Here is a 72,089-nt window from a genome sequence, read left to right as displayed (position 1 = left end):
AAAACCCTCCAACCCTGCAACATCCCACATCGTCCATCTCCTGCTCTACAAACTACAGAAGCAACTCAACTCCAGAAGAATACTAGTCTGGACAAAGTACTATGCACTGTAAAGCATTTCTCACTTTATTTTTGGCTGGAGTAGCCTTTCTCAAACCAAATGGCAAGATTTCCCCAATGTCATTTCTAATAAAACAACTATCCCTCAAATCCTTCTAATAAAACAACTATCCTCAAATCCTGCTTTTAACAATCCATCAGAAAAAATCCTTCCAAGCTCTCTCCATGCTGTGGGAATAGTAATGTCTGATCCTCAGTAGCAACTGTTAGGGCCTGAAACTTCCAGCTAGAGTTGAACTGGGGTTGGTCTAATCGGTGGCATGGGGGGAGGCATCTCCAAAGCCAAGTGCAGATGGGGGATGAAGCATTGGTCCTCCATCTTGTTCCCTCTGGAGGATTTGCACCTCCAGGAACATTAGCACGGATGAGCCTTGTTGCTCGCCTGAGTGTGTCTTTCCACCAAACAGTCATTTTTCTGTAATCTTATTTGTCAGCACTGAAGAGGTTAATCGGGTCTGTTATTGTTACTTGAGACACCAGGAGATGGTGCTGAGTGATAGAATGATTTAGGTTCAAAGAAGCAGGCCTGGAATGCTGGGATCAGAAGGTTCCTGGGTGGTTGGAAATGGTAGGTTCCTCCTGGCTGCTGTGGTGTCAGGGAGTGGCAGAAAAACTGTTGCTGTTTGCTTATCAAGCAGTAAGAAATAGTGTGCTGACTCAGTGTCTCACAATCAGTGGTGGGAAGTTTAATTTATTTCTTGTCCTTTCTTTGGGATAGTTTTGGTAACAGTGAGGGAGACGGACTGGGGGGAGGCTAAGATTATTGCTAAACTGTTAATTATCTCCAAGGAGAGAAAATGTCTTTCATAGTTGCGAATGTGTGAATTAACTGCTGGTGACGGCAGACCTGAGGGAGAAGTTCCCAGAGCACATGTAGCCTCCAGATGTCCATCCCTACAGAAGTCCAGTCCCCAGCCTTCCTTTTGCTTGTCTCCTCGAAATGGATAATCCATTGAACTTCAGACCCACCCAGACTGAGCCTGATGTTCAAGGTCTGATGCATTAGTACCTTAGCCTTTGCTCACTGAGCTAGGAATTATTAGTCATTATCTAAGATCCTTATATAACCCACATCACCACAGTATCTCAGCACCTCACATTGATTAGTATATTTCTCTTCACAGTTCCTTTGGGATGAGGTATAAAGAGACTAAGTGACTTGCCCTAGGTAACACAGGATGTCTATGGCAAAGCAGAAATTGAACCCAAGTTGCCAGAGTCCCAGTCCACAACCTTAATCATAAGTCCATCTTTCCTCTCTCCAAGGTGAATGGCAAATTGACCATCAATGCTACCATGGTTGGGTCCTTACTTGATTTGTTTATAAAATATCCAGTGAAGTTATGTGAGATGCTGTACAATTAAGGCAGTAATTAAAATAAAACTGGACCTAATGGCCCAAGAACCAAACAAAAAGAAAATTCCATATAACCTACAAACAAAAACAGATTGTTGATATTTACTATAGATGGCGTTATTTTATTAGGAAGATATTAAGGTAAAAATAAGTGTGGGCAATATTTTTATAGTATTTATAGTCTGGTAAGCTGCAGGCTTGTTAAGCACCTTAACAAGCTTGTCTCATTTTCATGAGCTACTATTCTAACTTCTCTGCTTCCTAAATGTGGTATTTTCAGTGGTTTCTTAAAAATTTAATATTTGCCTAAACCTATCCCATGAGCGCTGATTCCTGACAGAGAATTATGTGGATGGGCCCCTGAACCCACATGGAGCTTTGTTGACTTTAGGGGTCCACCTGTGCAATTCCCATGGCAGGATTGGGGCCATGGTTACAACAAGTATTTCCTAATTTTAATTTGGCTGGCAGTGGAGGGAGCATTGTGTCTCAGTGTATGGTAAGTGTTGTCAAATGCTGACTTTTTACCAGTGACCAGAGTCTGGGAGGTTTGTTTACAACACCACCATTATCCCATCAGCAGAGGCAGCAGGTTTGTATAATTTTTGGTGGTGCCCAGAATGGGTCCAAGTCTTCCCCCACCAGCTGCCTAAGCTCTGGGAGGGAATTTGGGTGCGGGAGGGGGTTTGGGGTGCAGGCTCTGGGGGGAAGTTTGGGTGCTGGGTGTGGGCTCTGGGCTGGGACAGGGGGCTGGGGTGCAGGAGGGGATGCGGGCTCTGGGAGGGAGTTTGGGTGCAGGAGGGGGTTTGGGGTGCAGCCTCTCGGACAGAGTTTGGGTGCAGGAGGGGTGCAGGCTCTGGGAGGGAGTTTGGGTGCTGGGTGATAGCTCTGGGGTGGGACGGGGGTTGGGGTGCAGGAGGAGGTTTGGGGTGCTGGGTGTGGGCTCTGGGCTGGGACAGAGGGTTGGGGTGTGGGAGGGGGTGCAGGGTGTGGGGCTGGGCCAGGGATGAGGAATTTGGGTGCAGCAGGCAGGCTGCCCTGGAGCTGGGGCAGGGGGCCAGAGTGGAATCCCCCCATCTCCAGCCCTCCCCCTGCTGGCAGCAGCGAGCTCCAGGGGAGGGGAGAGGGGACCCCCCGGCATGACACTCACCCAAGCCCCCCCGGCTGCTGCTCAGGAAGTCCAGCCAGGATAAGCCCTCACCTTAGAGCCTTGGAGTTGCTTGCCGGGGAGGGGACTGCCATGCGCCTCCTCCCCTCCTCCCTCTGCAGGCACAGCAACTGCCTCAGCCTGCCCCAGCACCGCTTCCTTGTAGCTGGCAGCTGCCGGTGAGGGAGCGCAGTGCAAGCTGCAGGGGGCGGCCTTCCACTGTCCAGTGCAGGCAGGGATGCCTGGGGGTGGCAGGTGGGGCCAGAGACCTAGCCCCAAATATTGGTGGAACCAGGCCTCTGGGGCCTGGATTTTCTGGAGCCTGGGCACCACGGGCCCATACAACTTACCACCCCTGCCCATCAGACCTTTTGCCAACTAAGTTTTGGAATGGAAGAAAATAGGATAAAAGAAATGAGAAATGTACCTATTAATTTATCCTCTTGTAGCTGCAGGGTATATTGTCATCTGAAAGAGAAACCATGTGAGTTTTGGGTTTTATTTTTCTTAAACCTAAATTTAACAACAGCTGCAATCATGTAATATCAGCTAAAAACATGTAAAATTGGAGGTGGGGAGACTTCCAGGATTTATTTAAAAATTGGAAATTCTTTCGGAAAAGTTGGTTAAAAATACTCCAGTGAGCTAACCTAGACCATCTGATCTATTTCCTGTTAACATTACATCATGTAGTTTCATTGTGTTTACATACCTTTTAATGAAACAATATTTATGCATGTGGAGAAGGGGGGAAGTTGATAGTGGTAAGTGTACAAGAGGCTTTACTGTAATAGAAGTGAGCAGCAGTGAATGCTTATGAAGAACTTTATTTGAAACTAGGTAGTTTCAGATGGGAACCAGCATTGAAAAGGTGAGCCACTCCCCTGCCAAGTGGCTCATGGTGAACTGTCATCAAAAAACATTGTGGACAAAATGGCAGCAAAGTGCACAAGAACACTTTTTTAAAAAAATCTGGGGTGAAATCCAATTTTGCCATTGATTTCAGTGGAGCCAGAATTTCACCCTTGGGCTTTTCGACTTTGGCCCTAATTTTGAAATTTTAGATTTGTATGTGTACAGCTGTGTCTTTATGTGTGAGGTGGGAAAGGGGTAGAATTATCCCTAGAATTGGATCCTCTTCTGGTACAGGATCCTAAAGTGATTCTCTGTACTACCCACTGGATATGCAATGAACCCCACAAATCTTCAAATCTACCAATGTTAGATACAGGGGCAGAATACCATTTAATGATGCTTCCAGAGCATTTTATCAAACCAATAAAGTGTTTTTCTTGCATGTCTATCTTGAAAAAATACAAACTGTAGTAGAATAGAACAGGTGCAAATATATTATAAATAGAGTGCTCCAGTCCAGCTAATTATGACTAACCACCTTTATTAACAGATTTTAGGTATGCAATTAATTTCCCATTATTTATACATTCATTCTAGAGTAATACATGACCAGTTTACAGGATGTTGGAGGCGTTGTTAAGAAATGCTAAATAAAGCTGCATTGCTCATAACAGCTGGAAGGCAGAAATAATTTGTACCTCTAGCAGCCCCAGCTTTTTAAAGATTTACTAAGAAGAACACCACTGATGCAGCTCAGTGATTCTCACTGAATATTTATCAGGCAGACAAGAGTGCAAGTAACCTGACTGGTTGATCAGTATTCTGCCAATCAAATACACAAATGGAGAAAACTAAATAAGTTTAAAGAGAATAACCATATAAGTCTGAGCTACAAGAAAATCATCTGAAATTTGAGCATGTCAAGCAACTGTGTTGTTTTAAGTTTTCAAAGGTGGGTCTGAGACAGGGAAATAATACGGCTTTAGAAAACAACAGGAGATGAGAAAAATATGACCACCATTGCCCCCTGACTGAGAACCAGGATGTTGTTAGTCATAAAAACAATTACGTCACAAGTAGTGTCTGATAGTGAACTTTGAGAATTCATCCAACTGAGGAGGAGCTCTCTCTAGTATACATAGTAGGGTTGCCCAGCATCCAGGATTGTCCTGGAGTCTCCAGGAATTAAAGATTGATCTTTAATTAAAGATCACATCGTGTGATGAAACCTCCAGGAATACAGCCAACCAAAATTGATAACCCTAACCCCATAGGTTCTCTGCACACAAGGTTTGTGGAACTGCTGATGGGGGTCTCTGCAAAGCTGTGTGCTGTGAAGGAGGGCTCTGCATTGGATTTGAATAGGCCAGAATGGAAGGAGTTAATGGGGGTGAGCTAGGGAAGGAAATCCTGGATCTACGCTTACATGGATCCAGTGGTCCCAACATGGGGTATGTCTGGAGTAGGAAAAAGGTGTTAGCTAAAATGTTTGTTTTTAAAGAATACCTTTTATCTTAATTTAGACAAGCCCTTAGGGAGAATGAAGGGGCGGCGTTTGGTGTTCAGCTCCATATGCTGTGCCCTGCATTCTGCCTGTAAGCTACGACTGGCATTTCATTCCCTGTTCCCTGTGGATTTCTCACCTTCTTGTGGTTTTGCACTACTGCCAATCACACCGTATCGGAAATCTACACCATACTTGGTTCTGGCTATGTGCATGGAGGTTGAATTTCATCCAAACTACATAAAATATTATCTAAAATCCATTGGATCGTTTTGGATTTATTGCCTACCCAAATGGTTATAATGGAAGTGATGGAAAGCAAAGGAGATTATGGAATAAAGAAAACCAAGACAGTAAAGTTAACAGTTTAAACTAAGGAATTTTTGTCTTTCTGTTTCACAGACTGTAGTGATTGTACCTGTCATTATGGATACTGCAACTTCAAGCGCTAAAAGTGCTTTGGTATCTTCTATTACCCAGATGTGATCGGTTTATCTTAACACTTTGGTATGTCACACGCAGTCACTGCTGATTTTAATTTTTGACCTAAACCCTTGTATTTCACCCATGATTCTGAACAGGAAATGCTATTCAGTGTTTCTTAATATAGCCTGTAGTGTACAAGTATATTATTCCAGGAAGAAAGTATTACAAAAGCTGCATACCTTATGTCTTTCATCTAAACATTACCAAAAAGCGTAGGGGAATACGGTTCCCTCACTGAATGTATAGCTTCCATTGATGAGAATTCTGCCTCCCCCAAAGAAAGCCATTCGTACCCACAACCCCATTAAACTGATCTTAATCAGATTTTGTGCCCAACTTGGATTAAGTGTAAGTGGGTGAAACTCATGGAAGTCAGTTCCCCAAGGACAGGATTGCTGTAAACGGTGGTTTAAATTACACATCAGTGTAACTGTTAAAATAGAGTAACTTTGTTCTTCTGCCACACACACTGATGCAACTTCCCTGAGAGGCTAGAAGGGAGATGTAACATGAAAACCATCTAGCAGGATGATATGGGATGAAGCCTAGGACATCGGTCTCTCCCTCCAGCTTCCACACCACTCTCTCCCATATTCTTAATACCTTTTGTTACTATTCTACCTTCTATATCTCCCTTCCACCACCTCACGAAATTTCTCTTTTGACATACCCACTGAGTGCTTCGGGGCTACTTTCTAGCCCATTTACAATAGATGTTTAACTTACATCAATGCCAAACACTTCCTAATTTGGTGCTCTGAATATAAAATGCCATGTGTACCTCTGGTTCTAATATGGACCAAATTTCGTCCTGATTGACACTCTACATAACTCCATCCAAGTCAATGGGACTGCAAATGGCGCAAGCCAGGGCCCTGTATTTTGTCACTTCTTCATTAATAATGTTAATACATTTTGGTGTAAATTCTGCTCAGGATGACATGGTTGCAACCCCTATTGCCTTATACAGGATCTATGCTAGTGTAACCGAGTTCCATTGTTTTTCGCCTCCATGTGCTTTTTAAAGTATCAGTGACGATTCTTAAGATATCCCACTCATTAGCGTACAGGAATCAGCTGCAGAGCCTATAAAAGAACAAGGCATTTTCTGATGCACACAATATCAGAAATAGCTCTCATAGCTGAATATAAATGACTAGCTGAATATAACTAGCTGAATATAAATCACTAGCAGACTTGGTGTTGCCACTTCTTGATAGTGTCCTTCAATAACAGGCACTGAAGAAACTGGTTGCTTGGTTAGTGAATCTCTGTGCTGACGGCTGCTGTGAGGGCTTTGTCTCCTACATGCTCTGTCATGCCTGTCCTTCCAAGTGGTGCCATTGTTGGCACATCTTCTGGTAAAGCTGTTTGGCCGAAGGGTGCAGGATGGAGTGTCAAACAAAGGAAAAATAACTGCAGTGCAAGCCTCTCCACTTCTTCATCAAGCACTAAAGGAGTATGGAGTTTCTACACTGATGCTTCCCATGGGATCAAAATCGGTCCCTTTACAGTACTGATCATAAGTATTCTTTTTATTGCTTTTGTAATAATATTACACATCTGGGCCAAGTATACTCGTTCCTAGACTCAGTTGTATCCATGTAGTCTTTTCTACTTGCATTAATGGACAGTATGAGTTGGGATGGGCAGAGAAATGGGGAAGCACCTGTCCCAAAACTGTAGTGGATTTTAAATTGTTTGTGAAATGTTTGAAAGCTTTCTGTTTAGACTAAAAGGGGAATCAGATTTTTTTTAAAAATGGTGAGGATTCCCTTCTCTCTTTTATTTGACTCTTGTTGTTTTTGATCTTTAAAAATGTGTTTATACTTAATATCTCTGGTTCCTAAAGTTTGTCAGTCATGGGACTATCCACCTGTAAAAATGTGTGTTAGAACACATTTTAAATGCCTAAAACAAGGCACTAAGAATGACGTCTTATGCAAGTTTGAAACAACAGTCTTCTGGAATGAGTGATCTACTGGAAGTTTAATTCTGATATATGTTTAGAGGAGTTAGTGTTGCGGTTGCCTTATCTAATTATTTATATGTATGCATAAATAAACTTTGATTACATTTGATATGATTTTAGACAACATACCGTACAGATTAAAAAGTACATAAACTATGCTCTGATATAGGAAGATACAGATTGTAGCATCTATAGCAAAAAGGCATGGTGTGACATAGCTTGCCAGAGTGTTATGGTTATTTTGGATATGTTTTTATTTTGAAAGTTGGGGTTCTCCCAATCTCTTCACTTATTAAATATTTAAATAAATGTTTCATCCTCTGTGTGGGTGTTTTTCTTTGATTATTCAGCATAAGTAGTTGGGAATAATAGAAAAAACTCACCGGTAACTTGCCTATATATTTCAATATATCCCATCCATCTCTGGGGTTAGAGTGTGCCATTCAATTTCTGCTAACCAGTGGGTGCATGGTATGCAAAGGAGGAGCCCCAGTTCTCCTGAATCATTCTTTCCCTCGCCAAAGCCTGTAGAACCTTCTCTGGAGGACTGATACTCTGCTGGATTTTGTGGGTAAAGCCTGGGGCACAAAAGAGATGGGACAGAGGACCAGCCACTCTTCCTGTTGTTGTCTCAGGCTTACTCCATGGATAACCCCAGAAGAAGTCCAAGCTGTGAAGTGTTCCCATTATTGCTGTATTGAAATTGGCTAATGGCACAAGGATCCTTCAGAAGGTAAAGGGGCATTTGTCTGCATCCACATGTTGGGGGCTATCTATTGCCAAGGATCCTAGGATGTCCTTGTCTCCTCCATACACTTCACAACCCCTTCCCTTTTGAGAATGTGATTCCCTGGAAGTTTTGCAAGGTAAGTCTCTAGTTGAATTTCCAGCCCCCTCTGTTCCTCTTCTATGGGTTTTTCTAGAGCCGGACACAATGGAGCCCCAATCATTGATGAGGGACTTTAAGCATTACTACAATACAAATTAATAATAATGGTGGAGATCAGCTACAATGATGCCCTAACCAGGAACGCTTTCTAAATGATAGCTATGCATGGATTGTGAGGCCTTCCACCTTAGTCTCAGAAGATCTGCCCTTATTAAACACAGGGAGTTAACAGTAAACCTTTGTGTGCTAGATGGAAAAGTTATTAACAGACAAATGGGCTGCTAGGAACCAGAAAGAACTGGAGATTAACTGAATTATTAAAGTACATATTTACACTATTCTGGGAAAAAATAACTACAGTATTTAAGATACTGTGTTACGTTTGCTTGGTGTACTACTGGATAACAATCAGTCAAACCAGGTTAAACTGCTAGGGGGCAAATAACAAGTGTGCTCTATTAAACTGTTTTGTCCTTTCAGCTACCAGGGTAGATAATTTGATTTTTATATATCATCTTCACTGTTTGATCTGGCCTCTGATTAGACCAGGTTCTACAAACCCTCAAATCTTTTATAACATTATACTTAGGCAAGTTTATCAGTGAAGCAATGCTAGAATTAATGTAATTATTTCACCAATTGTTCTGATTTTTATGGCAAATTAAGCTTTATTTATTACTGAGTCTAGAGATGAAGATTGCCTAGTCTGCAATGTTTAGCAATGTAAAGTAGCTGTTTTGTATCAATGATATATTTATGTATGATAACACAACAGCATAGTCTTCTGTGGTCTATCATGCTTATGTTAATTGAGTGAAACTATAATTTGATACCAGAATTCATGTTGCTAGCAATTACTTCCCAGAATCTGTGATACTATAGCCTAATTTTAGGTAGAATAGCCCCCACTATAATATAGTCTGTGGAATGTTTGCTGGATTCAGGGTTTTGTGTTCTGGAATTGTGTTTTGTGTTTACATGATAGCATGGTATTTTGGGCCTCGATCCTGCAATAGGATCTGTGTGAGTGGACCCTGGTGCCTATGCATAGTCCCACTGAAGAAACTGGGTCTTCAAATAGGTTCAAAGGGTCCACCTGAGCAGATCAGATGAGAGGAGTGGGGTCTTACTTTGTATTGTGTCCATACAAATAAATCCCCAAACACTTTACAGACTTAAATATGCATTTAGAGTTCAGTGGCAGAGGGGAAGAGGAAAAGGGAGAAGAAATTGGCAAGCTCATCAGGAAGAGAGAGATGGGATGTTGTCATAAATATAAAGGGAAGGGTAAACCCCTTTGAAATCCCTCCTGGCCAGGGGAAAGCTCCTCTCACCTGTAAAGGGTTAAGAAGCTAAAGGTAACCTCGCTGGCACCTGACCAAAATGACCAATGAGGAGACAAGATACTTTCAAAAGCTGGGAGGAGGGAGAGAAACAAAGGGTCTGTGTCTGTCTGTAGTCGTCTTGGCAGGGGACAGAACAGGAATGGAGTCTTAGAACTTTTAGTAAGTAATCTAGCTAGGTATGTGTTAGATTATGATTTCTTTAAATGGCTGAGAAAAGAATTGTGCTGAATAGAATAACTATTTCTGTCTATCTTTTTTGTAACTTAAGGTTTTGCCTAGAGGGGTTCTCTATGTTTTTGAATCTAATTACCCTGTAAGATATCTACCATCCTGATTTTACAGGGGGGATTTCTTTATTTCTATTTACTTCTATTTTTTATTAAAAGTCTTCTTGTAAAACACTGAATGCTTTTTCATTGTTCTCAGATCCAAGGGTTTGGGTCTGTGGTCACCTATGCAAATTGGTGAGGCTTTTTATCCAACATTTCCCAGGAAAGGGGGGGTGCAAGTGTTGGGAGGATTGTTCATTGTTCTTAAGATCCAAGGGTCTGGGTCTGTAGTCACCTAGGCAAATTGGTGAGGCTTTTTACCAAACCTTGTCCAGGAAGTGGGGTGCAAGGTTTTGGGAAGTATTTTGGGGGGAAGGACGCGTCCAAACAGCTCTTCCCCAGTAACCAGTATTAGTTTGGTGGTGGTAGCGGCCAGTCCAAGGATAACGGATGTAATATTTTGTACCTTGGGGAAGTTTTGACCTAAGCTGGTAAAGATAAGCTTAGGAGGTTTTTCATGCAGGTCCCCACATCTGTACCCTAGAGTTCAGAGTGGGGGAGGAACCTTGACAGATGTGTTCTAGATATAGGAGCAGGATCATGCACTAACAAAATGGAGAGAAAGGCCAGTGCTAAATCAGAAAGAAAGAGGAAAAGGGGGCGGGGAAGCAGTGAAGAAAGCAAGTCAGGGAGAAAACTCGGAGCACGACAATGAACATTTGAAAAAGAAAGGTAGCTTTGAACATACTTGGGAAATAATGATCTTGTTTGATGAAGGGGCAGTATATTCTCCTTTGCTCATGTGAGATAGTGGGCCGAAACCTTCTTCGTGTGCTGGAATCTGAAGAACTAAGATTTGGGGACCTTTTAAAGAAGAGAGCTGCAATAACCAAGGGGAGAAGATCTTGTATGAGGATTTTAGCAAAAGGTAGAATTGAGGCTGTGTCTTGCACAGGAGTAATGTGAACAATAATTTATATGAAAATGTATTGGACACTGTGATGCAGATTCTACCCCCACACCAGGCCTGGAGGGGTTAAAGTGGCAAGCATGGCCAATTAACTCTCCTGGCTGCACCTGGAGGAGGAGCCAGGGAGCAGTATTGATTAGACGAGGCTCAGCTGGATGGGAACAGGAGGGGCCTGTATCTGGGAGCAGCTGGGGTCTACAGAGAAGTAGTCTAAAATTACTCCCTGGGAGGAGGGAGTTTGGGCTTGCAAATCCAGAGAGAGAGGGAGGGAGAGTGAGCCAGAAATGTAGGAAAGGCCCGGGGGAAAAACAGCAAGATATGCGCTAGGGCAGACTAAGGCTGCTGATGAGAGGGCCCTTGAGCTGGAATCCCAAATGGAGGCTGGGCTTCAGTTCACCTACCAGCCACTGGGGAAGTGGTACAGACCAGGCAGTGAAAAATGGACTGCCCAGGACAGTTTACCCCCAAAGGACTTTGATACCCTGGAAGGAGGAAACACACATAGTGACCTGGTTGGAGGGCCAAGTTGCAAAGAAGGAGCACCTGGAGTTGCAGAGAGACTCCCAGAGGTAGGCTCAGTACCTGGAAAGAGCTAATTCCCAGAGCTGCTAGGAGGAGGCACCCTAGCTGTGGCGAGTGGACTGATCACAAATTTCATGACTTAATTATTTGAAATTATTCACAAATTTCTTCAAGTATTTTCTGGTCCACTGGTGCAAAATAGTCATTTGCAAGTGTGATATTTTTCACTGTTGGAAGTTACATTTGCTAACATGGTATTGGATAAGTGGTCACTAACTAGCACAGCGCATCTTGTGAATGGCAAATCAGTCAGACAATTTGAAATGTGCTTTCAGTGAATGTTTGTCCTTAAAGTTCCTTCTTTGAGTATTGCTCTTAGTAAATCTGAAGTGCTGTAATACTTGCTGTAAGTGTGTGTCAGCGTCATGAATACAATACAACTGAAGTTGACTTATAAATCCAAATGAATTTTCAGAGGAAAACTTCCTATGCACTACTCATTTACCTCTAATTGCTGGGGGGTGATTCAGATCTCCATTTTCAGAGAAAGAACTGAGGGAGAGGATGAATCCAAACTTGTGGATGATGGTATAAGTTGTGACAGCAGAAGCAATGGTACTTCTTGATGAAACATAATGAGATGCTATGTAGATGAGCACACCAGAGGCGGACAAGACAGGAAGCAAAGCAGGAGTAACAAAAGCTAACAAAAGCCTTTATCTTCCATTGGTCTTATGGAGTTTTCCTTCAGCACCAGGCAAATATTCCTTCATGTTTCTGACTGAAACTTGTCAGCCCTGATTAGCTGGTACTTGTAATGTTTTTAAAATTCTTAGTTTTGGGCCTTGTGGTGTCATGTTGCACCTGAAGCCTGTTAGCTAGTACAGCAGAGCTTATGCCTTGAGTTACACAAAAGCAGCACAGATTTTATAAATGATGTATGTGTGTATTGCGCATGCAGACACACTTCTAAGTAAATATCTCTCTCCTATGTGTTGGCTTGTTTATTTCGGGTAGCCGCTTCAAGGACCAAATTGCTGCTCTCTATCCTTGTACAGGACTTAAATCCATCTTCAGATCATGATAATTACTGAATACCCCATGTCTGCCATGTTGCAACTCTTTATAGTAATATTTCCCTTTTCTGCATTACACCCCCACACCAGGAAAAACTCAGGAAAAAAAATTAAAAAAACCTGCTACCATCATTAATGCTAGGTTAGGACTGAGAAATCAAGCTCCCAAAAGGCAAGCTCTGCTTTACATTTGCCCCTGTACTGATGTATTCAACTATGGTTTCCTTTTATATCATGAATTATGTAATATCAATTGGATTTTTTAAATAAAATCTTTTGGAAGGTAGGTTACAGCTTATGCAGTCATGGAGTTTGGCTTGACTTTTAAGAATCCTGTATAGATTCTCTGTGGCTTGTCTTCACTGGGCAGTGAACCTTCATGCACCTGCCTTTTCAAGTCACATGTGCTCGAAGGCATGTCCCTGGAAGCCAGGATTAGCCCCCAACTATTTACAGTGCTGTCTAACTGTATGGTACAATTGTGCAGTGTCCCAAGTGCATTGGTGGAGAAGTGAGAAAGGAACTTTATAAATATCCTCTTCCTCCTCTTCAACAGGATGTTTGTTTGTGATATAAGAGGTTGGGGTGCCATGGCCTCGCACATGTTAGTTTTCCCCTCACTTAAAAAAAAATTAACAAATGTTGTCCATGGTTGACTTTTTTTTTTTTTTTTTTTAAGGTGGGGAAGGTCCTGGAGATGGTCAGGTGTCACTGTATTTATTGATGAACATTTATTTGAAAATCTCACTTTCTAGATCACTGCCCATCCATCAGCAAAGCCTTCCATTGGATCAAGCCCCTAACCAATCACCATCACACCCCCACTAAACATTCTTAAAAAAAGAGTAAAGGACAGAATACATAAGCCTAAAGGACAGAATACACAAGCCTATCTGTGATGGCTTAGCCCTTGTAGCTCATGGGGTGAGACCGGATAATTCACAAATTCTGTAACACTCATGATTTATCTGGGGCACCACTCTCTAGAAGATAAATGGCTGAAAAGAAATCAGCCACAAAATACTCAGCTGTACTATAATCTGTCCCAGTTTGTAACTTGCAATTTACAAAGGAAGGTATAAAACATCAAAATAGCAACCCATATGGGTTATACTTTGTGTAAAATTGTTTTCCTGTACGTTTGTTTTGTCTGTTCCTTGTTTATTACAGAGCTGTATTCCAGAATCAGTGGCAATTTGGAAGGAGTCACTTAAGGTTAAAGAGGCACAGTCTCGTTACTAACTTTCCTTTTTTGTTGGTGCTGATTAATCTGAGGTTAATATGAGTTTTGTATTCATAAAGATGTATTTATCTAAGCATTTCTAATGCATCCATCCCACATGTGATAACCAACATATTTATGTAAAGTAGACAGTCACTGGATGTAGTCTAATCTCCAGAAAACTAATTTACATGTGTTTTGTGGCTTGCATATGCCTTAGCATATCAGTACCAGATACACTCACTAAAATTCCATTTAGACCTGGTTCCACGATAGCCCACTCAGTCCTCTCCACATTCCTTTCTGTAGGGGGACCAGATGGGTGAGCCCCATTTCTATGAAGAGGAAGTCTTCTCAATATGAGGCTCTAGTGGTAATAATCCAACTATGTACAAGGATTACAGAGTTTGGCCTAATGAAAAGAGGCTTCCTTGTAGTAGGTTGTATATTCCTTTTTGGCCCTGACTAAAACCATGCATGGAGAACAAATTTTTCTTTCCTTAAAAAGTCAAGTAGCTTTTTAGTGGCAGGTGTACAGCAAGATTTCCAGTGGGAAGCCACTGGGTTATCATAACGGGGGTTAGCTGTCATGTGCCAGCTTAATCTGGGGCCACCAGAAGTAGCATGAGCAGATATTCTGATTTTATAGGGACAGTTCTGATATTTGGGCCTTTTTCTTATATAGGCACTATTACACCTCACCCCCTCCCAATTTTTCAGACTTGCTATTTGGGCACTCTAACCAGAAGGAACATTCTGACTGCACTTCCTGTCCTTATCTACATAGGCCTCATATTCCCCCCTCCTTGTTTTGCGTGTCTGTAAACTGGGTAGCAGCCAACCTTTGGCAGAAGGAGAACCACAAGGCAGTCCTGGTTCCAAAACAACCAGCAGCAATGCATGTGGGCACAAAAAGGAACCCTGAGCTTTTTCTTTCCCCATGATCTTCAGCTTTCAGAACAGAATTGCTGTGGAAGAAGGAATGATAAGAGGGCTGCAGAGCCATTCAGGTGCTGGTCTGAAGAATGCTGGGGGTGGGAAGGATGCCAAAAAGGGAAAGGAGAGGAGTTACAGCTGGCCCAGTAGAATGCCAGAGGAAGAGAGGCAGGGAGGAGATGAAAAATGGAGTCCCCGTTCAGGCAGCCAAAGGAAGGAGCCGTCTGCTGACCCCCATTTGTGCATGTTTTTTTTCCAGGTTAAATTTTCAGCTTGCAACATACTCCAACCCAAAATATGAGGAGAGTGTGGCTGTCAAGGCTAATTCCCCACACTGGCACTTCAAGTGCAGCAGGTGGGGGCTCTCAAGGATGCTAAAAATTAATACTTACCACTCCAGGCTTGTATTAAACTCCCAAGGTTACAACTTTTCTCGGACTTTGGATTGGTAGATGCTACCACCACACAAGTGCAAAACATCTTTGAGAACCCAGGAAGGCGCACTTGGGAATTTCTTCCTGTGGGGTACCCTCAAGCCCTTTCACTCTCCCCCCCCATCCAGGGAAGAGCTGAGAAAGAAGAAAAAAGGAGGGAAATCAGTTGTTGTCACCAGCTAATTAAACAACGTGCACAAAACTCTTAAGGCACACAAATCCAATTCTGTTCTTAAAGGTAAATGTTATTAATAAAAAAAGAAAATACATCTGGAGACTTAGACTTTTTTGCTAGATTTTAAAAAAAGGACAACTACAAGGATTAAGCATCAAGAATAGCTCTCTTGAGATCCAGTTTAAAGGTTACAAGCAAAACAAAAGCACCTGGGGTTAGCACAGAGGAATCTACAAGCCATAAAGAAATAAAAGGGATAAACCTAATTGCGTCTTCCTAGGCGTTTCCTGATCTACTTACATATCTGGGGTTTTAGATGAGTAGTTTCTAGGTATGATACTGATGATTTTTATACCTGGCCCAAGCTTCTCACAGCATAACTGCTCCCTGTCTGCCTCTCCCCGAGAACAACAACAGAAGGACAAAAGGGAAGTCATGTTTCAATTTTAAAAAGCTCTAGCCTTCCCATTGGCTCTTTTGGCCAGGTGCCCACTCACTGCCTTTTACCTATGCATAGCAGTGAGACTTTTTAACCCTTTGCAGGTAGAGCAATAAGTGAACAGCTACTAAGAGGGATTTTATAGTTACTGGCTGGCTGGGTGTCCATAAAAGAGAGCTACCAAGCCCCTTCATTTATCACAGTGGCTTTCCCCTTAAAGGAATAATCAGTAGGTAAAGAGAACCCCCCTAATCTATATGGTTTAATTTTTCCATGCACAACTTTATGGGTTTTGTTATGATTTGTTTTGACCTGTGTTATGATTTTTGCATGCTTGAGGCTGGCAATGCTGCTTTAATTTTTGAGTGTTCAAGTTTTCCTTCTGCTGGAGAGAGAGAAGAGATTTCTTTTGGATGGTAAAGATGGAAAATCAAACCAAGCAAAATAGGTAAAAGCACCACAGATAGGGGTAGCACAGTTGTGTAAAAAACCAAAATAATCCTAGGGTAGGGGGCATATCTGCACATCACTCTGGGCCTTGAAAATCCTGGCTGCACATGCACTTTCTATGGCTAAAATGGTAGCTTTGGCAGCCCTGCTTTATAATCTTACAACTTGATCTGAATTGTTCCATTTCTCCTCTGGGTCAGCTCATGAGTATTGGTACTGAATAGTCAACTACTATTTTAAAGTGCCTTTAACTAGTCAAGTTAATTATGCATGGATGTTTTGATAGTATCATTGGGGATGCATGAATGGATCAACTATTTTTAGCTATTTTACTAAATATTTCCCTTAAAATGGAGACACAGAAACCATTACTGTATACGCTACAAAATGTTCTAAGTGAAGTAGCCAAAAGTTATAAATGTCTTGTGTGTGTATATATAGCATTCTTGGCAATATGCCAGAAGTCGTCGTCCCCGCCCCCCCCGTCACAGGTTTAACAAAATGTCTGGTTTAACAAAGAAGCTATGAGAAAATAGTGCACTATCAGTTTTATGTTTCTGATTGTAAAGAATGCTGGGAGACCGTAGTTAATCATTGCTTATCATGGTGAGATATTAGGAGTTTCTGGAGTTTAGTTATGGCACTCGGGGGATTATTTTGCTTAGCTGAGTGAAATAGCCACATAGACTAATAATCAATATCTTACAGTAACATTTACATACTCCAAATATGGGTTGAAGTTATGTTTGGCAATCTGAACTTTTGTAGAATGAACTACATCACTTTCTTCTGCCCCCCCCCCCCCCCGATGACATGAGCTGTTTTCCCCCACAGCTTTGTGCCATGCATTCCTAGGAATTGTCGTTTTTAGATTTTTAATCTTGGGCATCTAGGCCATAAATTCTCTAGTGTTGTTAAAAAAAAATCTTTAAAAGCTTCCTATGAATTTTAAAGGGATCATCAGTTTTGGCTTTTTGTTGTTCTGACGTTTGAATGATGAATTTACTACTTTGGAGCTTGAAGCCCAAGACTTAAAATTCAGAAGCTCTGCTTTAAGAAGAAGAAAATACTGATTTATTGCAATGCCAGCTTTTCTGAATCAAGTGTTTTTTCTCCTTTCCCATCCTGATTTGTAGTAGTTTCAAACATCTACTAATAGAACCACCCTATTTGAGAAACATTTAATTTCATGGATTGCTTAGGCTCCTGCAAGGTTAAAGGTGTGTGTGTATGTTTCGGATTCTTGTCAGCAATGTTGATAGTACATAGGATAATTCTGATGACAATTGATCACCGGGCAGCTTCTGTTGTGCTTGGCTCAAATGTAGAGTCTCTGTAAACATACACAGTCAGCAAGAGTTCTGTTACTTTTTGCTCTGGTCCCCCAGTGCATTTCCCTTTACACTGGTGACATCCATCCCAGTCTTCTCTGATTGATGGATTTCTCATCCTCTCAGGGAAGCAGGGAGTTCATATCAGTCCCAAATGTGATCAAAACATATGCTTCTGGTTGGAGCTAAGGAATACACCAAGAACTGACAGTTTAATCAGTGGAATGTGGGAGGAATGTCCTGGAATTGAGAGCTTCAGTATTAAGTGGGTGGGCCATAATACCTTTCTTGCGCCATGTTGTTCAAGTGCTCATAGATAACAGAACAGCCGTGTATTACATTTTTTTTTTTTTAAAGTTGCTTGCTTCTAAAATCTCTGTGGGGATGCATGGTGAGACTGGTGAGACTGGTGCCTACCTCATAAAGTGCATTCCATTACTCTGTATCTGCCAGGTGAGTGGAGGACTTCAGTTGCAGTCTACAGGAAATCATGAGTGGTTCTTGAAATAGATCATAACTGATCTGCTGTTCAAATAGTGGGCCCATTCACAACCATTTTGAGAAACAGCAATGCAAACTGTCCCCAGTTCTGCTCCACAGCAAGTATGGATTGAGACTTGACCACAGATACTTTCAATTTGGATGGATGTAAGGGATTTTTTGTTTCTTCATTGAGTCTATGGATGTTTTTAGATATAGGTCTAGTGTGTGTGAGACACAACATGACAGAGCCTGGATCATATTGCTTGCTCCAACATGGATCAGGCAGTGCTGGTATACAAATCTCTTGGACCTATCTACTGCTGGCATCATTAGCTCTGCTAACTCAGGAAGACTGTTTGAGTCCACATCCCAAGCTGCATCACAGGGTAATGATATACTACTCTCTCCGCTTGGCCACTAGATCTGATATTCACTTTGGGAGGGTAGTTCTGAAATTCTAGTTTAATTAAACCGCCTTAGCTCCCCTTCTCTGGGGTTATACTGCTTGCTAGACTTATTTTTTTTTTTTTTTTTAAATTATGTAACCTTTCTGCTGGGAGATGTTGGAGTGAGAAGGGCCAGGTTCAATATCAAGGGGTTCCTCTTAACATCACAAAACAGAAATGGCTCAGACCCAACCTAGTAATCTGGGAAAACTGACCTCCACCCTGGGAGCCTCTAGGAAGCAATCCTTCCCCACGCCCAAGCACTGAGAAGAAAACAAGCATTAATTTGGGAAAACCCTGAAGCAATGATTTGAAAGTACACAACCAATAAGTAAAATACCCACCCCATCGTATTCTGGGCAGTGTCCTTTGCTTCTGTTTCCTACCTAGTGATGTGAAAGTTCAAGGGACAAATAGCTCTTTAACATGACACCCCTTCCCTTTCCCTCTGCTGCACCCCACTTTGTTGTCTGAGGAAGCAACATTCTAGAGAGCTGGGATGCCTTCAGGTGAGTTCTCCTTCTGCCCCTGAAAGGTGGTAATGGTTAAGTGAAGACTTTGCCTTTGCTCGTTGCTATCTCTTTGGTTTTTGCTGCATTCATTCCCATTGCTTGCTGCTGCTGCCTCTGCTTCCCACTGCCACCCTCACTGCTGTCTCTAGAAGTGATGCTGTGCTCTGTGGTTCTATCACTTAGTCCAGTTCTTAGTGACTTCAGCCTTTTAGTGATTTCACTGGCTAGTGGGGAACCTCTCTTTTGCTACCTCTTCTTCTGTGTTGTTCTTTCTTCACAGTACTGTCTCCATACCAGGCCTAAGATATATTGTCTCCATACCAGGCCTTAGATCAGCTTATCCAGGATTTCCACCTTTGTGATCACTGAGAGAGAACCAGGACTCTAAACTGGGTCTAGTGAGCTCTCTTGTTACACATGAGAAGAGGAGGATCAAATGGATTCTAGGATCCTTTAAACCAAGTCCCTGCTACCAGGAACACCTGTTTGGCATCACTACCATCTGGTTAGTGAGTGAGGCTCAAAGTAGGGAGACCTCCTCAATTAGGGCAGTAAGGATAAAATTTTTTGACCCCTGCATTCAACAGTAAAGTGAAGTTCTACCTAAAACAGCAAATTGATCCCTTTGGCAAAGCAGGTCTGTCTGCTGGTCACCTATGCAGAGTAGCTGTGTCTATGCAAATACGTTCTGCTCCTGAGATTGTTTCCCCAATTCATCACTAGATGTCGGGGAGAACTCCTTCACATCCTGCTTACACTTAACAATAGTGATGTGTGCTTTGAGAATGGTGTTCTCCTGTATATTTACACTGTCCACTAGCCTCCCTTCTTCCTCCGAGTTCTACTCTCATAGGCCACCTGAGTTTAGCAGAAAGAACTGAGGCATCTGGGACTACATGGCCCTTCTGTAATCCTGCAGAATTATAGACATTCAGTGCTTTGAGTGAACACTTGCAGTGCCCAGCGTGGATCACACTTTTCAGAACTATCCCAAAGTGCAGTAGAACAAGAGGGTTTATTCCACAAGGTGAATCTGCAGAGGCCACACTCAAAAATTCAAGTGACTATCATGAGTCAGGCCATCTTTAACTATTAATTATTATATATTAAGGGGATCCCGGATTGAGATTCCATTGTGCTTGGCTGTATACAAACACACAGGATGATGCAGTCTGTGCCTGGATGAGACCAAAATCCACAGCCTGTTGAAGATGTGGCTGAAGTAGGGCAACAAAATTTTCTCTTCTGGTTGTCAGAGACTTCACCCAGTTCCTTTTTTCCTGTGTCTGTTCAGCACTCAACCAAATATGATGCAGCTGTGACACTTCAAAGGACATCCACAATTGCTGTGTGACAGTACTATATCCCTAGCGCTACAGGGAATGATACAACGGTTTTCCTGCACTCCAAGGCTGTGGATTCCAAAATGTTCCTTTCTGTCTAGTTAATTACAGAACAGCTCTGTCCATAATATTTATTCAAATGTATAAAGCCTCTGTCTAGGGCATTAAGTGCAGCATAATCATTTCTTACTGACCCTAGTAATAAACTGATCACAGTGTCCTGGACTTCAAAAAGAAGAACTAAATATTCACAGTTAATATGAAAATATAAACCTATTTGGAAATACATGAGAGAAAAGGCTGTTTGTTCTGTGAAGGCTTTTGATGTTCCAGAAGCATATTAGAAAGAACTGCTAGTTTCTACTTTATCATCCGTTAGCACTGTTTTTTAAAATCTGTCTGTACTAGCCTTGCAAGTGTGTTCTTGCCAACTTCAGCTACTGCTCTAAGCAATTCTTTATTTGGCATCTCTTTGACCTGTGTTGCCATCTGTTTGCTACCCCCCATTTATCAGCACCTAGTCACCTACTGTGAATACAGAGCTGATGAAAACTGCATGCAATATTAAAGAGATAATCAGTATTTTATCTCTGCTTCTTTCTTTTCTTCCCAGTGTCTGTATTTTGCCAGTTGAAATTATTAATTTCATTTTGGGTTTGTTTGTTCTTTTCCAGTGATTGTTTCTCTGAAGAGGAGGAAAGAGGCCTAAACTAAAGACGTCACTTTAAAGAGGAGGAATAAGTGATAGAATTTTCATTTAGGCCTGAAAGTTAGGTTAATGATGAGATTTCCCCAAATGGAAATGTTCTCATTATTTTTAAAAAAGAAAATAGCTACGGTATATTTAACATTGCTCTGTGAGGGTGGCACTGCGTTAATGAACTGTACTGCTTAATGTATGGTAGGTCAGCGAGAAACAATCAACACCTAATTAGCTGCATGATCAGCTTGCTGCGTCTGTGCCTGCTAAGGCTTCATAGACTTGCTCAATAACATTCTACATTGGAGACGAGCACAAAATGGTGGCTATGTCACAGTTGCCCTTGCAACAGACAGGGAAACTGTTCTCTATTTAAGGGTGAACACTCAGAAAACAGGACGACAGCTCTTTTCAGCTGCCTGGCAAAAAGTGCCACCTAAATAAGGAGGATAAATGTCAACTTGATTGTTAATGCTTTTAGTTTAGCATTTACTAATTTTCTGTGTTAACTGGTATCAGAGAGAAGGATTTTTCAACTATTTAATCTTGACAGCATCCATTTAGCTGGTTGGGTGACCTGAATTTAACTTGACATACTTATTAATCTCTTACATTGTGTTTGAATATTTTCCATATTTATCACTTCAAATCTTTTACTTTTGTTCTTACCTGTTTACTTAACAGTTGAAGAATAAAGAGGGAGAATTGACTACTAAGGTTACAGGTTTTTAGATTTCATTTTCTTTCTTAACAGTAGTCCTTAAACTGATAATGACTAATGTGGACATACACTTCTGAATGCTGTACGCAAACGGAAAGTACATCTAAACTAGCTATTCAAGTGCTATTACTGACAATGATAAATGCATGAGGTCAGTGGTTTGTTCTTGCTACCATTAGTTACTGTTGTTATGAACCATATGACCTGATGAAAAGCATTGTGATTATTCATCCACTAATGAGGAAAGGGAATCCAGAGAGAAATCAATTGCCATGTTTCCAGTTAATAGGACTAAGCTGTTTAATAGAGAAAAGAAACAAACTCTGAAACCTTTAGTCGTTTCTCGACAGACAGAAGAGTCTCTGCACTCGAATATTAAATAGACAAACCCTAAAGTTTCATTCTAGAAAGAGGAATTTTAAATGTATCTTGAGTAAAATAACCATAAGATGAACATGTTTTAGGCCAAAAAATAATGCTGATTATTAACTGAAATTTGTCATAGTCCTCCCTATGGACCATTTTCTTTCCTAAGTGTGAGGAATGTTGCATTGTGAATGGCCCCAGCCTCACTGCACTACTGTAAGCAACCCCACTATGGGTATCAGTTATGGTACATTAAGCCCTTTCAGAAACTTGGTAGTGTGCTCCTTGTACCATGAACTTGGAGGCAATCAATGTAGGTGATCTCCCTAAAACGTAAACTGGTCCATACCCACTTCAAACCAAAAGCGATACACTTGTAAGATCAGCAAGTCCTCCCTCTTGGAGCATGGTTTTATTAACAAAAAGATAGTTTCAGACTAACCCACAAGAAGGAGAGGGCTACTGAAAGCCTGGGAGCTACTGAAAGCCATCTGCTGTAGAGGAAGCTCACACAGTCACTAAAAACCAGCCTGAGCAGAGGCCAAAAGGAGCTGGACTAGCAGCAGCTGAGGACACATGGCAGATACAGAGTAATTTCTAACAGTGAAAAGGAAGCAGACAGGCTCTCTCAATAAAATGCTGAGCAGGGCCTCTGATTTACAGATATCAAAGATGGAGTTGGGGAAGCAGGGGAAGTATCCAGAGAATGACAGGCCTATGATAATGGCTATGGGCTATTAAGTATGGAATACCCAATACAGTGAAGACAGGATGGATCTTACAGCATGTCATACAGGAGGAGAAACAGTCAAGTAGAAGAGACAGCTAAGAGATAACACGGAAGATGTGCCACTGCAACCACTATGCACCACCCGGACACAAGGGGGTGGTAATGCCACACCTATTTGCATGAGAAAGTGTGTAGGCTGAAAGTAATTTACCAGCACTGGAATTTGTCCAGGACACACACTTATCATTCCTGTTTGTGCAGTGCATGTCTTGGGATCTCTACAAAGCCTTTGCAAACTAAGAGGGTTACATTTGCTCTGAATGCTGGGACCTCAACAACACAATATGCCTCAATACAGTGCTGGGGCATTAGGTCGGTACTGATGGAGAAGGACACCTACAACATCAGCAACTCTCCCTGTAGCACTAGGCTTCTGTTGGAGATCTCCCAAATGCATACAGATCACCAGTGCTTAGTTTGTCAGATTGGACATGATCACAGCCTGATGTTTTATATTAGAAAATATTGATTTAAAAGAGACTCGAAAAGCTTTAGTTATACAACAGAATCACTTATGATTTAGTGTGTGTGTGAGAGCTTATAATTAGTTTAAACATTAGAACGTGTTACACTCTGCTGAAAACTCGTATCTTATTTTATAATTGGGGGTAGCGCAACTTCTCACTAATCCAATCCATTACCCAAGAGAAGGATTTTTATTCTGTTTATCCAAACTAGCAGCATGCCCTATTCCTTTAATGGACAGTTCACAGAAGTCCATTGTTTCCCCTCTAGACTTTATATATGAAAGATTTGCAAGAAACGTTTTTCATTTGGATACGTTTGTTTACGTCACCATCAGGCCCTCGCACAACAATCTAATTATGAAGGGGCAAAAGCTACACTTTCAACAGTGCAGTGAACAGGCAGACCAGGTGAATCTGCCAAAATGTGAGTGGCATGAAATATAGGGCTATCCATAATAAATGTCGTATGGTGCTGTGAAAACACAAGTCATGCAGAACTAATCTAGGTGTTTATTTTCTACCATCTGCACCTGGCTAGCCAGATTTATGAAGCTGTTACCAACATGACTTAGAAAACAAAAGCATTCCATATCTCTCCTTTAAGGTTTAACAAGCTGCTTTGTATCTCACTTTATTAATCCAAGCGCATTTGGGCACCAAATGCACAGTTGCTTAAATACGCCTGGATACAATTACAACTATCCTTGGAGCCTTCTGCAAACTAATGTATTTTTTGTGTAATATGCATGTGTTTCTCTTTACACTTGAGACTGTTTAGTTGATTAACTGGGCAATGCGCTGAATTTTAGCTTCTGAATTACAGAGTTTACAATACGGTGCTGTAACTACCATTCCAAACCTCAGCATTTTTATTTCTAACATGGATGGTGGCTTCTCTTGGATAGTGGTGGATGTTGAGGGTGTGGAAATAGTCTCTCATGACTGGTAGGAGAAGGACAAGAGGCAGCTAATTTTCCCATGGATTGTGATAAGTGAGTGGGGTCATAGGTTCTTTCCCGTAATGACTTTTTAAATTCCAGACAGACTGCGGTGAACTAAAGTGGCTTTCAATTTTTTGACAAAGCTGAAATTTTCCACCAGGGCGGAAGGTGGAAAGTATTTTATATTCAGCTCTAATATCCGCATAAGAACAAACTACCATTCTTTGTAAGGCAAATTCATCCATTGGCTGATTTCTTCTGTTCTTCTTCTTTTACCATTTGAAAACATTAATAAACCAGAAGGAAGTCTCTTCTGCTAAATCCTTAGTGTCTCTCTTTAATGTATTAATGAGTCATTGCTGTCAATCTGAAGGCCTGTGTTTCAGTTTCTGATAGATTTCTGATCCAAGAAATCTGGGATATGAATCCCTTTCCATGTGCATGTATACTATTTTCTGAGCTTCGTCAAAACAGGACTGAGTTGGATCTTGAATATTCCTGATAATAGCTTCCCTTGCAGGACTATCAATGTTAATCTGAAAAATAAAACAATATTAAAGAAAGTTACAACAAAAATACAGAGTACAAAAATAGGGCACTGCAAAGATGAAGCTTGGTAGGCTGCAGTCTATGCCTTGCATCCATATGATCAACTTTGGTACCATGTTTGTATGTTGAAAAGGAGCTACAGGAGAAAACTTAAGAAAAATAAAAATCTAAAGTATTTAAAAATCTTGGTATAAAAGTGTTCACTTCCCCCCCACTTAGTTAGGTTCCTATATCTTTATTTATATATCTAAATGGAAGGCCTGTTTTTCAGATGTTCTGACCAACTGAAATCAGTGGGCGCCATTGGGTGCTCATCACTTTTGAAAATCAGGCTACTGAAGTCACAGTATATTGCACAACAGAGACTGTACATCAATCCTGTTTAGGAAATGGGTTATTGTGTAAGAGACTCAGGAGTCATATGGGGATTTGAAGTGGATGAGTGGAAGATTTGTGGATGTCTAAGACCTTAATGTACTGGTGCTGTGTACCTTTCTATCAGAAAGGTAAACTGCAAATAAGAGTTGAATCTCACCATGATATAGGAGATTGACCAAGGCAATTGCAGTTCAACAAAAAATTTTGTAAGTTAGATTTGCTCTATTAAGTTGCATTTATTAGAGACTGAAAGAGCTGGAGGCGTGTGAATTAATGTGTAACCGTTGATGTGTGGAGACCTTGCTGTATCAACGGTGTTTTTTAGGTGCAATCTACTCCTTCCTGAATACTATTGCATTTTTTTGTTTGTTTTTTTTGAATACAGACTATGTTGAGATCACCATCAGCTTCCATTTAAAAAAGTTTCAAGCCCTCATGTTTGTTGAGGAAAAACTTGAAAACAGGAAGCAAGCGTGATCCCAAAGACTCACCCAGAAGGCAAATGAAGAATTCACAATTTATTTAAAATTTTTTATGCTGATCTCATGATTTTGAGACCTGACTCATGATTATTCAATGCTTGAGGCTGGCAACACTGATCAGCAAATGGGAGGTTATCCATCTCTGAGCATGTGTATTTTTTTTTGTACATCTGTGATTGAGTTTCCTATAAAAGCTCAAATGAAAAAACAGCAGGCTGGCCAATCAATTCCCCCCCACCCCCAAATCCTAAAAACAAAAAACCCTTCAACGCCTCATAATTTTTAAAATTATCCCATGAATTTTTGAACCAGTCTCAAGAATTTTTAACTTGCAGGGCTGACCATATTGTTGTTTCTTAATCAAAGCTGTAAACTGTCACCCTACACCAACCTTATCCTGGCATCTGAGGGCATGGCTACACTTGCAGATGTAGAGCACTGGGAGTTAAACCAACCTTTGGAGACTGCAGCAGGGAAAGGACTGCTGTGTGTTCACACTGTCAGCTGCAAGTGCAGTGGCATGGCCACATTAGCAGCTCTTGCAATGCCACAGAGAGCAGTGCATTGTGGTAGCTATCCCAGGGTGCAAGTGGCTGCAGCGTGCTTTTCAAATCCGAAAGGGGGTGGTGGAGTGTGACAGGGAATGTGTTGTGTGTATGTGGGGGGGACAGACTGTGTTTTGGGGGCCTGAGAGTGTGTCAGCATGCTGTCTTGTAAGTTCAGACAGCAGCAGATCCCGCCCCTGGTCTCTCTCTCTCACACACACACAAATGCCTGCCTTTACAGCAGGACCATTTCTCAGTAATGGTTTGCTTTGTCCTGGAGCAGAGAAGCATGCCGGCTGTCAGAAACTGAGCTTTGAAAGGGGATATCCGCATGCCTGCAGCTGAGTTCAAAACAATGAGAAGAGTGGCCACTTGACTTCAAGGGATTATGGGACGTTTCCAGAGGCCAATCACAGCGCAGTAATGCAACATGTCGTCCACACTGACACCTGGGCATTTAAGCTGGGGCGCAGCGAGCTTTATACTTCTCATGGAGGTGGATTACCAAGAGCGCTCCAGTTGCAGAGTCCAGGAGCTCTACGTGCCTCGCCAGTGTGGACACCTCAGGAGTTAAGATGCCTGGGGCTGATTTTAATGTGCTTTTAATGTGCTTCTAAGTGTAGCCAAGGCCTTAGAATCAAACTGGGTTCTTTCGAGCCCTCACATCTCTAGCAATTTGCGTTGTGCATTTGGAATTTAGTTAATAATTCTCTTGCTGATGCATGAGCCAGAAAAAAATCTAGCGCGCTGTGTTGGACCTGCAGTGGTAATGAGTAAAAAGTAGATTAAATTTGATTTTTGTCAGTGAAGTGAGAAGATAATGATTCTTAAGACACCTAGAAATGATCTGCTGGGTGTGATGTTTATATAGTGTTTTAACAGAAAAGAACCACACTGTAATATTAATCCCTGTTCATACAGCCAAATCTGGTCTGTTTTTCTGAAAATTTCTGAAAATTTGTCCATGTTTTTATTAAAGGATTATTAAGGATTGATTTATTGAAGTAGCTTAACCATTTGGGATGAATTACTCCCATTTTTCTTACTTCTCCAGTGCTTTTGGGAACTTGATGGTCTTTTAGCATGCTTCTGCCATCTCTTAAAAGGGATGGAACTGGGTAGAGATCTCACTTAATTTCCAGGTACTTATGGAAAGACTGGACTAAGCAAGGGTCACGTTCAAAGTCTACTGGTGTTTGGAAAGACTCTGTTGGCATCAACAGGCTTTCTACAATCCTCTAAAGGAATGGAAAAAACCTCAGGACTTTAATTCTAGACTCTGTTCTGGCACTGACTCCCTCTGTGGCCTGGGGCAAAGAATTTTACCTATCTGCCTCAGTTTCTTATCTGAAATGAGGTTAAAAATACTTAATTACCTGCTTCACAGAGGTGCTGTGAAGATGATTAATCAAATAAACATCTTACACTACTTTGTACAGTGAGTGACACTGCCAATTATTTATTGCTGCATTTTTCAAGCTTTCAGTTTCAACAGATACCACGTGCATGTTTTTAATATAAACAGGGGTGTGCGCACACGTGTGAGGGAGGGATGGAGCAGTTCTTGCAATGTTAATTCACCTCTTTAGGCGCCTGGGGTTGAATGTAATTTTTAAAAATTTTCCTGGCCACAGAAATTCTTTTCCTCCGTGATTCAATCTTCTTGTAAGTTTCACATGCAAGCCAGAATTCCATGTTCTCATCACTGTATTCTGTCTTCAGGTAGCTCTTGTAGATTATAGGTCCATCTGAAAATATTTCAGAAGTCAAACTTTATAAACTATAAATGATAGCATTTAGGAAGATAATTGTCAAACAGATTTTGCTTAGCTCTGAGTGAAAAATGACTAGATAAGGATTATAGACCAGTTTTGGTACTTTTTCTCATGTTGAATAGTTCCTCACTCCACAAGAAATCTTACAGAAGACAATGGGGCTACTCATGGGATAAGGTGCTACCCATTCTGACCATGAGTATCTGAGACTACTTCAGGGGTGCTGGAACAGTTTTTATAGTGGGGGTGCCATTGAGCCATTGAACCAAACTGTAAACCCTGTACAGATGCCCCCCGACTTACACAAGGCTTTCCGGAATGGAACAATTGTGTAACTCGAATTTTGTGTAAGTAGGAAATGTATACCTGTACGTTACGGAATGTTTTCAGCAACTCGAAAATCCTATTTCTGGCTTATGGAACTTTTTCCGTAAGTGCGAATTTGCATAAGTCAGGTCTTGCGTAACCTGGGGAGCGTCTGTATATAATGGAAACCACTTCAGTCCAGGGGCTGCTGCAGCATTGTTAATTCCAGCACCTATGGACTACTTTAAAAAAGTAAGGAAATCTTCTGGCCCTTTTTGTTTTATATTTACATAAAATGTGAGACTGTGAATAGAATGGTTTTAAAAGAATATTTAGGGGATAACTGGCCTCTCAATGTGACATATAAAAGTTTCAGACTTCAGTATTCTTCATTTTGTACATGCGCAGAACTCCCTTAACACCAGTGAGAGCTGCACATGTGCAGAAAGAGCAGAATATCAAAGAAAAAATTTCCTCTTCCTATGGTTTAAAAACCACACAACAAATATGCATGTTATAAGGCTGATAATTTAAAAATTCAGCTCTACATCAGAGTGAAAAACTTCTAAACATCAAAAAATCATGGTCTAACTGGAAAAAAGGAAGGCTTTTATTTTTTATTTTCCATTTTTTTCCCTGTCATCAAAAGGAAAGGTGACTTTTGTTGCTGCCATCCTTGTAACTAAGAAAGCTGTCAGTGTGCTCTCCAGCAGATAAAAGATTTTGCAAATTGTGTTCTCTACCCTTAATGTATACCAGTACACCTTTGCTATAATGAACCCTGGGGATCCAAGCCTTTTGTTCAGCATAGTCAGGGGTTCGTTATAGCGAAAGGGGTGGAGGGAGACAGAGCTTCCGGGGCCATGGCGGGGAGGGTGAGTGGGATCCAGGGACCATGTTCGCTATAGCTCAAGGCTTGCTATTGCAAAGGCATTATAACGAGGGACTTCTGTACTTTGTCCAAACATCCTGACTCCCACTGATTTTTGGCTTCACTGGTGGTAGCAATTGTTGGAAGCCTTAGTACGCTATACCTTAAAGAACTAGCAGGTTCAAGAATTTAACACCATGTCATTTACACCTGCTCTGAGCAGCACGTGATGATGCAGTGGCTAAAGTGGCTGCAGCCATGAAAATGTTGAGGTTTCAACCACTGTTACCACTTGCTGAGTAGCACTTTTGTCAGCAATGGTGAGAAATATTTTCCAGGAAAACCTAGTGTAGGCAAATACTTTAAGACCAACATAGCTCTGGGATAAGCAGTTGCAGCTCCATTGACTTCAAATGAAGTTTCTCACGGTTCGTATACTTGGCCCTTTGCAGGAATCTGAGAGCAATGTGGAGATATTTCATCAATGGCAAAATCTACATTTTGCGAGTGTTTCATAGCGCTCTAGTTCTAAAAGCAAATTTCTCCAGTGGTGCAGATCACAGAGTTTTCTGGTTTCTGCAAGAGATGTCAGCATGTCACAGGCTGGTGGTGTGGTTACAAGCAGTAATGCTGCTTGTGTGTGATTTCTGATATTTCAAGTTGCCTCTCTATAGCACAGTGCATTCCAGTGCATTCCAGAGCTTGCACAGTAATACTCTATATTGCCCCCACTAAAGGCTGTGCTTTTATAGCACAGCCTGGCCCTTGATTGATTTTTTTTTTTTTTTTTTTTTTTGCTTTTCAATGTATTCATAAATGATCTGGAAAAAGAGGTGAACAGTGAGGTGGCAAAGTTTGCAGATGGTACAAATTTATAGTTTTACGTATAGATTTCTTCCAGAATTTCAAGCACCACTGCCCATCCATCAAACTCTCTTGAACACTCCCATACTAGCACCAACTTCCTGGACACCATGATCAGCCCTACAGATGACTATATACAAGAAACTCCTGGATCCAGCAACCACCCTGAACACAGCAAGTAGTCTGGTATCTACAGCCAGGTACTCAGTTACCACAGAATTTGCTCAGAGGAGAAACTGCGTGATAGGCACATAAATGCCTTCACCAAACAAGGACATGCCACCAGAAAAATAGATCACATGTAATGGGTCACCCAAATACCTTGGGAGAACCTGCTTCAATACAGGGAAAAAACCCCAAACCACTGAACTTACACCCCTAGTTTTCACCTACCACCTCACACTGGAACCCACATGGGATGTCATTAAACTACAACCCATACTTGAGGGGACCACATCCTGAAAAATCTTTCCCAAACCCCCTCTTCTGGCTTTCAAACAAGCTCCCAACCTCACCAAGATCATTATCAGAAGGAAGCTTCCCACAGACCAGGACACACCAGCTCAAACGGCATCATATCTTGCCATAATAACAAGGGCAAACCTGCAAACATATCTCCACTGCTACAATGATCAATACTCCACAGAACACACCTTTCAAGATCCATGGCTCCTATATCACATGCCTCTGTCAACCCATGGTACACCTCAACTAGCACATCAGATGTCCCAAAACAACTACGGGGGTGAAACCAGACAATCAATATGCTCTTGAATGAACTGTCACCAAAAATATGACAAAAATGCCCTATAACCCATGGGTGAACACTTCTTACAAAGCGATCACTCCATGTCTGACCTCTTAATCCTCATCTTCAAAGGAAATCTGTGGAAAACCTTTAAAAGATGATCCTAGAAACATAAATTCATAACTTTGCTGAACACTTAAAAACCATTGACTTAACACACGTGCTGGATTTATGGCTTATTACAACAATTTGTAACACCCCCTTACTGCCTGCTAACCCTTAATGGCCAACTTCATTTTAAGTGGTCTTCTACAGCATGTGTGAATCCCTTATGGTTATTGGTCTGTCCCAGTTTGTATTTAATTCTCCAGGCCTGAGGAAGAGCTCTGTGAAGCTCAAAAACGTGTCCCTTCCCCAACAGAAATTGGTCCAATAAAAGATATTACCTCACCTACCTTATCTCTCAGAAGCAGGGCTGGCTCTAGGCACCAGCAAAACAAGCAGGTGCTTAGGGCTGCACATTTCTAGGGGTGGCATTCTGGCGCCGGCCATGCTGCCCCAAGGAATGTGCCCCAGCTCGCCTCTGCCTGCTCCCCTGAGCATGCCGCCGCTGCTTCACTTCTCCCCCCGAGGCTTGCCACGCGCGAAACAGCTGTTTCATGCTGCAAGCCTGGGGGGAGGGAGGAGAAGCAAAGTGGCAGCACGCTCTGGGGAGGCAGCAGAGGTGAGCTGGGATGGGGAGCGGTTCCTCTACCCACCCCCCGTTACTTCCTGTGCTCCCTCCCCACCCTCCCTCACATCCGCTCTGTCTGCTCCCCTGAACGCGCTGCCTCTCCTTTGCCTGAGAGGGAGGGGGGAGAAGCGGAGTGGCGGCATGTTCAGGGGAGTAGGCGGAGCAGAGGTGAGCTAGGGTGCGGGTTGCAGGGGGGAGCCACAGGAAGCAATGGGCGGGGGGGAAATGCAGCATGCCTCAGGGAGGAGGCAGGGCCGGGGATTTGGGGAAGGGGTGCATTTTGGGCGGGGGGGCCACAAAAAAAAAAAAGCGGGGGAAGCCAAAATTTTTTTGCTTGGGGTGGCAAAAATCCTAGAGCCAGCCCTGCTCAGGATACATAGTGACTAATTATATTGCAATGGGCATCAAGGGCATTAGTGGTGAGTGATTTGGCATTAAAATTTTTCATTTGCTTTTCTCTTTAATGGAGGTCAGTAACCATAAAACACAGTGAATGGAGATATTCCAATGTATCACATAAGCTCTCCCTATCCACACATTTCTAAAAAAGCATTAGATAGCTGCTGGTAAATTAACTCTGCTGGATTAAAAACATACAACTACTTACATTTAGTAGTCATCAGCTTTTCAAAAGATTGGGACCACTGTAGCACTTCCTCCAATGACACTCTTTGCAAAAGGGGGAAAGGTTATTGTGGGATTAGAGTTGTAGTTAACTGTGTGACTAATGCTCTGTTTAAAAATAAAGCTAAATTTCATTATCTAAAATACAGTCACATAATTCAGTGAATCTATATGCATTTTGCTCTCTACAAGTTCATTTTTGGATGTTTCAGATCTCATGCCTACAGTTTTGAAGAAAAGATAACTTTCAATAACTATGGACCCAGTTCTGCACTAAATTACACCCATACAACTCCCTTTGAAGTCAATGGAAATTGTGTGTGTAGGCAGGGCAGTACAGTACTGCCGAATGGGAGAAGACTAAAGAAAGCATTAACAGTTCAGACTGTCAGCTCTCCCAGGCAGGGGTGATTATGTAAGGTTGCTTTGTGTCTAGAGACCCTGCTGTAGTTCAGGACTTCAGGTGCCACTGCAATGTTAGGTGGTACTATTAAAGTCCCTGAGTATGATAACAAAACAATGTAAAAACAATTTCTTCTCCACTCACACCTTCCACATTTATCATTAGCTGCGAGGTTGAGCTCTGAACATTATGCAGTAGAACCTCAGTATTATGAACGCCTTGGGAATGGAGATTGTGGTTATTTCAAAAGTTTACGACTGAACATTAACTTAACACAGCTTTGAAACTTTACGATGGAGAAGAACAATGCTGATTTTAACCATCTTAGTTTAAATGACAGTTTCCTTACCTTGTCAAAAAATGTTTTTAAACTTTCTCTTTATTTTTTTTTAGTAGTTTACATTTAACACAGTGCTGTACTGTATTGCTTTTGTTGTCTCTGCTGCTGCCTGATTGCATACTTCCAGTTCCAAATGAGGTGTGTGGTTGATGGTCAGTTCATAACACTGGTGCTCATAACTCAGAGGTTCTATTGTAGCTGATAAATGATGGAAAGACTAATAGAATCTTGACTGCAAAAGACACTCAATCCATTTCATTCATCTACTTGTTTTGAAATTTAAAATTAATCACAGTATTACTAAGCAAGAGGATTCTTAGAGGTGACTAACAATGGATTGTTTTTCTTTTATGCTCGTTATTCTTACGTGGCAATTTCCTGGGTTTCTAGGGGGTCTTCCATTTATTCTCTTAACTCTTAGTTCTGTGAAAGACAGAGGCATCAGAGAGAACTAAACATCTTGGAAAAAAAATAAACTGATAAGGGCCAGATCCTGCACTGGTATAAATCAGCATAACTTTATACCACCTGTGTCTCCGGGTCTTATAATTTTTAGTGTCCCACCACTGGTAACTTGAAAGAAATGCCTATGCTAAATGCTCATGTAAGAGATTGGAGAAAAAATGCATTGTAATTCATTAGGCTCTAATCAAACTGGAGAGGGAGTTTTCATTCTCCCTTGATCCTTCCATTTTGGCATCAGTTTCTGAATCCCAACTAAAGCCACTTAATTACCATAAAGTTCAAGAATAATCCATATTTGATTAAAAGCAGTCTTGGTTTGTGGATAGTGGGTACTAATGACTGATTTGTAAGCCTGCTCTGCACAGCAGCTGTTTGCTGGTTTTGTAGTCTAGTTTGTGGTGATTCCTTAGGTTTGTTTCAACATAATTCTAAGAAGGACACCACTGCCGTGTATTAGTTTGTTATAGCAAGCCAATCTTTTCTGGGCAGAAAAATTAATGTCAGTTACTCAGCACATTTCTGGATAGTTTAACTCCTATGTTTGGTAGAAATTTTGCAACCACCGAACTGTGGTCTCAGCTCTTCTGTAATTTCTGGTCACACAGTTCGTTTTTGTTTAAGTAGGGCTTTTCTCATGCCTAACTGACCTCCTCTTTACATAAATACTCGAAGTGTGTGGTTATGGCAAGAGAGGTGGCTCTGCAAAAGTTGCATCTTGCGCCTGTGAATGCTTATTCGTTGACAGAGCTGCTTCTGAGTCATATCTGCTGTTACTGACACAGACACTTTTTACTGTTGTCAGCATTGTCACTCTTATACAGAATAAGTGACATACTTGTCTGTCTCCCTGAGCGCCAACAAAACTGCCATTTTATTTCCATTTCTGAATATTTGCCTCTAGTGTTAATCTGTGAAGCAGAACAAACACAGCCTGATTTTAGTTACTCTCCATGGGTAAGTTAACACTTAGGGAAGATGATGTTTTACTGTAAACTGAGGAAATATATGGAAGTCACTGAGGGGGAAAATGGGTATGGGCTATGAAGATTTCCCCCCCCCCCACTTTTGTGACTATAACCCCACTTAGTCACAGAAGTTGTATCAGTAGGATCTTCTGCAGTGAGAATCCATATGCAGAGGGAGAAGAACTGATCATGTCGTCACTATGCAATGTATACTGCACAACTAGAAAAGAAAAAGTACTTAAGGGACCATGGTGCACTGCAGAAGGCCTGGGACTGGGAGTCAGGAGACATGGCTTCTATTCCCCACTCTGCCACTGACCAGCTGTATGACCTTGGGCAAATCGCTGGATTTGTTTTCCCTCCCAACCTTTTTCTGTTTTTTGTATTTAGAGAGTCCCTGCCCCGATGAGCCTACAATCTCTCACTGTGTTTATACAGTGTCTTTCACAATGGGGTCCCAATCTTGCTTGGTGTTTCTATATGCTACTGCAATAAAAAATAAATACTATTACTAGTAATAGTGAGACTACTGGCTCGGTGAGGTTGTTTTGGATGCTCATGTATTATTCTGTGGTGGTCTGGAAGCCTACTTTCACCATCTCCGACTCAAAGAATACTTTCAAGATAACACTGAACAGCACACTGATACCCTCCCAGCAACAGCACAAGAAGAAGAACTCCCCATGGACTCCTTCTGAGGTTCAAAATGACCGTCTGGACCTATACATAAAATGCTTCCGCTGACTGGACAGGCAGAAATGGTGGAAAAACAACATCACTTGCCTCATAACCTAAGTCATGCAGAACGCAACGCCATCCACAGCCTCAGGAACAACCCTGACATTATAATCAAAGAGGCTGATAAAGGAGGTGCTGTTGTCATCATGAACAGGTCTGACTACCAAAAGAAGGCTGCCAGACAACTCTCCAATACCAAATTCTACAGGCCACTTTCCTCAGATCCCACTGAGGAATACACTAAAACTGCACCATCTACTCAGGACACTCCCTACATTAACACAGGAATAAATCAACATACCCTTAGAGCCCTGACTGGGGTTATTCTATCTACTATGCAAGATCCACAAACCCGGAAATCCTGGACGCCCCATCATCTTGGGCATTGGCACTCTCACTGAAGGACTGTTCAGATATGTGGACTCTCTACTCAGACCCTACGCCACCAGCACTCCCAGCTATCTCCGTGACACCACTGATTTCCTGAGAAAACTACAATACCGTCCTAGCCACCATGGATGTAGAGGCTCCCTACACAAACATCCCACACGCAGATGGAATACAAACTGTCAGTATCCCTGATGATGCCATAGCACAACTGGTTGCTGAGCTCTGTGACTTTATCGTCACGCACAGTTATTTCAAATTTGGTGACAATATATACCTCCAGACCAGTGGCACTGCTATGGGCACCCGCATAGCCCCACAATAACATTTTTATGGCTGACCTGGAACAATGCTTCCTCAGCTCTCGTCCACTCATGCCCCTTCTCTACCTATGCTACATTGATGACCTCTTCATCATCTGGAGCCATGGGAAGGAAACTCTGAAAGAATTCCACCATGATTTCAATAGCTTCCCCCTCACCATCAACCTCAGCCTGGACCAATCTACACAGGAAGTCCACTTTCTAGATACCACGGTGCAAAGAAGTGACAGTCACGTTAACACCACCCTATACTGAAAACCCACCGACTGCTATGCCTACCTTCATGCCTCCAACTTCCATCCCGGACACACCACACGATCCATTGTCTACAGCCAAGCACTGAGGTACAACCACATTTGCTTCAACCCCTCAGACAGAGACCAATACCTACAAGATCTTCACCAAGCATTCTCAAAACTACGATATCCGCATGAGGAAATAAGGAAATAGGTACACAGAGCCAGATGTGTACCCAGAAGCCTCCTGTTGCAAGACAAGCCCAAGAAAGAAACCAACAGAACTCCACTGGCCATCACATACAGTCCTCAGCTAAAACCTCTCCAATGCATCATCAGTGATCTACAACCCATCCTGGACAACGATCCCTCACTTTCACAGGCCTTGGGAGGCAGGCCAGTCCTCGCCCACAGACAACCCGCCAACCTGAAGCATATTCTCACCAGCACCTACACACCTCACCTAACTCGGGAACCAATCCATGCAACAAACCTCGATGCCAACTCTGTCCACATATCTACACCAGCGACACCATCACAGGACCTAACCAGATCAGCCACACCATCACCGATTCATTCATCTGCACATCCACCAATGTAATATACGCCATCATGTGCCAGCAATGTCCCTCCGCTATGTACATTGGCCAAACTGGATAGTCCCTATGTAAAAAGATAAATGGACACACATCAGATACTAGGAATGGCAATAAACAAAAACCTGTAGGACTTGGGTACTTCAACCTCCCTGGACACACAATAGCAGATTTAAAGGTAGCCATCCTGCAGCAAAAAACTTCAGGACCAGACTTCAAAGAGAAACTGCTGAGCTTCAGTTCATTTGCAAATTTGACACCATCAGCTCAGAATTGAACAAAGACTGTGAATGGCTAGCCAGCTACAAAAGCAGTTTCTCCTCCCTTGGTGTTCACACCTCAACTGCTAGAAGAGGGCCTCCTCCTCCCTGATTGAACTAACCTCGTTATCCCTAGTCTGATTCTTGCTTGCATATTTATACCTGCCTCTGGAAATTTCCACTACATGCATCTGACAAAGTGGGTATTCACCCATGAAAGCTTATGCTCCAATACATCTGTTAGTCTATAAGGTGCCACAGGACTCTTTGCCACATGTATTATTTGTACACTTTTTAAATCTGTTTGTCTTGCAAAGTGCTAAGGAGAGCTGGTTGGTGGTTGTTTTTTTCCCCACCAAAAAACTTGACTTTACTGAGAAATCAAAAACTGGAAATTTTGGACTGAAAGATTTCAATTTGGAAATGCCATTGTGGTACTTCATGTGAGCTCATGTTCCAATTCTCTTCTATGGGTTGGGCTCCCTGGCTATGAAGCATCACCGTCTCCTCTCTTGCTGAGCAGTTGCAGTGTACATAGGAATCTATGGCATCATGGGAAACATAAATTGGCTGGAGAACCTGTCCAGCTGAGAGAACTGAGAGTATAAGGCACAATTTTTCAACCTCTGGCAGTGGGGCTGAGTTTAAAAAAACAAAAACTAACCCCTTCCTCCCCCAACATCCTGTTTTTAAATTCATCCCAGGTATAGCTCCATTGACTTCAGTGGTTACACCAGGGGTGAACTTGGACTAAGATCTCTATGCCTGAACAGTTCAAATTAAAACAATCCTATTACTCATAGCCTAAAGACACTGCGAATATATTGAAATTGATCTACTGTGAAGAAACAGTATGAATAACAGGTGATCAATATGTGCAGCCGTGATGACAACATGCATGGGTAAATATTCAGCATAAAATTATATAGTTAGCCCTCTTGACTTTTTCAGTCAGGAGGCTAAATCCCTTCATACGTTGTAGGATTATGTGACTGCAAAATTATAGTACTACTTACTTAGAAGTGATCCCATTTTCGTCTTCTCTGAATAGCTTACAAAGACAACAAATATTTGGGCTCATTCTCCTAAATAAAGAAAACATGTGAGTTCTGGAACCTGATATAGTACAGCAGGTGCACTTGAGTCCACCCTGATTTTAGAGGTCTGACCAGTTCCAACTGTGTTCCTCGTTTTACATATAGGGAATATAACTGGAATTGGTCAGACCTCTAAAACCAGGATGAACTGTTTAAATTCACCCACTGTATTTATGAAAATATTTGACAGGAATGAGGCATTTCCACTCATCTCAGTGGAGATTTGGCACCTGGCTCTTAAGCATTAAAGAAAAGAACAATTGAAAGACTTTTTTTTTTTTTTTTGAATGCTTGTTAAGGGCCTAACTGAAACATATAAAGTTATTGAATATTTAAGACTTGTTCCTTTCGTGCTTTTTTAGAAAAACATGAATATAACAATTCTCTTTTATAAAATGAGACATCCATAACTCCATAGTCCACGATACGTGACTCTAGAAAAGCTTCTGTCTCATTACAATCAACTGCAATGCTATCCCTAAATTTGACACTTCCCTTAACTTTTTTTTTTTCAGGGTTTTATGTTTTTCATTTGCTTTTGTTGAGAAGTAAATTATTCCTCCTCTCAAAATGTTTTGAGGGACACTGTATAAATATGCCTGAAGAAGTTTTGGAGATTTGGGGCCTGACTCCAAGTACGTTGAAGTCAATGGGAATCTCTCCGCTGACTTCAGTGGCTTTTATATCTTGTACGTAAGAGCTCAAGACTTTGCTTTAAACTGAATAACTTTGAGTTTGTGAGTGAATTATTGAATCTCCAAGACAAATGTTTGGGACATGCTGAATCAATATTAATCCGAATTATTGATCAGACCTGGTAAACTTGTTCTGACATACGGATCCTGTCAAAAACTATGGGTACTATGTGTGGTGTTGTGACGAGGAAATTAAGGAACTATCCATCCTAGAAAATTATTTGTGAACTGAAGAAAGTCTTCTCCTTTTTTATTTATATATTTTTTTATTTATTTGTCCAACTCCTCCTCCTTTAAGCAATGCCATATGTTTTGAAGGCCAAATTCTTCAATACACTTTATATATAATGTTTATGGAATGGGTCTTTCTGTAAAATGAGTTTGTGTATATCAGTCTAGAATTAGATTACTACATTGTAGTCCACACCAATAATCAGAGATCTCTTTTCAGTCTAGTAATTTAAATCTACAATTTGGTTCAGATTAGGGCTTGACTGGCCTACACCTATCCTAGGGCTAGACTGTGCTTTTATATTGGAACACAAAATAAGGATAGTGCAGAGTTTCACTGCCCCAGGGGACATTCTGAATTGTGGAATCCTTAAATTCACCTCTTTTTTTAGAATTGGGTCATATCCTTAGAGCCTGAAGTCAATGGAACTACATCAGTTTAGACCATCTGAGAATCTAGCCCATTAAGTTTTCTACCAGATATTAAAATGCTTACTTGCAAAGCACCATAACAACTCTGACTGATAATACTATATGAGGCCTTATCCCCCAAAACTGAAGAGAATGCATGCCAATAGCCTTGAGATGACTACTCAAATTCTCACAGCTCTATGGCTTTGCATAGTTCCCTGTGTGTAATATATGCTCCAAACATTGCTCACAAGCAAAACCCAAATAATGTACTCAACAGAAACCCCCACTGGAATTTAAAGCAGACTTCAGGGGGAGTTGCTGGGTGCTTAACACTTTAAAAAAGAACAAGCCATGTTTTTAGGTGCCTAAATATGGATTTAGAAGCCTACCTTCAGGCCCCCATTTTTGAAATACTTAGCTGTAGCCTTTATCTGTAATAATAAAAAAAGTTCATATCCAGATACATTTGTACTTTGGATCACTAGGGTGGAACTCATGCATAACCTAGGGGGCTTGATTTTAAAATATAAGGTAGTCTACATTGCTGAACTCTTCATTTAAACCAGGAGTTGATAACAAATATTTTTTCTTCGGTTGCTGTATGGAAAACTCCATTGTAAAAGGAGACTGTTTTGTTCTTACTGGAGAACCATATGTCAGCAATGATAAACGCTTCAAACAAATACTGTGGCCTAGAGCTTACCTACATATTTGTAGTTCATGAAAGCAGGACTATGTTCTCTGTTCTTCCTTTATTTGAATCATCTGATAATACATTAGATAACAGGCAAAGAAACACAATGTACTTTTTGTAGCACTATTATATGAATTCCATATTTTCCTGTGAATTTGACGTTTTTCTTCTGAAGCCTTGTCTGCACCGAGGATTTGCGTGCTAGCCGTTGGTGCTAGCAATTTGTGTAGCTGCACTGGTGCAACTCATAATGTAGACAGGGTATGCTGCAATAAACTATGATTTACTCTGGTGCATCTTATGCTAGTTTCAATCAAGGAACAATCCACTGGTACAAAGAGTGGCTTCAGCTGTCTACATTAGGGGTCACATCTGCTGCTGCCCTAAATTGCAGTGTGGCTTCACTTACTCGAACAGAGTATCATACCAATGTATACCATGCCAGGATCTGGCGCTAGCCTGTTGACCAATGGCGTTACACTGATGGCAGGCTGCCCATGGCTGTAATCAGAGCAAATCTAGAAGGTAAGAAAGACTTGAGTCATTCTTTGAAAGCTTCCATTATGTAGTCTGGTTATTTGCTACTTAGCAGCTTATGTAGTCATATAAACCTGTGCAAAGTGTGCACATTAGGATTTGGTAGCATTTCCCCCCTCTGTTCATAAGTGTAAATGACTAAACAAGTGCAACGTAGCAAAGAACTGGACCCTGAGTTTTGCAATTTTATTGATTTATTGCTTTATTTTAGATCACTGTATTTTAGTACTCATGGTAATTGTGTCAAACTCGAGGTTGAGGTTCTCTGTCCATAGAATAAGCACAGCATGGGCATCTGTGTTTAGTGTTTCCCAAACCGCTCCTACCATATGCTCTGATCTGTCCTGGAGAGATCACTTCTAGGTAATTCAGTCTCTATCATGCTCAGCAGTTGGCCTTTCGGAGACTAAAAGCAAAACTCCATTGAGTTCATGAAGACAGAATTTTACCCTACATTGTCAATTGTGAGGCTGTTCATGAATTTAAGACCTTTTTTTTCCTAAATATTTTCCTTTTTTTGAATTATTAAAACTTCTATTTCATGTTTCCACTTTATCCTGGATTGGTTTTTGGATTTAACTTTAATATTTTTAATATTATGTACTGCATTTAAAAAAAAAAAAACCTCTTGCGCTCTCTCTCAATAAGCTTTTTACACAGTTTGGAATTTTGCATTTTTAGTAAAGAATGGTTTATCCCACTTGGTACTGTGTTTGCATTTCTCATGCAGTTCCAAGTGCTTAGCTCTGTAGAAGCGTGGCTGTCTGCGTGTCATGTCATCTGAGAGTCTGTGGTGGCCCAATCCTGTGAAGCTTTGCGTACCCAAAATTAGCAGCTGGGCTTAGCACCATTCAGGAGGTGGCTCTGGGTTTTTATGCATCAGCATTTGTAGATCCCACTTCTCATTCAGAAAGGTTTTTACAAAAATAAAGAGTCCCTAGACTGCTCACCCTGATATTCTGCTCCTTAGCCCACCTGCACTGCTTATCTCCAATAATTAAAAGCAGTATGTGATCAAATTTGATCCTAATACTTTCATTCCCTATCTGAGCCCATCATTATTACTGTTCGTAATAAATTTCACTTGTAGGTTTTCAGCTACTGTATCAACACACAAGTCAGTTTATAGAATTACATTCAGAAACAATATGAACATTTCTTTGATAATGCTTTTAAAATGCTGGATTGCATATAATCCGATTCTAAAGACAAGGATAAGATTAATGAAATATGCTACCTTGGATTAATGTGATGACAGAAATGTGTAAATACTCAAGACTGTTGTGATTTAGCACAGTTCTTCTTCATCAGGTTTCCCTTTTCCTTCATAGCCCTGCCCCACGTATGGACCTGCAGAGAGAGACATACACGCAGGTATACTTTTTGTTTTGTTCTGGACTAGCCCAAGAATACTGTAATACTGTTGAAATTCACATGAACGTAACAGTTATCAAAGGGGTCAATCTTCAACTGGTGTAAATCAGCATAGTTCTATTGAAGACAATGGAGCTATACTCACTTACACCACTTGTGGATTTAGTCCAGAATTGTGTTCAAATTACACAGATCTGTTCCTTGGTTTATTATAAAGCTCTTCCACATAAGTTCATGAAAAGTATTTTAGCATGTAGGATTGTGCATTTCCAGCAGATTTCATCACCCAAAAGGCAAATCACAGGGCCCTAGCTGAATTAGTACAATATATGAATGAATGAAGTAGTCCCCCACATTCTGAGAATTAATCACACTTCTGATAGTAAATGAATCTAAGATCTAAAACTATTCACAGATGGAAAGGATATGAGTAATTTGCTGAACAATCTAAGTCTGAGATGACTGTAATTACAGTGATCTATAATGAGAGAATATCCTGTCAAACAGAAAAATGTTTTGATAGATCAAAGAGAAAGGCCTTTATTTTGAATGAAACTGTAATGTACATTACAGTTTCATTTTTTCAATCATGAGAAGATTATGCCGTATGAGGTTGTAAAGAAGCTGTTTACTTTTTTAGTATGCAGCTATTTTGGCTGTACAGTGAAGTCTCCATAAAGAAACCTTTATGATAAAAGTTTAATTGCACTCTACCCTCTCCCTTTCAGTTTATTGCATAAAGTTTTATTGATCTTACTATATTGAGAATTTAATACAGAAGATTCACGTAGGCATGCATTTGTCTACACATTGTACATATTGAGAAAATAGGTGCTGTTGCCATTGTAAGATCAGCTTTAGAATGGCAACCAGTATGTGTGGGAAGTATATCCTGGACAGAAAGATTATGCCCTTATCTCTACATTCCCTGTTTATGCTGAAGGAAATACTCCAATTTAAATTCTGAAAAAAGTTATGTATAATCTTATACTTACAGTTTTTTTTTTCTTGGATTGTCACCCCCTTTTTAGTGTTTCATTTAGTAGTAGCACTTGGCTGGAGGGTCAAGTTTCGAAATTGCATCCTGAGTGTTTTTCTTTATATTCTTCTAAAGTAAAATGTCTTGTCACACTCTGGTTGTATCCACACTGTGTGTGCTGTTGCCCGACTCCTTTCGTGCAAATATATATGCAAACTGTGTGTGTGGTTAATATGAAGGGGAAAAAAAAAGTTCCATTGGGCTCCTGATACACCACTGATAAAAACAGGCTGTGTATTGACACTATTGATGAACTGAAATAAAAAGGATTTCACTACAGTAAAATACTTCAGGTATTCTCTGACAGGGCCAGTTTTGTGACTAATATTTTCCATCTCTTGATCAAATGAAACTGTACAGAAAAAGTTAGAAACACACTGTTGAAAAGAGATAAGCATCCCATCACTGAAAAATGGCGCATTCATGTTGTAAAGTTGCGATCAAGAAGTGATTATCTCCAATTGTTTTGTTAGTCTGACTTTTCTGCTCTAAAAGTAAGTTCTCTCTGAGTTCCTTAGTATGATACGTGTTTTACATGTGCATTTTCAATCAACTTTAATATATTGCATGGTGGTTGACTCTGAAGCACTATGTTAAAGTAGGACTTGTTTTTACATTTTGTGAGGTCCTTTGTCATCGTTATCCTAGTTGGCAAGAAGGGTATCTCGTCAGTGCAGAGTTATCAAAAGTTATCTACACTACATCTCGAGTTCACCTAAGTCAGATGAAAATGGCCACACCACAAAATAACACTTGAGTTGCTATGTCCACATCGGGGCTGCACTCCCTTGTGTGTGGTGCTAAGACTTCTGGGGCACACCCCATAGTTCATAGTGCTGTAGTAAGCTGAGCCACTCTAGGAATTCTTTCCCAGTGAATTGTGGGAGGACTTGCCTGTTGTTCCTGCATACACAGGGGAATTGTGGGAAGTCATTGGAAGATTAATGGTACTTGAGTGGCATCAGCTTGTGTCCACACTACAGAGTGGTCATGTTAGCAGATGATGAGTTGTGGTTACTTGAGTTTTAGCCTGAGTTAGTACCATATAGGAATGAATGAAGTAGTCCCACACTTTTCAAGAATTAACTGCCTGGGATGGCAGATTCTCCCTGGGTTTGGCTTAGCCACCCCTGCTGCCCTGAGTGGCATTTTGACCCTGTCCTCCAGAGCTCTCATGACATTGGGGTGGCTGGGACCAACCTGAAGGAGTGGCTCTGTGACCTGCCACTTGGCTCCGCCACTTCTGAATCATCAGAAGGCTTATTCAGTCCCCCAAGACATTCAGATGTGCCCTCCCCTACTGGTTTCGAAACTCTGTTCTAGGAGGTATGAGAGGGACAGGGTGGCAGATTATCTTGAGTACACTCAGGGTTTTGACATGAACAATTGAGTGAAACAGACACTGACTTGCAAAAGAGTTTTGAGAGGACCGACCCCCACCTCCACGTTTAATTTTTCATTGGATCTTTTCTTCTCTGATCTCCCCACTCTTTTTTGTTTTACTTAGTCTCTTGTAGGCAAAACATGACTCCAGTTCATTTAAGTTAAAGTCAAGTTTTCAAACCATAATCATTTAGTGTGCTAGGCCTATTTTATTGCAGATGACTCTGCCAATGTATGGCCCTTTGATTTGTATAAACGTGTACATCTACCTGGTCTATTCCAACAGTGATTCTGCTTGGGGGGGGGGGGGGGAAGATGGCCCCAATCCTGCAATGTGTAAATTGGCAGAGAACCCTTGGCAGATTTCCACTAACTTCAGTGGGATTCTACATGGACATAAAGGTCTACCTGTATGGAACTCATTGCACAACTGGGACCTCTTTTTACAAAGAGGAGAATAAAAATCTTCTGAGAATAAGTATTTCATGATTAGCCCAACTGTGTTGGAGAAGGGAGTTTTGTGGGGAGAAAAAGGAGGGAAATGTCAAAGATTCAAGTTCAAATAAGCTTCATAGAGGGGTCTGAACCTGCTGGTGTGCTTATCTGATTAGACATTCTGAACCTTTCAAGATTCACTCTCCTAGTGAAACCCCTTTCTGATGCATTCATTATAAAACAGTATTTTCATTCTGCTTTTGTTTACTCTTCGTACCTTTCCACAAGCTTTACAAGTACAGTGTCATTTAATTATTTTTACACAGATCTCTGGACAAATATTTGTGCAGTGTAACTTGAGCTCCTTATTTGCCAGAATAAATCCTAATGATGCATTGCCCAATTTTATTTGCATGCCTGATCAAAAATAACATGTATTTGCACAAGCTGCAGGTTACAGAGGATCATGAATTCCGAATTCATAACTAGAGAAACATGAAGTAGGCAGAATATGACAGGAGGCGAAGCACCTCACCCTTACAATTATATTCAGAAACCTTTAATTAAATAATGTTGAGGCAGTGGAACAATTTTACCAAACTTGCTCAACACAAAGCACAATTAGGCTGTTTAACCTTCACCAGTGAATTTAGACTGTCACTCAAACATTTCTGTGTATAATTAATGTTTTCTAAATAGAAAAATATTTTACAGATCAGAAGAGGTTAAATATCTTATTCATCAAAAGATTGCAGTGTCCTGAATACATTAATACCTAAACTGGAACCCTAACTGACTTTAGAAAGAGTTACATGTTTTTTCACTGATGACTGAATGTTATTACCACCTAATGGTTCCTTGTTGGCTTACATGAAATGAATGTGCTGGTCTCAGTCCAGTTTCTAGTGGACAGTTGTCCTTTTAAAAATTACATCCTTACATTGGCACGCATTGACACTCCCATTGGTGGTCTCAGTGGAGGCCCAAGATAGGAATGGGAATATTGTTGTTTATTATTTGTGTTTGTGGTAGGGGCCTGGGAAACCCAATCATTGACCGGAACTCATCCATTGTGCTAGATGATATACAAACCCACAGGAAAAAAAAAGGAAGTCCCTGCCCTAAGGAGTTTACAATTTAAGCAAAAAGAAAAGGAGTACTTGTGGCACCTTAGAGACTAACCAATTTATTTGAGCATAAGCTTTCGTGAGCTACAGCTCACTTCATCGGATGCATATTTTCCACGAAAGCTTATGCTCAAATAAATTGGTTAGTCTCTAAGGTGCCATAAGTACTCCTTTTCTTTTTGCAAATACAGACTAACTCGGCTGTTACTCTGAAACAATCTAAGCAGAGACTCAATTCCTCTTTTAAGGGCACTGGGAGTCTAGACTAGCCCTTAGTAATTTTCAGCTCCTTGCAGGCTGGGTAGAAACACTGCCCCATCTCAGGTGATTTCAGTTCTCAGTGACTTTTAGCAGGCAGGGCAGAAACACAGTTCTACCACAACTGATAATCAGCTCTGATTGGGCATTTAACATAACAAAAAGGCTCCTAATGAAGTCTGTTTAGTTCTATACTTTCAACAGTGGGGAAGAACAGATTAAACCAATCTAGGAAGGACTCTTGAGGGTACAGAGCCTCCTGGCTGTAGAATACCTGTTCCCACTTCTTTTATTTTTACAGGGCTCTGACATTTAAGCCACTGATTTAATGAGGTTCTTTCCACTGAGGGTGACAGGTTAAGCAGAGTCCTGCTTTCCTACAATAATTGCAACATTGGTAACCATATTTCACTGCCCCTGCATTCAGTATTAAGGTGATTTGTACCCAACACCAGCCAAAGTTGATCACTTTTTGCTGAATATGAGCAGGAGTAAACTATATTTACATAAACACACCCAAATCTCTCCCCCTCCCAGCTAGCTGTCAGGGAAGCATTCATTCAGACCCTGCTTACAAATGTAAGCTATTGATTCGTTCATATCTGCTGAAACACTGCAGAAAAATTGTAATTATGTCCAGCCTAACCTAAAACTGGAAATTCTGGGAATTAAACACCCAACCTGATCTCCTGAGACTTCTAGAACAAAGAATGTAGATAAACAGAGTTTGGATAACCATCCAGGCTTCTGGATACTTCCTTAAACTAATCTTCGCTAGTTTTCATGTAGGTAAATTACACCGCTTTGTCTGTCCTTTTGTGGTCATTATCTGTTCCTTTTATGCAGAGAAGGCAAAAACCCTCTCCCCACTCTTTTCCCAGGGAATAGTTCACTAAAATCTTTCTTCCCCCTATTTTATATTAAAATAATGAATGTGTCTCCTGCTGAAGTCTGTGGGAGAGGATCAGAGTAAAATTTGTTCTGAAACAAGTTTTCATGGGCTCTCTGTAAATTTGAATAATCATGTCTGGAGACTGAAAACAGATTTAATTTGGAGATAATCAACAACTGTGTACCTGGAAGCAAGCTAGCTGTTTGTAAACCGTAGCTGCAGATGGGCAGACCTCAAACAGAGTTCTGGCTGAACATAATGAATCCCATCAGGCAGAAGCAAGTTTTCTCTGGAGGATCTGAAGAATCCTCAGCTGTTCACACTTTTACAGATGGTGGTCACTAACTCTTCCATACAGTGATGATGTGTGGTCTCTTGTGGATGTAGGTGCGATACATCAGCCCCAGGCAGATGCCATAGCATAGAGTATTGTGAAGCCAGAATTATCATATTGTGCAGTACATTGTGCAGCCTAACTTTACAACAGGTTCTTTGGACTCCTGATCACAGCCAGATTCTGACCTCAGCTCAATACAAAGAGGCCATTGGCCACTCAGTCGAGGATTCTCCAAAACAGGGAAATTCCCAGTTTGTGTAGACTTAGGTGCTGCACACCTCTTCCACCTCCCCACCCCAACCACTGATTGTCTTACCTATAAACTTCATCTCAGTGCAGCCCAGGCTCATTTCCATTTGTCTGAGAGAAACATTATTGCTGACAGATTAGTAGTGCTGTTTCAGTAAAGTGTATTACATAATATTTTATAATTGTTTCTTTCAGAATGCTCACTTTAACCCTCGTCCCTTCTTTCTTGACTGTCGGATACCCATAATGTAGCCTTTCCATGTCCTTTCACAGGACTCAGTTTGAGTTTTGATCCTTTACCAGGAGTGATAAGTGAACTAAATCTTCCCTAGTTGAAAGGTAATCTGATCAAGTAAACTTACACTGTAGCTTTCACTTTCGTTACACAAATGCCCCACTAGAGGTCGTCATGAATCATCTTAAATGAGAACAGACAAATTGTCAACCATGTATTAATTTAAACTGAGGTCAGTGATGGGGTTAGAATTGGGGCTCCGAGTTTCTTAGAGAAGTTCTGTCACTTGATTATAATGAACCAGCTCATTGAGTCAGTCCTGAAAGAGACATTCTTGTATATTACCTCGAGCTTTTTATTGCTAAAGCAATAAACATTGTTGTCCGCATAACTTTTAATATAGTCTTGTTCATTAGAGTCCTTTCTTCCATGTTTTCTACTAGTAGGTGTAAGGGAACAGGAATGCATGAAGCCAAGTTCCATGAAGGAATCAATTGTGGCTTTAAGTATTCAGTAGGAGAAAATGTCAAGATTTTTTTTGGGGTGCTGCAAAATTTTTCAAAGAAAACAAACCATAGAGGAACCACAACAGAACATCTTTGGAGAAAATACAGTTATGTCATAGCTGATACATCAATTGACTTTGCCTCCTCCAGGGCTGGATTGGCAGATACAAAGTAGCCTAGGAAATTTATTTTGACCAGATCAGGACATAGTGACTTTGCCTCCCCTCTAAGACACTGCTCTCGCTCCTCTTCACAAGCCCTAACTATTCTTCTCCTTTTGTCCATTCCTCTCCAGGCTTGATGGAGATGCAGATGTAGTCCAGGCAGTATCTTATGTATGGCTCACAAAGTTCCGCTATGACTCCCTTAGGGCCTCAGAACCATTTGTGTATGCTATTCAGAGAGAGATCCTACACAGGATCTGAGTAACTGAAGGAGGTTGCAGCCAAAATTTTATGGGCCACTCAAAGGACTGTTTATGTGTAAATCAAACATTTTGTCTTTTTGTTATTGTAGCATTTTGGCAGTGAAAAGTATTTAATAAAATTAACTTCTTTTGTCTCTCTTGCTGCTCCTCCTCCTCCTCTCCCTTTTCTGTTCCTTCATTCCGTTTTTCTCTCTCCTCTATTGTATATGGTATCTCATTTTTGTTCCCTAATACAATTTTTTTCTCTCCTCCCTCCACTTTCTTTTCAGTTTCTTTCTTCCTTCCTTCCTTCCTTCCTTCCCTTTGTTTTTTCTCATGTGCTTTCCTCAATATCCTTTTTCCCCCTCTTTTTTTAATCTCTGTCCCTTTGCTAATCTCTGTCCCTTTGCTGCCCAATGTACACCTCTTTCATTTTCCTCCTCTCACATTCTCGTGCACACCCACACTTGCCCCCTATCTCCCTCTCAGATTCTCTCTCATGTTGCTGCCCACTCTATTCACACCCACCCACACGGATAAATGTGTTCACTGATGCCCAGCCTACTCTCTCACACTCATACTAGTCTCCCATCCCTCACCTGAGAGACATTACAGTCTCTATTATTCCCCTGGTGCCTGCCTCCTTCATGCCTATATACCTGGTGTTGGGGGGTGTGTGTGTGCGCATGCATGCACACGTGCACCCAAGAGCATGGAAAAGGTACCTGGCTGATCTTTGGTCTACCTGAGGCTGAGGGGAGACTGTAACCGCTGGGGCACCCATTGTCAGTTCAAGTGACAGTCTTTATGGGCACTCCGTTTCAAATGTGCATAAGCCCCCTGTGCCCTTGATTGGAAACTTCTTGTCAGCAGTGCCCACATGGTCCATGCATGTGCTCCAGCTAACGTCTTGCCATGTACTGAGAGTATATGGGGCAATGCCAGACCAATTGCTGATGCAGTTCCTTCTCAACCAGCTTTGTTGTTCCTATGGTTTCAGACAGGACTGTATTCAGGGGAGCTAGCCCATCCTGCCCACACAGCCACAACTACGCTGCCGTATTTAGTGTACTAGCTCAACCAAAGTAGCATGGGTATGCCTCCATCAGCTGGAAATTACACATACCCTTAAATTAATTTGGTGATTCTGCCATTACTTCACTCTCTGTAGAAGAGGTGTGAAGCAGGGATGACAGAGACACACCAACCACTTTTCCCTTCACAAAACTTTTACTTTGGAAGATTTAGATACTAAATGTGTCAACTGATTGGATTTTTAGAACATTTACTCTCAATGCAACATATCTGTGATTAAAAATACTATGAACATGAGTAGGATACGTCTACACTAGTTAATTTTTTACTTAACTGCCAGTTCAATTCTGTTAGCTCACCGGAGTTTACATGCTAAATGAGCTGCTCCACAAACATTTCTTCCAGGATGCAAACACGTCTGGTTTACCCTAGGGCTCAGTTTGAGTAAACCACACACATACGTGGAGTGTCCAGACTACGTGTACTAATGTGTTAGCTGGCAATTAACTTGAGTTAAAAAACAACCTCTCTTGTTGGTCACTTCTGTGCATCTTTAAGGATATCATCTGGACCTTTTCTGTTGACGAGGAGTTTGTTGCACTAAATATAGTACAGCCTTTTTCCACTAGAGTGTGACTGCGTGGGGCTCTAACTTACTATTGTTAGGTACAAGGCACGTTTTGAAGAAACAGTCCTCAAATTCTGCAAAAATGCTTCGACCACTGCAATTTAAGAACAACCCTCGTGGCTGTTTGACATTTTCAGAGGAGCTTGGTTTACAAGTGACCTTAGTGCATTGAATGTGAACTAAAGTTTAAATACAAGCTTTGCAAAACTGCCTCATTTCTATCTTGTTCGCACACAGAGGCACTGAATGGTTTTATGTTTCAGTGTTTTTAGTATTTTTTTCAAGAAATGGTGCTCAATTTTATCAGTAATCTGGGACCGTTAGTTATGACACAATAGCAGTTCAGCTGGATTTCTTAACTAGACATATCAGGTGGAATTTTCAAAAGAGCTTAAGGGGAAAAACTCAAAAACGTAAGGGAGTTGAATACCCAGCTCCTTTTGAGTCCTTTGAACAGTAACATTTCTCATAATAATTTAGAAATAAACTGATTTTTCTCCCTTGATAATTTGCCATTATAATGAACAGTTTAACTTTTACATGGGATGGTTGTTGGTGGAGTCACTTCCTTCCTTGGCTTTATCAAGAAGATATTCCCCAAGGAAAAGAGAGAGACCCAAGAATTCTTTAACTTGTTAAAAATGGACTTCAAAGAGAGAAGACTGTCTGTCTGTCTGTCTTGGCTAGTGCCTTTAGACTGCTCCTTTATGAAAAAAGTGGCTTCATGACCTTCCCCACCCCCCCTCAAATAAATAAATTAAATATCAGGAATATAAAGTTTTGGTTTCCTGGTATTTTTGGATCAGAAAATACACTGAGAGTTGAGTGTGCTCTTCCTGAAGCTCTGTTGAAGGGGAAGGAATTTTGAATCTCTCAGAGAAAGCGCTTTTCTCCCAACTGTTTGGGATTTGAATTAAAAAGGTGTTAACCTGAACAGAAACTCATACACATTTTAAATAGTCTATAAACATCCCCTCCACTCTTAAAGCTGCACTTTGGGTTCAGTCTATTGTGATGTCATTGTCCTTCTTTGGCCTCCTGCTAAAATGAGAGAAGGCAATACTTGATATTGCAGTGTATAAAAGCAGCAGAAAAAATTTTGTGAATGAAATCTTTGAAGTCCTGTGCATGGGAAAAAAAAGCAATAAAGGGCTCAAACAAAAATCTCTTTTTCTCTCTCTGTTTCAGCAGCCATCACCAAATTAATTGCATGGAATATTAAGCAGGAACTTGTTTTGCAATCTTTCCTCATTTGGTGACTAAAGACTTCCTCTCTAAAAAGGTTTTGTTTGTAGGGATCACACCACCCAACACTAAAACCCCCATTTTCTGAAGGGAAGTTTTAGACAAGAATGTTTAATTTTTCCACCAGGTTGTCATATATTCTTTGGTGTCTTTCACACCCACTGTGGAACCACAAAGGAAGGGTGATAGTCACAAAGCCCATTGCTTCACAGTCAAGCATGAGGGGAGTGTTGTTAGCATGGTAAGGTGATAAATTACACTGTGCTCTAACATTGCAGTTGTGCACTGACCTTTAAATTGCCTTCCTGTTTGTACATAACATTGGGATGCCTCTAATGTTATGCTTCTGTTGGCAGCCTTTTCATTGCATACAACTGGCACGTACTTGTGATGTGCTATGTTGTTCTAATTGCAATTGTTCCCTCCTGATTATCATCAATCTTTCAGACGAAGTTTTCAAATCTGGATGTCTAAAGTTAGTCTCCAAAATCCATATTTAGGGCCCTGATCCTGCAAAGCTGATATATTTAGCACCCTATCACAGGGTCATTGGTCCCTGCGGATAGACTAAGCCCAGTTCCCCATGACCAGAACAATTGAGCCCAGTTCAGCTAATTAAAGAGGGCTAGGTTACACCTGGGCCTATAAAAGGCTGCTAGTAAGCAGCTGGGTAGAAAGGACTGAGACAGGCTGAGCCCTGGGGTGGGAAAGCCATACTGGAGTGGAGCAAGGGGCCAAGGGCTCAGGGAAGCAGCCCTGTGGCTGTTGCTCCAGGAAGGGAGCAGAGCTGGCTGAGGCCAGGAGCTGGAATGCCAGAGACCCCTGCGAGGGTGGTCCTGAAGCTTGGGGCTAAGAATGGAGTTTTAAGACTATTTTATGTTTGTTTGATAACCTTTGATTAAAGAAATAACTCTCCTTGAGAAGTCCAGGCATGGCAACACATTCTTTGGAGCTGGGGAGTGTTTCCTTTTTGCCCTGGTGACACACCCATATTGTAAAAATCTACTTCTACTAAAATAGTAGTCTCACTTCTTTCACTTTAATGGTTCCTCCCATGATCAAAAGGTCAATTAATTTCTCTACTGAAACTCTGAAAACAATGAAAATGTTTCCTTTAGTGGTAGAGCAGACTTTGGGAAGATAACTTAAGAATAATCATTGTTTGAGTCAGAGTCTTTTCTTGCACTGTACCATCTTTCTTCATAGGAAATGTGGCTGACCACTAACCCGATTCAGTAACTATAACTGGATTCCACAAATAGACCTGCAGGTTTCCATTCTCTTTTGATACATTTATGTTCTGAACTTGGAAGACTAAATCTGATCCTAAAAATCAAAACAGCATTTTTTTACCTACAAAATCAATACTTTATTACAGGTTAGATATAGGGCCTAATCCTGCAGCCCTTATATAGACAAAACTTCTGATGAATTTAGCCCAAAGTCAATTGCTTTGGAAAGTTTGAAAAAAATCCATCCAGTCCAATGCTGGTAAATATTGCCAAGTTCTATTGTAAAAAGATGTTAAGAATTTTCCCCCATCACTAAAAATTTCTCTTCACTCTAACTTGGAAATGCATTCAAACACCCCCAACAAAAAATAGTTACTAGCAAATGAAATTAAAATCTGTGCAGTAAAACAGTTACACTAATTGTAGACTTATGTTACTGTTTAATGGACTAGTAATAAAGGAAATAAGAATCCTTTATTGAAGGTCGGGGTTTGTTTTTTTTGTACTTTCGCTGTGGATTCGATAATTGCTTAAATTTTTGTCATAAGTAAATCTGTGGACAGATTAATGTTTAGTCTTTTTTCCTTAAAATATGGAAATTAAATTCAAAACTGAAATTAATATTAAACTTTTATGTAACATTAACATCACGAGTAAGACTTTTCCACCTTAAAATTGTAAACATTCCCTATTCAGAAAATAATGTTGATCCCAAATCCCTTAGTAACTTTAGCTTGCCCATATTACCCCCAGGGAGTATTTTGGATTACTAGTTTTTTTCCCCACGTGGTTTTTTTCTACAGAGTGTCTTCATAACAATCCTACACGGTGGGTTCCTGCAAATATTATTAACCCCATTTTATAGAGTTTACAATTGGTTAAAATTATGCACAGATAAGTTGCTTTGCTCTAAGTCATGCAGAACCCACTATTTCCTGACACCCAGTGCCCTGCCCTAACCACTGAATCACAATCTTTACCTTACTTTGTGACACTTAACTTACAAGAGGTATAGTGATGGAAGCCACCAATTTAGTGTCATTTCCTTAACAGTTTTTATACAGAGAGTTACAAATAAGCTTTACCTGACATCTCTGAATATGTCATATGTTGAAATTCTCTTCTTTCAACATTGATTCCACTCTGGTCATTTTAGAATCAAACTTTGAAAGTTCTGTGCAATGAGTAGGCTGCTGTGCCTGTAAAACCCTGTGTGTGTGTGTGAAGAGGTGTATTGATACATAGGTTGGTAAATGTTCCATAAGGGTGGGTAGCTGTGCATGCAGTTCTCATATATATATATATATATAGGTGTGTGTGCATTTCTGTATGCCAATGTAGATGTTTGCAGGCACTAGGGTCGCACGTGTCGTCTTTGCTCACCTCTTGTACAGGCCTGCGAAAGCTTGGCTCTAAGGGCAAGAGGTTTCCTTCATGTTACGTTCATAGTGGATTTCTCCATTCACTTATATACTAGGGTGGATTAATTTCCTCCTCTACAGGACTCACTGGGTGCAAATCTATTGTCTGTGTCAGTGTTTCATAACTTTTCCTGGTTAGTACCTCCTTATTTGAATTAAAAAAAAAATTGTTGCAAATCTCACATATTCTTACTTTTTACCATATGTAAAAATTGTATCAAAGATAAGCCTACGTCAGATTGTATCAAAGATAAGCCTACAAGATGTTGACAGAGAACACTTGAAGGCTAAAGGTGTGAGTCACTCCCCCATTCCCAACACCGGTTGAGAAATACTGGTCAATATTATGTGGGAAGTCAGACTAAACCGGACAGTCTCTATGGAAAAAATAAATGGACACAAATCAGAAGTCAAGAATTATAACATTCAAAAACCAGTCAGAGAACACTTCTTTGGTCACTCGATTTACAGACCTAAAAGTTGCAATTCTTCAACAAAAAAAACTTCAAAAACAGACTCCAACGAGAGACAGTTGAATTGGAATTAATTTGCAAACTGGATACAATTCACTTAGGCTTGAATAAAGACTGGGAGTGGATGGGTCATTGCACAAAGTAAAACTATTTCCCCATGTTTATTCCCCCACACACACTGTTCCTCAGACGTTTTTGTCAACTGCTGGAAATGGCCCACCTTGATTATCACTACAAAAGGTTTTTTCCCCCTGCTCTCCTGCTGGTAATAGCTCACCTTAAGTGCTCACTCTTGTTACAGTGTGTATGGTAACACCCATTGTTTCATGTTCTCTCTGTATATAAATCTCCCCACTGCATTTTCCACTGAATGCATCCGATGAAGTGAGCTGTACCTTACGAAAGCTTATGCTCAAATAAATTTGTTAGTCTCTAAGGTGCCACAAGTCCTCCTTTTCTTTTTGTAAATTATCATAGTAGTCATTTCTGGCCTGAATCTGTATATCCAGCTAGCTATAATTTAAATGCGAAGAGTGAGATTCACACCAATGCAGAGGACCAACCCACTTAAAGCCTTTAATGGGAGGCTAAAATTTATGCTGAGAACCTTGTGTAGCCCTTTTGCATTGACATATATTTTAGCCTAACTTATCTGCCCCTTCTTCCAGTTGCTATGGCAGAAGAGCTAATGTACTTGTAGATAATTTCTCCATGAAGCGTGGGACAGTACAGAATAGGCACAGTTTCCATACTCTGGTTTGTAACGTAGTGTTTTGGAAGCCTCTGCCACATCTTGGTGTCACATCCCACAGCTGTGAAACCACTAGCAGTGCCGATACTGCTTGTGTTGGGGGTGTGGGTGGGCGGGCAGAAGGAGGTTAGTAACAAATTATGGAATGGATTTGACTCCGTGCATGTACAGATATAAACAAACCCAGAGATTACAAAAAAGTACTGATATTTGATGTAATCAAATCAAGTCCTTAATCTTTTGAACCATTATATTTGCTTCCCTTTTTGTAAATTCAGTGTATCAGCTCTCCATCCAGGCAATATTCCAAAGGAAGAATTCACTGCAAAACACAAACATTATGCCCTGCATATTGGTAAATTACTGGTCTTTGTATGGGAAGAATTCAACATACTATTAATAAATTGTTGAGCTTGTGCCATTTAACTATTGCTTACAGACATTTGATTTTATTAAACAGATTAGTATAGATGCAACTCTAAATCACGTTCAAATATTTCAGGCCTCTCGGACTTTGTTTAAACAATAAGCTTTGTATAGCCTTGCTATAGCAACTGAAATACAGTACAAGGGTTATATCAGTATGACAGAGAGTGCTCTGTGTTTCTGCAGAGTTTATTGCTTACCAGAACACGGCAACGTTACTAAGGAGGCTGCAGTGGGCTGGAATATCTCTGGCATGAGTAGACTTTTAGAGGTGGATCTCCCATGTGCAGTAAAAAAGCAAGAATAATTGAAGTGAAGGATTTAGAGATGTATGAAACACTGGTTTGGTCAGCAGGGGTACATGTGAATGTTTACTTTGGTTATGAGCATTTCTCTTTTCACAGTGAGTTTGGGGCTTGAGCAAAACCCAAATGTCAGTTCAAAATTCTTACACAAAGATGGAATTTCCCTGGGTTTTGTGACTAAATCAGCAATTTTGAATGGTTTTATATACAATTTTGAGTTGGCCCATCCTGGATTGAATTTTTTTTTTTTTAAAGCCATAGTCAGCTTTTGATGATGCTGATTTGAGGCATGAGTCTGTAATGAAACCCCAAACCAGTTGAAAGAAAAGGAGGACTTGTGGCACCTTAGAGTAACAAAATTTATTTGAGCATAAGCTTTCGTGAGCTACAGCTCACTTCATTGAATGCATTCAGTGGAAAATACAGTGGGGAGATTTATATACACAGAGAACATGAAACAATGGGTGTTACCATTGTAAGGAGAGTGATCACTTAAGGTGAGCTATTACCAGCAGGAGAGCAGGTTTTGGGTGGGGGGGACCTTTTGTAGTGACAATCAAGGTGGGCCATTTCCAGCAGTTGACAAGAACGTCTGAGGAACAGTGTGTGTGGGGGAATAAACATGGGGAAATAGTTTTACTTTGTGTAATGACCCATCCACTCCCAGTCTTTATTCAAGCCTAAGTTAATTGTATCCAGTTTGCAAATTAATTCCAATTCAGCAGTCTCTCGTTGGAGTCTGTTTTTGAAGTTATTTTGTTGAAGAATTGCCACTTTTAGGTCTGTAATCAAGTGACCAAAGAGACTGAAGTGTTCTCCGACTGGTTTTTGAATGTTATAATTCTTGACGTCTGATTTGTGTCCATTTATTCTTTTACGTAGAGACTGTCCAGTTTGGCCAATGTACATGGGAGAGGGGCTTTGCTGGCACATGATGGCATATATCACATTAGTAGATGTGTCAGTGAACGAGCCTCTGATAGTGTGGCTGATGTGATTAGGCCCTATGATGGTGTCCCCGAATAGATATGTGGACACAGTTGGCAACGGGCTTTGTTGCAAGGACAGGTTCCTGGGTTAGTGGTTCTGTTTTGTGTGGTGTGTGGTTGCTGGTGAGTATTTGCTTCAAGTTGGGGGGCTGTCTGTAAGTGAGGACTGGTCAGTCTCCAAAGATCTGTGAGAGTGATGGATCGTCCTTCAGGATAGGTTGTAGATCTTCAATGATGCGCTGGAGAGGTTTTAGTTGGGGGCTGAAAGTGACAGCTAGTGGTGTTCTGTTATTTTCTTTGTTGGGCCTGTCCTGTAGTAGGTAATTTCTGGGTACTCTTCTGGCTCTGTCAGTCTGTTTCTTCACTTCAGCAAGTGGGTATTGTAGTTGTAAGAACACCTGATAGAGATCTATCGGTTGAGTGTCACATGGTTTGGAGCTGCATTGTAAACATTTATTTCATGAAGTTCTAGCCACATTAGCACTAGTATGGCCAGATTTTACTTATAAAATACACAAGGCTTTTTAAAATTTTATTTTAAAGGCTTTATTAAAAATGTATTAATTGTTTCTGGAAATTCTAAGCATATGGGACTGGGCTGCAGCTGAAAGGAGGTGTCTTCTTATAGACTAAGAGATGTTTTGCCTTCAGACCAGAAGCAGCTCTATGAACCACCGGGAAATGTTGCATGGACAGCTGGTGGCATGCAGCCTACAGATGGTGTACCATTGTCCCAGAAGTTATTAATAAGGCAATTCACAAGCAACACGTGATTTGCCTGCACAGATAACAGTTCTGTCCCATCCAAACTGAGATCAGAATTATGATAGCAACAGCCTACAACTTGTATATAAATATTTAAAATGCAGTTATGGTCAGAAAAGAAACGGAAAATGCCCCTTGTATGTATTCAGAGTCCTCTGCTAGGTTTAGTAATAAAAGTTAGCTTTTACTCCTGCTAGCCCTATAGAACTAATACACCTAAGAGAGACTGACATAGATTCTAGTTAATGTTGTGCATCATCAACTAAATCATTCCAGTTGCAGTGTAGCATGGGATACATACTCAGGCAGCTAGCCGGAGACACCTCCTGTGCGTAGCTGGTGTGTTTTTAGTGTGCTAGCTCGAACAGAGGTAGCGTGGGTCAGTCTACCCAAGTTCGGAAGCATATTTCCAGTTGTGGTGCAGCTAAACCCTAAGAGAGAGCCAGTTCTCTCTCCGTTTATGAATTTGTTCTCTCTCCACTAAGAGATTTGATTCTCTTCAACTGAGAGAGAGCCAGTCCCCACTCTAAATCCTGAGGCTCCAAACACTGAGGTTTCCCAATCCAAGAAGAGCCCTTGAGTTCATGTAAGCAGTATTCAGTGACTTTGCTCTCCAAGACATTTTCTTTTAACTAAAATCCTTTATAGACAAGAACCTGGGGTTTGGAACCTTAAAAGGTCCAAAAATTCCAAATGTAAGCAAACAGAGGAAAGAAAGTGCTTTCCCGAAGGTCAAAAATACAAAGAAGAAATCACCACCACACCAAAGACTTAGACAACAAAAGGAAGGGTGAGAACTCCCACTTTGTTCTACAGCATAGGAAAGATTTTTAAAGTCAGTGTTTACTGCAAGGGGGAATTCCATGGGGAATTTCTGTGCTTTGAAGGAAGCCAGAATTCATCTTGGGACCATGAAAATGCTGCCTTTCTAGATTTCTGAACTCCTTTGTAGTTCAGATTTGTGTTCCATGAATCCAGACCATTATCCTTGAGTTGAAATCCCATATTAATAAATGTAACAACATCCATAGATATTAACATATCCTAATTCCATATGAACACAAAGAGAGATTATACTAGAAGTAGGAAAGAAATAGAACCTTATAGTAGCTTAAGGATGGGGAAAAACTTTCCAAAGATCGGTTTCAGAGTAGCGGCCGTGTTAGTTTGTATCCGCAAAAAGAAAAGGCGTACTTGTGGCACCTTAGAGACTAACAAATTTATTTGAGCAAAAGCATCCGATGAAGTGAGCTGTAGCTCACAAAAGCTTATGCTCAAATAAATTTGTTGGTCTCTCAGGTGCCACAAGTCCGCCTTTTCTTTCTCCAAAGATTATAACTGGACAAAGCTATAGGATTTTAATCTGACAACATTGTAACTAAAACTGATTTGATGTGAATTTTAAACTGCATGCTGTCACCTGTAACTGCCAGAATTATTGTTCACACCTTGTGTGTAGTGTTGAGGTCGCTTCACTTCACTTGCCTTACGATATTATCTGGTTTATTGCTTAAAAGAACTAACGTTAAAATCTTTGGTTTGATTCCTTAACTAAGTTTCAGTTCCAAAGTCTAAATCTTTTAGAGCAGGGATTCTCAACTTTTTTCTTTCTGAGGCCCACCAAACTTGCTATAAAAACTCCATGGCCCACCTGTGCCACAACAATGGGTTTTCGTCATATAAAAGCCAGGGCCAGCATTAAGGGGTAGCAAGCAGGGCAATTGCCCAGTGCCCCATGCCACAGGGGGCACTGTGAAGCTAAATTGCTCTGGCTTCTGCTTTAGCCACAGGTGGTAGGGCTCAGGGCCTCAGGTTTCAGCCCCATGCAGTGAGACTTTGGCTTTCTGCCCTGGGCCCCAGCAAGTATAACACTGGTCCTGCTTGGTGGACTCCCTGAAACTTCTTCGTGGCCCCCCCGAGGGGGCCCTGAACCTCTGGTTGAGAACCACTTCTAGAATTACTTTTCTGTACACAGTTAGCAAATCTCCCTCCATTCTGTCTCTTTACAAAGAGACTGTCAGCTTCTGTGAGAGAAATGCCTCTAATTACTTTAAATAAACTCTATTCCCATTTTAACTGAGTTTTGACTTGCACTCAATATGTTAAATTTCTCCTTTCTAATCTATACATTTGAATATCTACAAAAAAGTCCATTCCTTATCTCCTAACCTTATTCCAAGTTTAAAGAGGACTTTCATTTAACAGTTAAAATACTGGCTGCTCAGTGTATTTCAAACTACAGAGTTATCTAATGTGTTGATATGTTACACTCTACAGTAGCCTTCTTTCCATTTTTATATCTGATCATTTAAATTTTACTGGTTTATCTTATTTCAAATACTAAGAGTCCTGTGTTCCTTAATTACTTTTCTGCATATTGCTGGTGTTTGGTTTTTTATATATTATGCAGACTTTGTCTGTGACCATCTGTATCTAAAAAAAGAAAAGGAGTACTTGTGGCATCTTAGAGACTATTTCATCATGTTTATTCCCCCCCCCCCCACTGTTCCTCAGACGTTCTTGTCAATTGCTGGAAATGGCCCACCTTGATTATCACTACAAAAGGCAACCCCTCACCCCCCCCCCACCCTCCGCTCTTCTGCTGGTAATAGCTCACCTTACCTGATCAGTCTCCTTACAGTGTGTATGGTAAGACCCATTGTTCCATGTTCTCTGTGTATATAAATCTCCCCACTGCATTTTCCACTGAATGCATCCGATGAAGTGAGCTGTAGCTCACGAAAGCTTATGCTCAAATAAATTGGCTAGTCTCTAAGGTGCCACAAGTACTCCTTTTCTTTTTGCAGATACAGACTAACACGGCTGCTCCTTTGAAATCTATATCTAAAAGTCTCTTATGCAAACTAACTGAATGACAAAAGTATCTCCTTCACATCTATCTCAAGTTTTCTAAACAATTCACTTTGCCTAGAATTCAAACTTCAGCTGTACCCACTACTTGCTTAGGCTCTGTTACTAGCTTTCACCATTTCTAAACTTTAGCCTAACTCCATCAAACCTATAGGTAATTTATTCAGCCTGCCGTGTTTATTGTAATAGTCACAGTGCATGAAGCTATTGTATCATTGCTTTCTATGTTGTCACAGTAACAAGTTTCACAGTAACACAATTTCAAGCATCAGGGTTCCAGAATCCAGGAAAATGCAGAAATGGAGGATGAAATTAGAGCTAAAATAATAAATACCTGGATCAGATGGAGAGAGAGAGAGAAAGATACCAGTGATTAAAAGGGAAAGTCTATAAAATGTTGGTTCATCCAGTTTTAGTGTATTGTGCTGAGTTTTGGACAACAAAGAAGAAACATGAGCAAATGGTCTGTTACACAGAAAAGCAAATGTTGAGATGGAGGAGTGTGTGTAAGCAAGAAAGGCAGAGTGTGGAATGTCCATAAGGTATCCATAGTTCAAAAAAAAAAAAGAGAGTGCAGACTCGGATGATTTGGTCATGTAAAGAGTTGTCCTGACAACTCTGTGGGTAAGAGTCCAACAGTTCAAGACTGAAGGAAAAAGAGGCCAATCCAAGAAGTAGCTGTGGCACATCATAAAGGAAAACCTATCGATATGTGGTGTGATAGAGATTCTAGTACTGAACAGCACTCTTTGGAGGGAGAGGACTTGTAGAGCGAACAGCATTGGATGGGTTGGTACAAGGAAGAAGAAGAGTTGTCACAATAACACACTTGGACTTGGCATGTGTGTCTAAACACTGCTTAATTTCAAGCTATAGAATCATGCTTACCCCTCAGAGTATTATATTCTTAAACCAACAGTAAAAGTAATAGTAATGGTTTTGCTAGATTTTGTTTCAGTTGACGCTACTTTCAATTATATTGTCCTAACCAACATGTCTAGTTTAATCAAAATTGTTTTTCTTTACTTCAGATATTTTAATAATAAATTGAATTTTAGTTATTGTAATCTGGTGCAAGAAGATTATACTTGATATATATAAGTTTAGCTGTTGATTTATGACGATAATGCTTAGCTGCTAGTGAATCTTAATGAATGTAAACAACCTGTTGATGCTATTAGTATCCTAAGTAATTAAATGAATACCGTTGTTGATGCTCAAGCTTTTTTGAATTTTATACTGTTTTATAATAGTCCATTCAATATAGTTTTAATTTACTTTATATTTTAAGAATTCCATGTTAAGAGGTTGCTTTAAGTATTGCTACATTGTATCATTCATTTTATGTACCTTTCTTTCCCTATAGTTATCTCATTTGCATAATCCTTGTGATCTAATTGTTAGTTTCTTTTAGCATTTTTTATTACTTGAATAAACATTTTATATGTTTCAAGTTCAATGGTTTATTTTGGGGCATCCCTTAGTGTATAGGAAGAAGAATCTGTGGTGAATTCTGTGATTTACCCCTTAAGAGCAGTCTCATTAATGAACATAATCAATAATTCCATCCTTTTGATTCGGTTTTCTTGAACTAGTCGTGAGAGAAGCAGTTAATTATTAATTACTATCTAATTGCTTCTCCCAATTATCAATTTTGATGATTGTTTGTTTTTCTTTTGGTTATTTTACTTTGAAAATTACGTGTTGTCCTATTCCTTTGGACCCCCAAAGCCCTTCCCCAAGGGGTGGTACTGTAAACACAGTCTGCTCTCCTCAAAAGAGTGACTAAGGCCGAGTTATTTCTGCTCCCTTTGGCACAGGCAATGGGTGTGTACCCCCTGGTCTCAGCAGTGTGAGTCAAACCCAGAGTCTAAGATTGTGCTGTTTTGGAAAACGGAAAAACTGAAACAGTGAGATAAAAAAGAACTGCGAGGGAGGGAAGCACAAGATTTTATCCTGGGCACGGAGAGAACTCACTGGCAACCGTTTTCATGGTTATTTATTTTCATTATAAACTTTACCATCATGAAATCTCTGAACTCTGGATCCGATAGTAATCGTCTTTTGGAATTACTTAGTAAGATTACGACTTTGATCTTCTGCTTTGGCCCCCTCCCCAGTAATCATTGCCCACTTTGGTGTTCATCTGTCTGTAGCATGGCACATTTTATAGAGCAAATTTAATACAAGATTCAGAATGAAATGTAAATGATCTTTACTGTTAATATTGGTATTATAAATTAGACTCCATCACAGCATCTACCAAGACCCTGTAGCACTAACACTGCAGGGATTTGCTGGTCAGCCTCACCAGTTACTGTCACCTTGATAAGTAAGCAGGAGTGGTCTGGAATATTTAACAATTCAACAATGTGAAATGTGGTGCGAGTTCTGCAGTTGTTCTGCACAGATGGTTTCTCTCATCTCTGTTTCAATAGTTGTTGAATGTCTTAACTGTTAAGGTTGGGGAAGTGCAAAAATGAGAAGGAACTTTAAGCCTGAATCTGATTTTACATTGAGTAAATCAGGATAATCTCCACTGAAGTAAATGGAGTTATACCAGTGTAAAATGGATGCAAGAGAATTGGGCATCTAGAAAGAATTAGAATATTAGAACAAAGAGGTTTCAGACGATAACCGAGATGGCTGTGCTTCAGTATTTACCTCCTTAATTCAGGTGTCAAAACCTTCTTATGATAGAGGAAAAGCGACCATAGAACTTCTGTGCTTTTGTCATGTAACTTTAATTTAGGAATTGCTTGTCATTATTTCACACTTTGCAGTAAATTAAATAGTAAAAATGTGCTACATACCTACTTGCTTAATACATAAATAGTAATATCTAGCTTATATAACTTAAAATAAACTTATTCTCAATTGTCACATTTTATAATACATTTTAATCAATACAATAGAACTGCACACATTTATTAACACTTCATAGCCTGGACAAGTTCTCATTTGGCTTATTGGTCTGTTTTATGCATTTCTGTAGCTAGTACAAAAATTGACAATTTAAAAGTATTTTTTTTCTCCCAGTATCAATTATTTTACCCATCATGCTCAGATAAAGGGTATTATCCTAGCTCTTCCAAACTGTTGTCCGTCCTGTGGGATTTAATATGTCAGAATTCACAGTGGGATACAATTAATTAATAACTATGTATCCAGTTTCAGTTTAGTGGCATAAAGTAGAGAGGATCTCCCCCTCGACTGCCCCCTTTCCACTCTATCAGGCTTGGAAACCTAGCTTGGGTGCCTTCATCTGGTTGGGTTTTATCATGTCTGATAGTCTATCTGCACTTCCTCCAGCACTTCAGAGAATGAAGTTTCCCTTATCTACACTGAGCCCGAGTTGCACAGGGAGCAACCTCTTTGCTGTCGGTTAATTGACATGCATAGTCTACCCTCAGACTTTCCTGGCATCAAACTGCTCACTTAACACTGTTGACCTGAAGCGTGTTTAAAAGATTACGGTAGGCTTCTGATTTCAAGAATCTCGGATATGAGTCCCGCTCCATTAGCACATATACAGTTTTTTGGGCTTCGTCAAAACTCGTGAAAGTTGGGTCTTGAGCCTTTTTAGCTGTAGCTTTCCTTGTATGATAGTCAATATTGATCTAGGAAGAGAAAATCAAACTTTGTTAATACCTTTTAAATACTTTTTGCCGTTATATTTGTCACTGTCTTCCTGAAACACAGACTCTCAGTCTTAAAACTCTGTCCAAGGTTTCTTTAAGCTACAATAATTAATTTATCCTGAAATAGCACCTTTCATTCAAAATTGATGGAACTTAAAAAAAAAATGGCATACAAACACTACACGGGAATTGCCATTCATTAGTGCAATGCAGCCACTTCAGGGATCAGAAAGAGTAACAACAACTTAAGCCAGAAAGTGAAGAATAAAATATCCAATTAAAATTGAAGGAGAATTTTTTGGTAGGATGTAGGCATCTAGTTTGGAATGTGGCCTATGCGAGCACTTCTACTTTTCTCCAAAGTGTCCTTTAATCTTTACGGACCATAAATGATCCAGACAGGTTTCATGTCTCATTCAAGTGACAGCACCTCCATCAGCAGAACTGGCTCTTAACATCTTGTTCAAATCAATACCGACTTAGGGGGAAGAGTGCCACCTGTTGAATCCCCAGCACTACTTTCACCTGATGAGTTCACTGCTCAAGGCAGTATGGTGGAAGGTGACAAAATGAAAACATAAGAACCTATGACTTCTCTTCCTGTTTGATTAAAGATGAATCTGTCCTTGTCTAGCCCCACGTCTATCCCTTGTCAGCTCCCATAATCTTTCATATGTAACACAGTACAGATTAACTTTGTACTTACTTGTTTAGCTGCATCTATCTGAACAAACTCTTCATAAATCTTCTCTGCCTTGTCTCGCAAGTGATCAGACTTGGTTTTCTTATAGTCCTCACAGGCCAGCCAGAACTCAATGTTCTCCTCACTGAATTCTGACTTCAGGAACTCCCTGAAGGCACCTTGACCACCTACAGCAAACAGAAATACTTAATCAATTATAATGTTATATTTATAACTTAAATTGGGGAAGATAAAATAAATACAATTAAGATAAAGGTCACATTGAAGTCTCCTATTATAGTAATAAGATTTTGCTGAAATATACTCTGTGTGTGTGTGTGTGTGTGTGTGTGTGTGTGTGTAATATATATATTGTGGTGCACTGCAAATGAAGGGTCTGATCCAAAGGCCACTGAAGTCAGTGGGAGTCTGTTCTTTTCTGCATGGTCTGACTTTGGCTCCAAGTGCACACGTAGCTCTTATCCGCATTATTTGGAGTAATGTGGGCATGTGGAATCTGATCCAACCCCATTGAATTTAATGAGATTATTTCCATTTACGTCAGTGGGAGTAGCACTGTGCCTATGGAAAGGATGGGCTGTAAAGTTAAGGCAATATATTACAATAGGTAGCCATGTGACTGTGAAGATGTGAATTACTGAAAGGCTATTGGACATTGTTTTTAGCATTATTCACAGAATGCTACAGCTTCATAGATTTATTTAGTCTGCATGAAAGCTCACTAGATTAACATAAGAAAGTAGTAGTGATCAAAAAATACACTCACTTTGGCTGGCAAGAAGCTTTTCCAAAGACTGGGACCACTGCATCACCTCTTCTGCAGAAAGCCTGTGGTGACCAAAAGAAAAAAAATACTTAATGCAAGAAACAAAATGTTAACTGTTTAGTTATTTTGGTTAATGGCCTCTTAGGAATACGTAAAGAATACAATTGATTATTCAATGTTATGAAAATTCATAGCTTGCTCATAAAATCTCTGGGGGACTCTGCATGAATTGGTTGCATGCTATTGCCCCTTAACTCAGACAAGTAAGAAGCAGCAGGGTTCTTGAAGTAAATAAAAGGAGAATGGAGGGTCTGTGGTGAAAGTCCTGGATTGACCTGGTTTTCATTCCAAGACTCATTAACTTCTTCTGTAACCTTGGGCAAGTCACTTCACCTATCTGTGCCATTTGTTATCCCTCTCTCTAAAATGGGGATGGTAATATTTCTCTACTTCACAAGGGTGTTGTCAGGCTTTAATTCATTAATAATATAAGTGAAGTATTAATGAATAGGTGTGGTGATTGAGCACCACTGAACTGCCCATAAACAATTAAAAAGGAAATGGAAAAAAGGAAAACAAAAAGAATTATTTCAACTCCATTGATACCCTCTGTGTGGTGATGCCCGATTTATAAAAAAAAAAAACAAAAACAAAAAAAAAACCTTTTGTAACTAGGAAATTGAAAGTAGTTTGATCTTAGAAATATTTTATGGTTCATCATGTACTTTACACATGAGTGAAAATGTAATAGACTTGTTTGTGAGGACAAAATATGGCAATCTAGCCTTAGTTCATAATTACTATGTATTTCTAAGAGTCCAGTACTTACGTCACATTTCTGGAGTTAGACTTGATGCTAGATTCAAGATGTGGTACCATGGACTTCAAATAGCTTTTCAGATCTGCACCACTGAAACCAATGATCAGATGTGTAATGAATGGATGATACTGGTTAAACACAGTTACAGTTAGGTAGCATTCTGTATGAAGGTCTTAGGACTTGTAAACATTTAGGGCCAGATCATTCACTTCCACAGCTGATGCCAATGAGATACTTATGCAAGTAATTACAAGCAATTGCTCCTTCTTTCCTACCCACTCATTTTTATATTCAACTTATTTAACTTAGGAACTGCTCATCCATATCCCTTTCCATTCAAACCCTGTTATAATAATGTTATCATTTTATAGCATTGAACATGCTATGCAGAATATGCTTTGCTGTGGGTAAACTCTGTGAAATGGCACTAATTCTGAATTCTCAATTTGCTAATGTTAATTTCACTCAAAACACGTTTTCATTTGACAGTAAGTCACATATACTTACAAAGCCTTTTGCTTCCTTTTATGAACTTTGCCTTCTCCAAGCTTGCAATCTGCTTCTTTCAGTTCGGTTGGGTGGTTGTGAGGTAAAAATAATCCTGGCATATTGCTTAGTGTCGATGTGGGGTTCACTTCTGAAGAAATAGTCCTGAGAGCTGCAATTGTCTGCTTGCTGTCTGTGGTGCCTGTTGCCTTTTATTGATCCAAACTGCCTCTCGAATTGGTGTGAACAGATCTGTTTATCATGCAACATAACCGCAAGCTGTGGAAGTTCCCCTTTTTCAGTGCACAGTGACGTGTGTCTTTCAAAAAGAAAACAGACAGCATTCGTCTTGTGGTGAAGACTGAACCGGATGAGACTGGGTCTGTTTTGTGAGGCAAAAAAAAGTCTTAAGTAAAATTTGAAAAAGCACAAAAAAATCTTGTCTACATCTGATTGGTGATTTGAAAAAGTCTGTTATAAGTATGTTTTGGGACTTTTATTAAATGTGCTTCTAGATGTTCCAGGTTCATTTTGTCTAGTTAGAATGCACCTGCTATACTATGGGATGGATCAGCTATATCAATTAAATACAATTAGAGAGATGAGGTGGGTGAGATAATATCTTTTTTTGGACCAAATTCTGTAGGTGAGAGAGACAAATGTCTTCAGGTCTGAAGGTCTCACCTGAAGAAGAGCTGTGTAAATTCCAAAGTTTCTCTCTCACGCTGACGGACTCTGCTCCAATAGAAGATATTACCACACTCACCTTGTCTCTCTAATATCCCAGGTCTAACACTGCATACATTATGTACAATGGCATGTACTGGTGCCACGAGGTAGCAGAAGGTAAGAAGTTAGAAAACATCCTGTGTTAATATCAGAGTTCTGCATCCATAATGTAGCACACTATTTACAACCTATTTATGTTAATTGCACCTTGTGTTAGAATACTGTGAGCAGTACTGCAATATGTTCGTTTATGCTTGGTCTAAAATATGGAAGTGTTTCATACTGGCTTTTGTAGGAAAGGTCTTGAGAGTTGTCCTGAGTAAATTTGATCCAATTATTACATTTCATACCATGCTTTTGTAGAAGCCTAATGCCATATTTTATAGGTGTCTCCATTTCCAGTTGTGTGATAGGGTTATTTCTAAATTGCTGTACCAATTGCTGTTTGCAGAAGGCAAAGTAAACCTATAACACACTGACTGAAGTGATTTGCCTTTGCTCAAAATTCTGTATTTTCAACACTTGGGATTAGGGCTTGAGTCTACTTGCTCATGGTGCATAGGAACTTTGCCTAGTCAGGGGGAATTCTGCAGATTTCATTTAAAAAATGTCTGTAACCCTTATGTTTGTGTGAAGATAACCTTCAGAACAGAACAATGGAGGCAGTGTTGTCTTTGAGTCTACACACACGCTGCCTGAAATATCTGCCTCAGGCCAAAACTGGTGCCTCCATACACAACCTGAGTAATTAAGGAGTGCCTCTGGGCTAGAACACGGGAATAACCTTTGTGGCTTGTATCTCCATTATGTGCGGAAAATGTATGATTGATATGATTCACCAGCCTTGCCCTAAATCCCTGCTAGTACACAGGGAATTCCCATAGAACTGAGCTTCAGAACATACAAGGGCTGTATAACTCTTGCAGAGGTTCCCTTAGAAAACATCTACACTGCAACTGCAACGTGCATTTAGCCCATGCCAGCTGACTGGGGCTTGGACTATGGGGCTAACTGTGGTGTAGAAGTTCCAGCTTAGGCTGCAGCCTGAGCTCTGGGACCCTCCCACCTCACAGGGTTCTAGAGCCTGGATGTCTACACTACAATTAAATATCCCCACAGCCAGCTGCAGGTAGACATACCTTAAATCAGACATACCTTAAGTCAGATCTCATTCCTTTCACTACAGAATTGCACTAGTTCTGCTATTACAGAAACCTCCATGGGTGCAGGGGAGGGGTCATAATTCTTCCCCAAGAGACGTGAGAGTTTCCTTCATTTATCTCTTTGGAATGCTGATTTGGAAACTTCTGTGTGTTTCGGTTGACCCCTGAAAGCTGCTGTCTATCTGGGGTTTCTGGGAAGTTCCAGCTGTTTCCTTTCCTTAAACCCTGCATGTGCTTTGAGCTCTAACTTGTAACTAGTGGATAATGTGACCAGGTTGCCTGAGATCTCAGTTACTGAGAACTTGCTCACCTCTCTGAAATTGCTCCTACAGGAGTGTGGTATTGAGGGTATAGTCTGAATGAAAATTAGGTCGCAGTAGTTGATATAAGCATGCAGATGTGACGTTTGAGAGCTAATTTGCATGTTGAGCGTGTCAGGATGATGGCAGCTCGGCTGTCCTCTGAACGTTGGCAATCACGTAAGTGTTCCGGTCTGAATACTTCCTGTGGTGCAGTTGGTGCTCACATTATCAGGTAAACAATGAAGTCCACAGAGGCAGGCTTATTTACTAAATGCTCTCAAACTCTCTGACCCCATGCAGGGCTAAAAAGGAAGGAAGAGTTAACTTTCAAAAAATTGTTTTTATAATAAAGCCATTTGTTGTCTAGCTGCTGGATTTTTTTTTTCTTTAAGTACTATGGGAATTTTGTAGCCTACAAAATAAATGCATCAGGTCAGTATGGGGCCAGGTGGAAACACGTGGAGCCCAGTTTTCAGAAGTTGACAATAAATACCACTTTTGGATACTCAAATGTGCCCTTAGGTGGGTAAATGACTTCTCCTTGTGTTTACTTGCTGGCTTGGGTGTCCAAATGCAGGACTGGGACATCTGACTGAGGTATCCATGTTTCAGAATTGGACTCAGGAGATTAAGCACCAAGCTTGGTCCTGTAAGATGCTTAGCATTCTTGAGGGTGCTCAGAACTTCTCAGCTCCTATTGAAGTTGGTGGCAACTGAGGGTAATCAGCACCATGAAGGAATTCTCAGCACTTTGCTGAATCAACTGGGGGCATAAGTTATAGCTGTGGATGGGTACAAACACAGCACAGGCTTGGTTCTATGGCTTTGAGAAGAGGGCTCAGGCCTGGTATTTGTCTGCTGTCCTTCCTGAGAAAATAAACTAGTTTGTTTATTTTTACATGTCTGAGTCCCCATTCTAAGCTTGGCTAGTGATCGTCAATTTCCCCACTCCAAACAAGGGGAACATAGCAGTTTTGTTATCTTTAGACCTGGAACTTGTTAAAATTGTACCTTTTAATCCTTATTTTGTTTGTTTGCCTATTTTAGAATGCAAGGACCATGTTAACAACCCTTTTACATCATATATTCAACTGAGTAAATAAAGGACCTTATTCTCCTGTTACTTGCACCAGTGTAATTTCCATTGATCCCAATGAGGTTACCTCTCATTTATACTGTTTTGAATTGGGGCCAGTATTTTTTTGTGTGTGCTTTAGTCTATTAATTGACAAATGGATTTAATAAATTAATGGTTAAACTTCTTAAATGGTTTGATGATTCAGACTTGCAGTACTGACCAGAAATGCATTTAAAGTAACCTTTCAGCTTGTCAAGGGCACTCACAGTTGAAATAGCTTTCTTTGGCAAATCTATTCGTTGTATCCAATTTTAAAAAATTTGAACAGAAATATTAATGACCAAGTATGTCCCTGTTTTGTAGCACTGAGCTTTGAGTGCTGGCACAAAGCTGTACTTCAATAACAAGGAAATGAAGAACTTTTATTCTCATTCTATTTTATGTAAAGGAGGCTCAGATGCCATAGAGATGGGCATCAGTGCGAAACCCTAAGATAGAAATACATTGATCATTGCCGATGACTTAGTCTTGCTATTTCATAGTTGACGCTGTGAATTGATTAGGGCATTTCTTTAGAAAAATCCTTGAACCAGTAGCTGGTATCACCATAAAACTACAAGGAATTTCCAGGAAGCTGCAACAGAAACTTTGATGCAGGAACTAGTGAGGAAATAGTTTCAAAATATTTTGGAGATTTTGTGGTTAGACCAACATACACCTGGGGTAGAGCCTTTTCATATTTGGTTTGAAGTGCTCATAATCCCACTTCTCTCTGGTATTTGCCGAGATATCTGGAACCTGGTCGTGGAACTTTTTTTTGTTACACACAGCTGGTCAGCCTTGAGGTGATGCTGGATGAGGGTGCATGCAAAAGAATGATTTTGTCAGTAGCACTATGAACAAGGGCATGATGAGAACCTTAAGCTTTGAGGGAAAGATAGAGTCCAGCCCCCAAACATTTCATTATAGGACTTGTGATACAGCATGGCCAGAAGGCAGCAGCAGAGTGATATAGGAGAGATATGTAAGTCCCAGGATGAGGAGAAGCCTTATTCCCTGTAGAGGGAAGAAAGGTTTCTATAGATTAATTAAAAGCACCTGAAGCTAGTCACCTGATAAAAACCCCCTGCTCCAATCAGCCAGGGGAAGGAGTTGGAGCAGAGAGCAGTTTGGAGGAGCTGAAGTAGAGGAGAGTTTGGAGAAGTGCTGTGGCTGGCTAGAAGACCAAGACCCTAGGTAAAGAGACACCCGGCTTGTGCAGAGAGAGGGCAGGAAGCCCCACAAGCTGAAGAGGGAAGTAGCCCAGGGGAAGGAAGCACTAGTTCAAGTGGTTTACCACTATCCCTAGGGCCCTGGGCTGGGACCCGGAATAAAGGGCAGGCCTGGGTCTCTCCCTCTCCACTAGCCTTCTCTGGGTTACTAGTGGGACAGTAAATACCCTAGTTCAGGGGCAGGAAACTTCACCCTGAACCCACCCCACCAAGAAGAGGAAACG

At 40.6% G+C, this 72,089-nt stretch overlaps 1 protein-coding gene across 1 annotated transcript; it reads right to left on the bottom strand.

Annotated features, from left to right (window-relative positions):
- Positions 1-24,630: 24,630 nt before the first annotated feature.
- Positions 24,631-67,546, bottom strand: LOC311524947 (regulator of G-protein signaling 1-like; the record flags this gene model as incomplete). Its single annotated transcript, XM_084636622.1, has 9 exons — positions 67,344-67,546; positions 66,846-66,926; positions 66,017-66,078; positions 65,254-65,417; positions 64,345-64,526; positions 37,873-37,941; positions 32,127-32,188; positions 27,804-27,970; positions 24,631-24,804 (listed from the first exon to the last, which is right to left on the bottom strand). The coding sequence occupies exons 1-9, from the start codon at positions 67,442-67,444 to the stop codon at positions 24,631-24,633; spliced, it is 1,062 nt and encodes a 353-aa protein (XP_084492748.1). The 5' UTR covers positions 67,445-67,546.
- Positions 67,547-72,089: the final 4,543 nt, after the last annotated feature.

The sequence above is a fragment of the Lepidochelys olivacea genome (genome assembly GCF_965140295.1).
Source record: "Lepidochelys olivacea isolate rLepOli2 genome assembly, chromosome: 8".
In the NCBI taxonomy this organism is placed as follows: domain Eukaryota; kingdom Metazoa; phylum Chordata; order Testudines; family Cheloniidae; genus Lepidochelys; species Lepidochelys olivacea.
This window is presented reverse-complemented; position numbering and strand designations above follow the sequence as displayed.